Source organism: Rhinatrema bivittatum, chromosome 4 (genome assembly GCF_901001135.1).
Source record: "Rhinatrema bivittatum chromosome 4, aRhiBiv1.1, whole genome shotgun sequence".
Taxonomy (NCBI): domain Eukaryota; kingdom Metazoa; phylum Chordata; class Amphibia; order Gymnophiona; family Rhinatrematidae; genus Rhinatrema; species Rhinatrema bivittatum.
In genome coordinates, this window is record NC_042618.1 from 131,042,382 (window position 1) to 131,114,470 (window position 72,089).

A 72,089-nucleotide genomic window follows, 5' to 3' on the forward strand; every position below is an offset into this window, starting at 1 on the left:
ATTGAAGTCACCAAGGATGATAGTTTTCTCTGGGCATGGTAAACACAGAGCAAAAAATTTGTTAAGTGGTGAGAGATTATGAGACAGAAGACCTGGGGGACAATTTAATATGCAAATGTTGATTCTGTCGGAGGATAAGTGAAGTAGATAGAAAGGGTTAGGCAAACTGAGATGAGAAGTGGAAAAGGGTAGATTACCAGGCCACCACCTTTGCCATAAAGTGTGGATGGTGGAAATAGGAGTAGTTATTGGGGCAACAGAGATTAAGCAAGGAGGTATCACTGTCAGATATCCAGGATTCGGTAATGCATAAGCAGTTTAAATTAGATTGAGCAAGGATATAAAAAATGATAGGAACTTTTTATTGATAAGAGAAATATGGAAAGGGGCATGGACTTGATCTACAGGTGGGCAGGGGGAAGCAGGGGAATGGAGATCTAGTTTGTCCTCAGCCTGGGCATGAAGCGGTGGCCGATGAGATCACCATAGCGTCCATAACTGGATATTGTAGGAATCTGCATGGTAAAGTACAGCAATGAAAGCCACAAAGAAAGATAAGAAAAGGACGTCTGAGGGCGCGCACCCCGCCGGCGGAGGCTCCGAGGTTGGTGGAGGAGCATTATCCAGAGGACCGGTGCAGGAGGTACAAGCAGTCTGGGTGAATCAGCAGGCAGAGAGGAGTGAGACAAGTTGCCTCCAGAGTCCAGAGCCCGCTTAAATTGGGCCAACGCCCCGGATGACATCATGAGGGGGGTGCGTGGACAGGCTACCGCCGAGGTGGAGGCTCTGAGGTTGGTGGAAGAGCACAATCTGGAGGATTGGTGCAGGAACTCAGGTACAAGCAGTCCAGGTGAGTTAGCAGGCAGAGAGGAGTGAGACAAGTTGCCTCTGGCAGCTAGGTAGAAAGTGCATCAAACTAGGTCGAGAGTACAATGTACAAATCTCATCTTTGTGTACCTTTTCTCACTCCAAACCACATCAAATGTTCACTGATGTGTACTGTGCTGTTCGTACCTCTGATTTTGCATGTAAAATTGCCCCCAAACACTAGACCACCACCAAAACCTCACCTCGAGTTACTAGTTGACCCTCCTACAGTGATATAAATAGTTTACTTATATGAGAGCCTTATAAAGAGTATCTCTTTCTCTCTCCCCCTCCTTCATTCCCAGGAACAGCCTCAAATGCAATAAAACCATCCAGGTGGTAACAGGAAAATTAGCCTAACCACACCCCTTTTCCTTATCAATGGTGTTAGGCCTGCGAAATTTATAGCAAAATGATAAATATAGGCCCTAATTAGTAATTGTTTTTACAAAAGCAACTAGTCAGCAAAACAATAATATTTCACACTATTTGGTCTCCAGAAACAAAAAGAAATTTGGGTGAATCGACCTCTATATCATCTTTACTTGCATGCCTCAGAAAACAATTGTATTTGGAAAAATATTATTATTTCATCTTCCTACTTCAAAGACAATTGTACAGTTCTATGTGCTGGGACATCGTCCTGACATCTACAAGAAATATACAAAAATAAACAAATCTTGGTGTAGGATTTTGAGATAAAACTTTTTATATGCAACTAAACTTTTTTGAAAAAATTGTGTCTGTTGAGCAAGTTTCATTAATTTATTAATAAGTGGACCTTGAACATTTTCTGCATGGATGATACAATAGCCCTTATACTACTGAAACTTGGTGAGCTAGTTTTCTGATGGTCCTTTGTTCCTGCAGCTTTTGAAGAGTGATACTAGATTTAAGAATGCTCTATATTGTTTTTGTTCACAGAGATGCACTCCTTTTTGCACTGGTAGACTGGTAGATCTTGGTGCATGGTTTTGAGATAAATATTTTTGTACGCCACAAAAGTTTTTGATAAATATGTGTCTGTTGAACAGGTTACCTTGATATATTATTAAGTGGGCTTTGAACCTTTTTTGGAATGACTGAAATGCAAAAGCCTTAAACTGCTAACACTTCTTGGGCTGGTTTACTTATGCTTTTGCAGCTTTTAAACTTTTATCTACCAGAAGTAGATAGATATTATGTATGTAAATTTCTGATAAACTGAATGTAAAACACGTTATCATAAAGTCTGGATGCACTGGGTTAAAACAAACTATTAATCAATCACACTAAATTAACCAAAGGCAAGTAATCATTTGAATAAACTACTTGAGTACATTAATGCTTAAATTCATGCTGAATGCACTAAATCCTTACCGGTAATTTAGAAATGAACTGGAATGCAATTCAGAAAAGGATGTACATCAAGTCAATCTCCAAAAGGTGCTTTTTAACAGAGAAAAACTCATCAGGCCACATGTAATTATCTTATTTCCTGCCAGGCAAAATAAATTCTAAAAAAAGAAATATCTAGGGGTTGACATTGAAAATCTTGCTATAAGTGTTGCTAAATATCCAGCTAAATGTACCTGGACAAATTTTGAGTGAGTAGATTTAGGGCAGGAATTTTATACATTTATCTGAAGGTGTGAAAAAATATGTAGATAAAAATGAGTCCGTTGATATAGTTATCTGGATTTTCAGAAAGCATCTAACAAAGTACCTCATGAGGAAATTAAAAAGTCATGAGAAGGAGGCAATGTTCTATTATGGACTGAGAACGGGTTAAAAGAAAACAGAGAGTGGGGCTAAATGCTCAATTTTCTCGATGGACAAAAGTGAATAGTGGTATGCCCCAGGGATCTGTACTAGGACCACTGCTTTTTAACATATTGATAAATGACCTAGATATGGGAGCGAGTCAGGTTATCAAATTTGCTGATGAAACAAAATTATTCAAAGTTGTTAAATCACAAGAGGATTATGAGAAATTGCAAGAGGATCTTAAAAGACTGAGAGACTCGGCATCCAAATGTCAGATGACATTTAATGTGGACAAGTTCAAAGTGATGCATGTAGGGAAGAAGAACAACCTAAATTATTTTTCTCTCCATGCCCCTTCCCTCACTTCAATTCTTTTCCACAACTCACACAGCACTTATCACACTCTCTTGCCACTTCCAGTAACCACCTCTACACTTATCCTCTACTTCATATCTATATCACTAGCCCGCCTGCAATAGCCATCATGCAGACTTTCCCAATCCCTATCATCAACTAATGGTCCCTTAACCCTAAGAAGCCACCCATTAAAGTACACACTCCACATCACAGATCACTACTTCCCATCATGCTCTCCCCACTTACACAACTTCTAGGCCTTACTACCTTCACACTCCTACACTGCAACACTCAATCCATCTAACAAAAAATACCTTTCCTCAACAACATCCTCCTAGACTCTAATCCTGACATACTCACTTTAACTGAAACTTGGCTCAAGGAAACAGACACCGTACTCATTAACCAACTACCCATACACAGCTTTGATATATTCTCAATACCTCGACCAAAAAGAAGAGGAGGAGGGCTCCTCTTAGCAACTAAAATAGAGCTCAAACTTACATTACTCACTGCAAACTCTATATCCAAACTAGAAATTGGCTTCTTTAAAACAAATCGTTTAAAAATCTGCCTTATGTACACCCCACCTGGCATCCTTGATAACAACCCCTCTCCACTCACAGAATTTATCACAAAAAACATCGATCTGGACAGCCCTGCCATTATTCTTGGAGACTTCAACCTCCACGTTGATTCTACCCCCGCAAACCCTCGTGTAAAACCGTCCTCTCCTCACTTAAAGCCATGGGGTTCATTCAGATAATCAACACTCCCACCCACAAAGCTGGCCACACCCTGGATTTAATATTCATTAACTCCCATATTTATTTATTTAAAAACTTTTCTATACCGGTATTAGTGGGGACATCATATCGGTTTATATCGGAACAACAGTATGGAAATTACAATGAACAGGTATCGGGAGAGGGATCGCATAGGAACAAGTAGATAGCGAAGAGATAAAAGAGTACAAACGTGTGGGGCTGCTCGGAGTACAATTGAGAGCCAATAAACAGCAACATAATAGTGTAACAATTGGGACTAAAACTTTGTACAAGCATTCAGTTAAGTACTAGCATGACGGAGGGGAGAGAGAAGGGGCCGGGGAGGGGGGGGGGGAAGGGGTTATTGAGGGTAAGCTTGTTTGAAGAGCCAAGTTTTTAAATTAGCTCTGAATTTAGAAGTGCAAGTCTCGAGCTGGAGGTTGGTAGGTAAAGAGTTCCAGTGTGTAGGCCCAGCAATGGAAAGGGCTCGATCCCTCGTGGAGGTGAGGTTTGCCTTTTTTAGGGAAGGCACGTGAAGGGTCCCATTGTTGGAGGCTCTGGTGGATTGGTTGGAGCATATGAAACAGAAGGGTTCATCAAGCCAGTTAGAGTTGTGCATGTATATGGCTTTGTGGATCATGGTCAGGGTTTTATATAGGATGCGAGAGGGGATCGGGAGCCAATGCAAGTCTTTAAGGATGGGAGTGATGTGGTCATATTTACAGGCGTTAGAAATGGTTCTCACTACTGCATTCTGCAGCATTTGGAGAGGTTTTAAGGAAGAGTAGGGGAGACCTAGGAAGAGGGCATTGCAATAGTCCATTTTTGCTGTGAGGGTGGCTTGAATGACGGTGCGGAAATCACAGGCGTGAAGTAAGGGTTTTAGTTTTTTCATCACATTGAGTTTGTAGAAGCCTTCCTTGAGGATTAAGTTGATATGTTTTTTAAGGTTCAGTTGCTGGTCAATCTGAACCCTGATATTTCGTGCACAAGGCTGCATAAGACAGGAGTTATAGGCAGGATTGTTTGCAAGGGCGGGTTTAGGGGGTAAGTGTTGTAAAATAAGGAGCAGTTCCGTTTTAGAGGTGTTTAAAGCGAGGTGAAGGTTAGAGAAGAGTGAGTTAATGGACGCAAGGCAGTTTTTCCAAAATTCATGGGCGTTGGTTAAGGAATCCTGGACGGGTATGATGATTTGCACGTCATCAGCATATAGGTAGAATTTGAGACCGAGTTCAGATAGAAGTTGGCAGAGGGGAGTAAGGTATATGTTGAATAGGGTAGATGAGAGGGAGGAGCCCTGGGGAACTCCTTGGGAGAATGCATAGTGGGTGGATTCAGCATTGCCTATTTTGACTGAGAATTTTCTATTAGAGAGATAGGATGTGAACCATTGGAGTGCAGTGCCAGAGAGACCAATGTCGGCTAGGCGGGAGAGGAGTAGATTATGGCTTATAGTATCAAAAGCGGCAGAAATGTCCAAGAGGGCAAGGATGTAGCAGTGTCCTTGGTCCATGCCTCTAATAAGGAAGTCAGAGAGAGAGAGAAGGAGGGTTTCTGTATTAAAATGCTTACGAAAGCCGAATTGAGAGGAGTGAAGAATCTTGTTGTTTTCTAGGTAGTCTGCTAGTTGGGTGTTGACTACCTTTTCCATGATATTCAATCCAACACAGCCCTCTCCGGCATCCCCATACCTTGGTCTGACCATTCTCTCCTAACCACCCAACTCTCCTTAATCTACAACCACCCTGACGCCCATACCAACAAAACCATCAAATTCAGGAAACCATGCAATAGAGACGACCTCATCTCCTCCCTCTCCAGCAGCCTCGATAAGCTTGACCTCACAGAAACTGAATCAGCCATTTCATCCTGGAATGAGATCACAACCAACATTGCCAACTCGATATGCCCCCTCACCACTAAAACCCTAAACACATCCAGCAACACTAAAAAAAACCTGGTACACTCTTGAACTCAAGAAACTTAAACAGGCCCTGAGATTCCTGGAAAAGAAGGCACCAAGACCCTACCCTACCCCTCCTGTCCAACTGCAAGACTGCCCTACACAGATACCGTACTTCCGACGTCGCCCGTGTGACATAGTGAGGGCAAAGGTAGCGCCGGCGCCATTTTGAATATTGGCAATACGGCCCGCATGCAGGAGGTCGCTCCCGGACCCCCGCTGGACTTTTGGCAAGTCTTGTGGGGGTCAGGAGGCCCCCCCAAGTTGGCCAAAAGTCCCTGGGGGTCCAGCGGGGGTCCGGGAGCGATCTCCTGCACACGTGACTTCGGGAGCCAGGAACCAAAATGGCGCCGGCGCTACCTTTGCCCTGTCATATGATAAGGGCAAAGGGCCACCGGCGCCATTTCTATTAACGCAGCTGTGGCCAGAGAGTGGGAGATCGCGCCGGGACCCCCCCACTGGACCCCAGGTAATTTAAAACATTTTGGGGGGGGTTCGGGAGGGTGGGGGATTTATTTTAAAGGGTCGGGTGGGTTTTAGGGTTGTTTTGGTGTGCCGGTTTTCCCACCCTCCCCCTCCCCCGATAAAACGATATTTTAACCAAAAAAACTAAGACGATCAGATTTCCCCCCCCCCTCAGCCAAAATCGATCGTTAAGACGATCGATCACACGATTCACATCCCTAGTGTGTGCTAAGAAAAATAGTTAGTTTGTGCATCTATCGTTTATATTAAGCTGCAGTACTAAACTGCAAATAATTATCAGTCCGTGTTTTACTCCAGCAAAATAGCATTAGTACTGTAACACAGTTTAGGCATTCATCAAGCACTGCAGTCAATTTGTATTATAATTAAAGCTGTTCAATGTTGCAAAATCAAATAACTAAGATGCTGAACTATTTTATTCATCCTGCTTTGGAAATGAAAAGTGATCTGCCATTATGCAAAAACAGGGACACTGTTGACAGAAACATCGTTTTCTGGAACAGGTAGTCCATATAGATCTAGATCGTCTTTATCTCCACACTCTACATTCAATGATCACCATCAGCTCATATTGTCGATGGGCAGCCACTCTCAGTGGTTTGACAATTTTGGTTGGAACCACCTGATGTTTGAGCATTGCTACGTGGCTTTGCAATACTACCAGAGAAGCAAAATATTGATGACATGTCCTGCATATCCTATCACTCAATACTGACTGGACTGACGGACAGTACATGTCATATGGAATATAATGGAATGTTGTTGCTGAACGATGAAGAATACTAGAGTTCCAAGTGTTTTTTTTCGGCTAGAGTAGGTGTAACTGAGGTTTTTGAACTGCGGTCTCCTTTTTATTTGTGCAATTGGTTGGTGGGCCCCCCAAAATTGTTGGGAGTAGCAGGGGAAGTGAACAAAAACCTTGCCCCCAGGCACCAGATATGTTACTGCTGCCATGATAGCAAAGTAATCTTATGACTTTGACTTTGTGACATCATGATATGTTCAATCTCCCCTTGTCACAAAAGTGTTTCCCCTTTGTTGGAGCATGATGTCATTTATGGATGGTCCCTATAGATGGAGGGGAGATGGGAATTATGTAGGAGGGTGGGAAGATCATTAGGAAAATCTCCTAGCAAAGATGTTTTTATGCTTTGTTTAAAATGTTCAAATTGTTGGTTACATGAGGTATTCTTCTATGCTTATCCCCAATGTGGATGTCCTTGCTTTTTCAGTTTATTGTATATTCTGAATTTTGTATATATTTTGCTATATTTTTCTGCTCAATAAAAAGCAAATTATATTAAACAAACATCTGTTCTATTTGATTTTCTGACTCCATTGGCATTCATCTAGTTTTATAATGCATTTTCTCCATTTTATTCCCTTCAGTGTCTAATATTTCTGAAAACAATGCATTCCCCATTTCAGAAGTGTTCAGTTGACAAGCAGTAAAATGTGAAGTAAATTGATGATATTTCCCTCACTGCCAACAAAATCTGATTAACCTTAATAAAAACAAGGCGCCTGACGAGAACCCCACCCACTATTTCTATTGAAAATCACCAGTGGCACGTTAGAATCATGTGAACACCAAAGCAACTTTCAATAACAGCAACTATCCCATGGCACACCAGCAAGCAATTTAAAGTCTTTTGTGGGGCGATAAGTCAATGTTCCCAGTAATATGAGTAATCCACAAGAAAGCTAACAATTACAGCCCTCAAAGAAATGTAAATTATGTGATATATGGTAACAAGTATTTTCATTTCATGCAATGTTCATGGACTGGGTCTTGTGTCTAAGATGTGATGTAAAAACTATAACAGTATTTTTCCATTCACTTGCATATATACAGTAAATACCATAGGATCAACAGTGTGGAAAGCAATGTCAAATGTGTAAAAGTTCATCCAAGTTTGGATCATAATCTTGTGACAAGTGATGTGAAAGCCAAGAATGTTTTCAGACATTCCATCATCCCTTATTTTCTCCTACCCACCTCACTGTAAGCACAATCCCAGTAACATTGATAAATTTTCATAAAAAAAACAAAAGACAAACAATAATCTGACAGCTGGGAAAGTCAGAAAGCATGTTAAAATGAAGAGAAAATACTACATTAAAATATAATAAGGAATGCTTTGGCTGGCTATTACTGACTTCTATATAAAGCTGCTCATCCATGTTGGTGCAAATGATATTGCTAGGTCCCACACAAAGAGTATCAAAAGTTACTTTATAGCTGTTGGTCAGAGGGCAAAGCAGATAGGTACACAGTCCTCTCATTCAAGGATAGAGGCCCAGGCAGGGAAGGTCTCATTCTAAAAATGAATGAATGTGTTGACAAGATCATTTCAGCTTCCTGGATCATGGGGATGATATTTCAAGGACTGATGAACAGAGATGGAGTTCAACTGTCAAAGAAGGGGCATGGAATCTTCCAGAAAGAAGTGGTATATCTACTGATGTGTGCTTTAAATTAAGATTGTCAAGCATGAGTGAACAAAACTCAAAGGTAAATAAAAGTACTCAAATAAGAACATGACTTGGGCATGTTCTTATGTTCTTATTTGAGCATGTTCTTATGTCCATCAAGCCCAGCATCCTGTTTCCAACAGTGGTCAATCCAGGCCATAAGAACCTGGCAAGTACCCAAAAACTAAGTCTATTTCATGTTACTGTTGCTAGTAATAGCAGTGGCTATTTTCTAAGTCAACTTAATTAATAGCAGGTAATGGACTTCTCCTCCAACAACTTATCCAATCCATTTTTAAACACAGCTATACTAACTGCACTAACCACATCTTCTGGCAACAAATTCCAGAGTTTAATTGTGCGTTGAGTGAAGCAGAACTTTCTCTGATTAGTTTTAAGCAAACCTGATTAGTTTTCAAGCAAACCAGTTGTTTCATTGTAAACTGGTTTGATTTGCATCTAATGTAAGAAGATCGGTATATAAAAGCCAAAAATAAATAAACAAATAAATAAATACATGTGCCACCTGCTAACTTCATGGAGTGCCCCCATGTCTTTCTATGATCTGAAAGACTAAATAACCGATTCACATCTACCCATTCTAGACCTCTCATGATTTTAAACACCTCTATCATATCCCCCCTCAGCCGTCTCTTCTCCAAGTTGAAAAGTCCTAACCTCTTTAGTCTTTCCTCATAGGGGAACTGTTCCATTCCCCTTATCATTTTGGTCGCCCTTCTCTGTACCTTCTCTATCGCAATTATATCTTTTTTGAGATGCGGCGACCAGAATTGTACATAGTATTCAAGGTGCGGTCTCACCATGGAGTGAAACAGAGGCATTATGAAATTTTCCGTTTTATTCACCATTCCCTTCCTAATAATTCCCAACATTCTGTTTGCTTTTTAGACTTCCGCAGCACACTGAACCGACGATTTCAATGTGTTATCCACTATGATGCCTAGATCTCCTTCTTGGGTGGTAGCACCTAATTTGGAACCTAACATTGTGTAACTATAGCATGGGTTATTTTTCCCTATATGCATCACCTTGCACTTATCCACATTAAATTTCATCTGCCATTTCAATACCCAATTTTCCAGTCTCACAAGGTCTTCCTGCAATTTATCACAATCTGCTTGTGATTTAACTACTCTGAACAATTTTGTGTCATCTGCAAATTTGATTATCTCACTCGTCGTATTTCTTTCCAGATCATTTATAAATATATTGAAAAGTAAGGGTCCCAATCCAGATCCCTGAGGCACTCCACTGCCTACTCTCTTCCACTGAGAAAATTGTCCATTTATCTCTGTTTCCTGTCTTTTAGCCAGTTTGTAATACACGAAAGGACATTGCCACCTATACCATGACTTTTTACTTTTCCTAGAAGCCTCTCATGAGGAACTTTATCAAATGCTTTCTGAAAATCCAAGTACACTACATCTACTGGTTCACTTTTATCCACATGTTTATTAACTCCTTCAAAAAAGTGAAGCAGATTTGTGAGGCAAGACTTGCCGTGGGTAAAGCCATGCTGACTTTGTTCCATTAAACCATATCTTTCTATTTGTTCTGTGTTTTGATGCTTAGAACACTTTCCACTATTTTTCCTGGCACTGAAGTCAGGCTAACCAGTCTGTAGTTTCCCGGATCACCCCTGGAGCCCTTTTTAAATATTGGGGTTACATTAGCTATCCTCCAGTCTTCAGGTACAATGGATGATTTTAATGATAGGTTACAAATTTTTACTAATAGGTCTGAAATTTCATTTTTTTAGTTCCTTCAGAACCCTGGGGTGTATACCATCTGGTACAGGTGATTTACTACTCTTCAGTTTATCAATCAGGCCTACCACATCTTCTAGGTTCACCGTGATTTGGTTCTGTCCATCTGAATCATTACCCATGAAAACCTTCTCCGGAACGGGTATCTCCCCAACATACTCTTTAATATACACCAAAACAAAGAAATCATTTAATCTTTCCGTGATGGCCTTAACTTCTCTAAGTGCCCCTTTAACCCCTCAATCATCTAACGGTCCAACTGACTCCCTCACAGGCTTTCTGCTTCGGATATATTTTCAAAAGGTTTTACTGTGAGTTTTTGCCTCTACGGCCAACTTCTTTTCAAATTCTCTCTTAGCCTGTCTTATCAATGTCTTATATTTAACTTGCCAATGCTTATGAATTATCCTATTTTCTTCTGTTGGATCCTTCTTCCAATTTTTGAATGAAGATCTTTTGGCTAAAATAGCTTCTTTCACCTCCCCTTTTAACCATGCCGGTAATCGTTTTGCCTTCTTTCCACCATTTTTAATGTGTGGAATACATCTGGACTGTGCTTCTAGGATGGTATTTTTTAACAGTGACCATGCCTCTTGCACGCTTTTTACCTTTGTAGCTGCTCCTTTCAGGTTTTTTCTAACAATTTTTCTCATTTTATCAAAGTTTTCCTTTTGAAAGTTTAACACGAGAGCCGTGGATTTGCTTACTGTCCCCCTTCCAGTCATTAATTCAAATTTGATCATATTATGATCACTATTGCCAAGCGGCCCCACCACCATTACCTCTCTTACCAAATCCTATGCTCCACTGAGAATTAGATCTAAAATTGTTCCCTCTCTTGTCAATTCCTGAACCAATTGTTCCATAAAAATGTCATTTATTCCATCCAGGAACTTTATATCTCTAACATGTACCTATGATACATTTACCCAGTCAATATTGGGGTAATTGAAGTCTCCCATTATTACCGCACTACAAATTTGGTTAGACCATGCTGGGGAGGAGCCGGCTGTCTTGGTACATGTGGGCACCAACGACATAGGAAAATGTGGGAGAGAGATTCTGGAAGCCAAATTTAGGATTTTAGGTAGGAAGCTGAAATCCAGAACCTCCAGGGTGGCATTCTCTGAAATGCTTCCTGTTCCACGTGCAGGTCCCCAGACGCAGGCAGAGCTCCAGAGTTTCAATGCATGGATGAGACGATGGTGCAGGGAAGAAGGATTCAGCTTTGTAAGGAAATGGGGAAACTTTTGGGCTCTTCTCTGTCATTGCGATATAATTTGTACTTTTAAAACATTTTTTAAACACATAGATAAATGCAAAAAAGGGACAATATCTGGAAAACTATATATACTAATAAATGTATATAGTATGGGAAATAAAGTTCTGGATCTAGAGGCAATCATGGAAGAAACTGATTTGATATAGTGGCTGTCATGGAGATGTAGTACATGAAAACCCTGACTAGGATATCGTTATACTGGGCTAGGATCTACTCAGGAAAGATAAGTTATGAAAAAAGGAAGGAGAAGAAGCATTATATATGAAAAAAATAATATCAAAGCAACAGAAATGCAGGGCTTATGAGGTATATGGAAGAAGCACTGTGGGTCAGTATGGAAAGAGAAAATGAAGCATTATTTAAACTGGTGTAATATACAGACTTCAATTTCAGGCAGAAGAAATTGTTAGAGATTTAATGAAGAATATTCTCAAAATTGTTATGAAAAGGAAGGTGCTATTGCTAGGTGATTTCAATCTGCTGGATGTCATTTGGGACATTCTGATTTCAATGTCATACAGTCGCAGGGAGATCCTGAATTCTCTATGGGAGAACAGTTCTGATAATTCTTACCTACTCCTTACTGGCCTTTAAGATTTTATCAATTCAACAAATTAAAAAGCAGATAGAATCCCAGCAGCAAGACAGGGGCTATCTAGTCTTTTGCACAGAGTGCCACATATACAATTATTTACCTTTTGGTGAGAGGTTGTATGTATGGCTATCTGAGAATGTCTGATCTCTGGAGGCCAGAATGGCATATCTGGAAGAGCTGAGACAAATAGAAAGGAATATAAAGTAGTAAAGTGGACCTAGCTCCATTCTAGCAGCCCTTATTCTGCTTTGGGACAGCCAGGTCACCTGGCAGGAGGCCATCACTATAGTGTGGCAGGAAGATATCCTGTAATTAGGCCTTACCCTCCAGGTGATGCTTTATCCTCTAAATCTGAGGATGTGTGTCCAGGGGTCTATGACCAGGAGGGGAAGGAATTCATACTGAGTGATTAGCTCAGTAGGAAAGTCGATAGTTGTGAGGCTGGTCAGTTTGGAAACTTGTATGTCTGATGCAAAAGTAGTGGACCTCACATGCCACTTAGATACGATTTCCGAGAGTATTGGGGAGAAACCAGCTACTGTAGTACATGTAGGTACCACTGACATGGTAAAGTGCAAGAGTGAGCTAAATTTACGCTGTTAAGAAGAATGGAATTATTCCTCTATAGAGAAAGGTTTAAGAGGTTAGGGCTCTTCTGCTTGGAGAAGAGAAAGCTGAAGGGGCAATATGACAGAAGTCTGTAAAATGATGAGTGGAGTGAAATGGGTAAACACAAACATGCAAGGAAGTTACTAGATAATACATTCAAGACAAATAGGAGAAATATATTTTTTTACTCAAGACAGGTCTTAATATTACCTTACAACTTACCAACTCCTCCAACAATCTAGAATTCTCCCTCTTTAAATCGGAACAAATCCAAATAGCTTTAGTCTACGCACCACCAGGAACCTTAGAATCGGATCCCTCTCTACTGATAGAACTTATAGCCAAACACATAAACGCCAACAAACCTGCTATAATCCTCGGAGACTTTAATTTACATGTAGATGCTTCTCCACAATCCATCAACTGCCAAACAGTTCTTTCCTCTCTCAACCATTTGGGCTTTACTCAAATTATCAACAATTCTACCCACAAGGCAGGCCACACTCTGGATCTAATCTTTATTAACGATCCCTTTAACATTCATACCAACCCCACTTGTTCACCAGTTCCATGGTCAGACCACAAAGTTATCCACACAACCCTCAATATCAACAACCCACCACCTCAAACCACTAACAAAACCACCATCCACTTCAGGAAACCATGCTCTCCAGACATACTCAGTGAAAAGATGTCTGAAGCATTAAAGCAACTGGACCTCACAGACGCAACAACTGCAACTACTTCTTGGATCAATATTAACAATAAAACTGCAGATCAAATCTGCCCAACTACAACCAAAACCATACAACCTACTCTAGACAATAGGAAACCTTGGTTTACACCCGAACTTAAATCCCTTAAACAATTGCTTAGAAAAAAAGAACAAAGCTGGAGAAAAAACCCAATCACCTCTACACATGCCATCTACAAATCCCTCCTCAACAACTACAGGAATACAATCCTTAGAACAAAGAAAGAATTCTACGGAAAAAAAATACACCACTTTATATTCGACTCAAAGGCTCTCTTCTCATATGTCTCCTCTTTAACCAAACCATCTCCTCCTACTATCCCAGACCACCAAGCCCTCAACAAAGCAAACGAACTAGCCAACTACTTCAAAACAAAAATCACTAACCTTACCCAATCAATCACATCCAACAACTTTACTCTAACTCACCACCTCACATCCTGGCCGCAACAAACCACAAGCCTGGATTCATTCGAGCTCACTTCTTCACTGGAGATTGAAAACACACTCAAAAAATTCAAACCTTCCTCCCACCCATCAGACCCAATACCAACAAATCTCCTCATCGCCATACCAAACACCATCTCAAAACCAATTGCAGAAATTATCAACACATCCCTTTCTCAAGGTTTAGTTCCTAACCAGTTAAAATTGGCAAAACTTAAACCATTACTAAAGAAACCAAACGCTTGCCCATCAGACCCAGCTAACTTTAGACCCATCGCAAACTTACCACTTATCGCCAAACTGATGGAAAAAATTGTCAACAAGCAACTGTCAGATTACTTGGAAGATCATAACATTCTATCCCCAGCTCAATATGGATTCCGAAAATGCCTAAACACCGAATCTCTCTTACTATCTCTCACTGACACAATCCTCGTTAATCTGGAGAATAAACAATCATACCTGCTTATTCTTCTAGATCTTTCCACTGCATTTGATACGGTAAAACACTCCACTCTAATAGACCAACTAGCCAACATAGGGATCAAAGGCACAGCCCTTAGTTGGTTCCATTCCTTCTTAAGCAACAGATTCTACAAAGTAAGAATAAACAACAAAGAATCGCATCCAATCCTGACAGAGCAAGGAGTCCCACAAGGATCATCACTTTCACCCACCCTCTTCAATATATACCTCCTCCCTCTCTGCCATCTACTCTCAAACCTTAAGCTCACATATTACCTCTATGCAGATGACATACAAATCCTCCTTCCGATTACAGAATCCCTTCAAAAAACCATCACGTACTGGAACGAATGCCTACAGCCCATCAAAAACCTACTCTCAAGCCTCAACTTAGTATTGAATGCTAATAAAACCGAAATGCTCATTGTCTCCCAGGATCCACGCACAATCTCTTCCAGCCTTTCTCTACCAAACACAAACAACTCATTCTCATCTGACGTCAGAGACCTTGGAGCATGGCTTGATAATCATCTAAACCTAAAAAAGTTCGTAAACAATACCACAAAGGATTGCTTTTACAAACTGCAAGTCCTCAAAAAACTTAAACCCCTCCTTCACTTCTCCGACTTCAGGCTAGTACTACAATCCATCATTCTTTCTAAGCTAGACTATTGCAATTCCCTGCTACTAGGTATACCCGCCAACACTATCAAACCATTACAGATGGTTCAGAATTCAGCGGCTAGAATTCTAACTAGCACTAACAAAAAAGATCATATCACCCCAATCCTCCGGAACTTACATTGGCTACCCATTAAACAAAGGATACTCTATAAGGTACTCACTATCATCCATAAAGCGACAAACAAACTAGCTCCCATCACATTAAGCTCGCAACTACAACTACACACTTCCTCCAGACCAATCAGAAGCGCATACAGAGGAACACTGCTTGCTCCACAAATAAAATCATCATTGAGCAAACGAGCGCTATCTTCAGCAGGCCCACACCTATGGAACACGCTTCCCCCAGATCTTAGACTAGAACCCAGTCATCAAGAATTCAAAAAAAGACTGAAGACTTTTCTCTTCCAACAAGCTTTCCCAGACGCTTAAGTGACAGACAGACTCCCTAATTACTAAGTATCCTAATTACCCTAATTATGGTCACTGTATCCAGTACTAATTTTAAAATATCTACAACTGGACAATTATCTTTGAGCTCAAAAATTTACTTTATTTCATATATATATTTGGCATTGCTTATATTTATATTTATTGCTACGTTAAATAGTTATACTGCTTATATAATATATTATATTTCTTTACTTATTACTATTTATTACCAGTTAAACTATTATTTCTTTATTTAGCTCTATGTTAAATTGTCAACCAGTTATACTGTTCCATATGTTCTACTGTTCCATGTAAAGCTCCGCTCTCTGTTGAGCAGTTCTTCGTTTTATGTAAACCGGAGTGATTTGTAGTCCCTACAAGAACTTCGGTATATAAAAATTAAAAATAAATAAATAAATAAATAGCTGGAGAATGTGGTAAAATCTCTTAGTGTAGCTGGATTTTAAAAAATTTAAATGAGTTCCTGGAAGAAAAGTCCATAAACCATCATTAAGGTGAACATTTAGAATTCCATTGCTCATCTCTGGGATAAGCAGCATGGAATCAATCTGTTTGAGATTCTACAAGTACTTGTGACCTGGACTGGACACTGCTGGAAACAGGATGATGGGCTTGATGGACCTTTGGTCTTACCCAGTATGGCAAATTATATTTCTTAACCACATGAGAGAGGGCAATACTGGATTTGATGCTTTCCACTAGGAGAATGTTTCCTAATGTTGAAGTGAATAAGCAGCTGTGTTACGATTCCTTCTGTAGCTGGAGCCATGGGAGGCCTCTCACCTTTCTCTGGAGGCCGCTCCAAAACCGGCGCCTCGCCTGAACTGGCTTTCCGGATTTTTCTCCACGGCCTGGGAGGCCTTCAATGTCATCAGGGCCTGCCTGAGGCCTGCTCCAGTCTTAGCTTGGACTTTCTGGTTTGGGCCCCACCCTTCTCTCTAAGGGGTCGGCCCGCAGCTTCTCTCTATACTTATAGGGCCAGCCAGGTGTGGCCCATAGGAACTCCTCCCAGGGAGTTGCCTGCTTTCTGGCCTATAAAAGGGCTTCACTTCCAGTTCTGCCTTGCCTTGCATCAGAGTTTCCTGCTCCTGGAAGTCTTGCCTTCCAGCGCTCCGTCAGGTCCATGTTCTTCGTTGGAGCTCCATGTCCTGTGTTACCTGTTCCCGATGTTCATGTTCCAGTTCCATTCCTGATGTCTGTGATCCTGTCCTGATGCCCACTACCCTTGGTTCCTCGTCGCCATCCTTCTTCATGTCTGCAGCTCAAGCCTCCGGAGGGACCCTCCTGCCTGAAGCCAAGTCCCGTCTTGGTCCTGTATCCTTGCCTGAAGCCAAGTCCCGTCTTGGTCCTGTATCCTTCCCTGAAGCTAAGTTCCATCGTGGTCCTATGTCTTGAACTCTGTCTCGCCCTTGGATACTTGAGCTTGCTCCGTCCATGCCTAAGACACTGTTCGAACCTGATCCGTCCTAGAGTGGTCTGCGACTAGCCACTGGCGGCTGTGTAGGGCGCGTCTCAGTGCAGGCCTCTTCAGTATCTTCATCATGTTCCAGCTTCAGCTATTCCACACCTCATCTGGAGTCTGCTTCGCATTCAAGCATAATCACTACCCATGGGCTGGTCCGCGACCAGCCCATGGGTAGTGATTATGTAGGGCGCGCTGCATGATAGGGCTCAACCCAGTACTTTGCTTGCTTCTGAATCCTTGCCTGAATTCCTTGAATATCTTGAACCTTGCCTCATTTGAGTCCTTGTCTTCAGTGCCTTGTTCCTGTGTCTTCATTTCCAGTGCCTTATCTTGAGCCTTTGTCTGCCCTCGTCCGGAATCCGGCCTGCTGCTTCTTGCCATTCCAGCGGCAAGTCCGAAAGGGCCGGGAACAGTTGGAGGACTGTTCATTACCAACATCATGACTGTTGGTTCCAGAAGCATGCAGGTCCGGCAGAGGGTTGGACTGTCAGCTTCCACCCATGCTGGGACGTGCCTTGCCTACCCTCTGTGCTTCTTGGATTTGTCTAGGACTGTGCCGAGGCTCAAGGGCATACAATCCCCTTGAGTGGGACCGTTCCCTCAGCGCTCCCATAACAGCTGGTATTCAGTGATCACCAGATGTGGTTCAGTAACAGAATTCAGATGGTGAAGGTTCAGTCAAAAACAAGTGGCTTCAGATGATTTATTTTTATTAGAAATGAAACTATTGTAAAGTTTGGAAAAGTTTAATTATAAGACTTTGCATTTCTGGATTAGTTGTAATCTATTTTTACCCTCTTGAGATGGTTTATCTGGGTGCTATTTGGTCGGAAGATTGGGAGGGTGGATTGTGGATGGGGGGTTTAAATTAAAATCTCTGTTTTGATTTAATATAATGCTGATGGGGTTGTTGAACTGTATGCTGTTTTGAGTTATAAGCTTTATATGTGCTTTAATAAAATGTGAATTATTAAAAAAAATAGGGGAGTACCTCAAAGCTGGATGGGAAAATCTACAGGAAGTAGAAGGGTAGTGGGCAAAATTAAAAGCACATATTGCAAGGGCAGCTTAGTTTTTTGTAAGAAAAGTAAATATAGGTAAGAGGAAAAAAAGACCGCTAAGCTTTTCTAAAGTAGTAGCCGAAAAGATAAGGGGGAAAAGCATTCATAAATTAACAGACTGCAGAAAGTCGAAGAATGGAAACAATAGCTAGAAAAGCTAAGGGAAGCTGGTAGTCAGCAAAACAAAGATGCAAATGGAAAAAAAATTACTAGTACAATAAAACAGGGAAATAAGACTGTTTTTAGATATATCAGAGATAGAAGAAAGCAGCATTGTGAGATTCAGAGATGAAGGGAATGAATATTTAGAAGCTGAAAAGCAAACAGCAGAATTCCATTAAAAAATATTTATATTCGGAGTTCATTAAGGAAGAGCTAGAAGTAGGACCACAGAAAAGATACAAAAATTGGATAGGAAGTGAGGTAAACTTCAAATAATTTTCAGAAGACCATTCTTTGGCAGCTAGCTAAACTAAAAGTAGAGAAAATGGCATAGCTGGATGGGATATCTCCAAAGGTATTAAGGGAACTTAGAGAAGTTATGCACATACTTTTGAAATGTAAACATATGCACCTAAGTGCAAACCCCGTACTAAGTCCTTTCCTGGGACCACCTCTAATCTCTGTGGGCAAACATATACACATACTATCCATGAATATGTTTACCCACATATCAGTGGACAATTTTGTAAGAGGCCATTTCTGCCTGTAAAATACTGTTCTACTAATTGAAATAACTCTGAAAACAACCCTCTGAAAGTGGATTTTCATAAGCCTAAAAATATGCATGTAATTTCATTTAAAATGTACTTTGCATTCAGTTTTGTAAAAGGTTAAGTTACATGAAAATATTTAGCAGCATTTTAAGTCAATCTTGAAAGTCAGCTTGAAGTACATGTATCCTTTGCTTGAAAATCATTTTAGTTTTGTGCTAGGGAGGAATTTTCATCTCCCCAACTTTCTTGAAATCAGGCTATTATCCAGCCAGGAACTTTTCAAGAAATGCCTGAAGGAGGTTCTCAAAATCTCTACTGAAGGCATGGTTGGGATATCCTATATATATATATCTATATATATATATATATATATATATATATATCTTCCCATGAGGAGTATGGAATGAAAACATGGGGGGAGGGGGGTATTAGCTAGCATCCTCACTATTGATCATCTGGATTTCTCAGCATATATGGAATCTTCTCAGCATCAGACTTCTACCAGGGTGACTCTGCTTGCTTCCTTGAATTCTGAAATGGACAAGAATTTGGTTTTGCAAATACATTTCAGTCATAAAGATATTTCCTTCTGAGGTCATAAAGTGAGGATGTTCCCAGACATAGATCAATCCATTCATCTTATGAGGAAGATTTTTCTTCTGAAGAAAACTCAGGTGTGTGCATTGGGAACTACTTTTTCCTTGAAGTTCCCTTGAAAGTGCCCACATTTCAATGGAATAAATACATTTTCCAAAACTCTTCCCACTTGGAAAATTTTCTAACAGAGAAAAATGTTGAAAAATAATTATTTTTCTTATGTTCACTTGATTTTTGTTGAGTTGTGTAAGTGATAAGAACTCAGGGTTAAACTTAGTAACTATCACAGCTTGCTAGAATGCAATATTTCCAGATTTACCTGATGTAATTTGCCTACTCCTCTCCTATTATGTGAACTAGATTCAATTATACCATAAGATTTCTCTGTAATTTTGAGAATTCCTGTTCAAATTACTGAGTGGTATGTTTATGTTTTCTTATGGTTTACTTTTGTAAATCTTTCAAGTCCTGGCTGACTCACAGACTTGCAAACCTGAGCCAGTAATCAAACTCGAATCCCTTCACATTGCAGTGCACAGCATTGTCACTGAGCCAATGGACTGGCCCTACAAATTTAGAGGTCAATATTCAGTGACATAGCAAGTGGCAACTTTATCCAGGAAAAGTTATACATGTAGCTTGCCCTGGATATTCAGCAGAACTTACAAGTCTCCCACTGAATATACTTAAAGTTATGCATGGAGTTTATTAGGATAAAGTCAGATGGTGATCTTTCTGAATGGCCTTGTGCACATAACTATACCAGTCAATGCTGAGTCACTGCACAGTGGCAACACCTAGTGGCCAATTTTAAGGCCAATGATGGAAGAGTTCCAGAAGGAGTTCTGGAGCATTTCCTGCTTGACGATTGTCACTTCAATGACTGGACTAAAGTAAGATGGGAAGGGATATTAAACCAGGGAAAAAGAATCCTTGTGTAGTTGCAAATGACGGCTCATGATGCCAGGTTCCAACTGAGCACTAATTCTAAAGAAGCAGGAGGAAACTGCTGGATCAGAAAACAATCTAATTTATTAGATTTTTCTTCAGCACCAAAGAGGCAAGTGAAACCTGAATTGTTTCATAGTCTTTGCTTAAAACTTAAAAAAAAAAAAAACAACTTCAGATTTTGGATAGAGTTGTTTGCTTAGATGAAGTTTGCACTGAAGAGTACCAAAAAGATATCTTGTTGGTACAGATCCAAATTCCGTTCACTGCAGCACAGACTTCTCTCATAGATTTCAGATAAATTACTTTTCAGACCAATGATTGTCAGAACTTGAGAAGTTCAACAATACTTATGAAAAGGTCTGCATCAAAAGGGTGAATTCTATTCAGATGATATTAATCTAATTACCTAAGCAAGACTTTGAATTGGATATGCATCATTGTACATGACATCCAACCTGTGCAGATGGAGAAACCTTTGTGTTTGATTTTCTGACATATAATTAGATTGTAAAAGATGATCAGGTTACAGATGCTAATTTTAAGAAACTGTTCTTTCAAGACATGCATACTTTTCTTATCTAAGGGATTCTATTTTCTTAGACTAGTTTTCACAAGATCTTTGTAAAGCTTCATATTATTGATTCAAAAGATAATTCACGGAGAACCCTACTTAAGAAGAAAATAATACAGGTTGACACTGTAGTGTAAAAGTTTGAGCACAGAGAAAGTGAATATGGAAGGACTGAATCTGCTCCTTATGTTAATCTGTAGAAATGGGCAAATTTCCCCAAAGTGGAAGCAAATCAGCTGCAACTTAGTCTGTAGAAATATGAGGATTTCCTTATGATCCACAAGTTTAATCTGTTGGGTTCTCTCACTACAAAAAGGTGCTATTGTGGCATAATCTGCCATGGAAATCTGCAGTGCATTTTGATAGACTAAAATATTTTTCTGCTACTCTGTGGCATATTTTATCATCATTAATAAAAAATTGTATCCACCAATTTTCTTTACAATGATAAACATATATCCATAGACCAAGCTTTCTTATCTTCACACATCTTTATTCATTTGTGCAAGTCTTGTAACTTATCTATGCTCATACCTAAATTGCAAGACCTAAAAAGCACAAGCTTTATTTCTGGATAGAAAAAAAAGGATTTGTCTACCAACTTCAGGTGGATCCAACTGAACAAAACAGGCAAGAGCATAAGCATTGGCAAGTTAGACATAATGCATTAATACAGGCCAAAAGAGAATTTGGAAAGAAGCTTGCCGGTGAGACAAAAACTCAAAATAAAACCTTTATGAAGTATGTTCAAAGCAAGAAGCCTGTGAATGAGTCAGCTGGACTGAGGAATGAAAGGGAAAACAAGGCCATGCATAAAAATGAAAATTCTTTTCTTCAGTATTTACTAAGAAAGGTTTGGGAGAGATAATTATGCAAGAAATATGCTTTGAGGGTGATGATTAAGATGAACTGAATCAAAACACGGTGAGCTGGGAAGATGTAAAAGAGCTCCTGCCTTCTTACAGTGAACAACAAACAGATATATTTGTTAAGCAGTTCTGCATTTTCCCTGTCAGTCTCTGTGAGACCACGACTACCCGGTGTTCAGAAAAACCTTGAAGCAGGATTAGGCTGGACCCCCTCCGGGTAACTGGCTAGGAGTCAAGATCTTCTGCCTGACCAGCCACCTCCCCTTCGAGTTGAGCTCTCTGGTTCTGGTGGCTGGCAGGACTTAGCTGGTGATGAACAAAGACAGGGATGGGACATTCACTAAGGCAGCAAGGCTGCAACGAAATAGAAGACAAGAAGGTGCTCTTGACAAACACAGAAACACAGACAGGGGTATGCACCAATGGAACAAGGACAAACAGACACAGGGACAACTGAGACAGACAAACAGAAGGCCAAGTAGACATGGGGAAAACACAGATAAACCAAGACAGAACACAAACTAGAAAGACCAATAAAGTGGAGCTTAAGTACAAGGTCAGTTAGGATCAAGAGCAAGAATGAAAGACTAGGAACAGCAGGCACAGCTAGGAAAAACTAACTCCAAGGTGAGGCACGAAACTGTGAGTGAACCTGGCCTTTTGAGGAGGTGGCAGTGCTGAGTCATGAGAGTCTTCAAGGCATAAGCCTATGCAGCTCAGACTGTGACCCACTGAGGGCTCCTGATGTCTCTACATATTCCTCCCTATCTCTTGCTTGAGCCTCACAATACCACTTTTGCACTTCCTATCACTAACATATCTAAAAAAAAGTTTTGTCCCCCCATTTTAACGTATTAGGTATTTTTCCTCCATTTGCATCTTTGCATTTCTGACTACTTTCATAGCTCCTTGTAGCTTTTTCAGATGTTGTCACCTGTCTTCCTCTTTCTGCAATCTTTTGCAATTTATGACAGCTAATCATTTTTTCCTTACCTTTCAGCTCCTTCTTTAGAAAATTATAGCGGCCACTTTTTCCTCTTTCCTTTATTTCCTTTTCAAGCAAAAAGGTTTGTTGCACTATGCAATATCTCCTTTCAGTTTTGCCCACTACTCTTCTACATCCCCTAGCTTTTCCCATCCATCTAATAACTTCTTCAGGTACGCTCTCATTATAGCAAAGTTAGTTTATCACCCTCACCTTTGAATGAACCTTCATCGCCTATGCTCTAAAACTGAACCACACCATCTGGTGATCACTGGATCCATTACAACATTAGAAACACTATCCCCATTGTTAAGCATCAGGTTCAGTATTGCACACTCCCATGTGGCTTGCATTACCAGTTGATGAACAGTTCCCCCTGCAGAGAATACAGGATCTCTCTGCTTCTAGAAGATACTGTGGCTGGGATGCCCCAAACAATATCCAGCAGATTGAAATTCCCTAGCAATAGCACCTCCTCTTTCATAATTTTGAGAATATCTTCTCTTAAATTTCTATCCATTTCTTCTATCTGCGATGGAGGTCGGTATATTTCACCAGTTCCCCAGCCACATCAGGGGTGAGTGTGGCCCATCCTACATCTAGGGCCTCCTTTCTCTGGCCGATGAGATCCCAGGCTCCTTCCCCACAGAGGCCAAAAAGAAGAGCCAGGAGTCAGCTGAGCAGGCCCTCCCCCACCTGCTGATGTCCACCTGTTGGTGCTGGACTGACTCTTAAAGGGCAGCGTCAAAGGGCATGCCCCTTTGGGTGCCCCAGAGGAGCACTGGAGGAGCAATCTGAAACTGATGCCACAAACCCCACCATTCCTTCTATCACCCTACCAAAATCAGAGTGAATCTCACTGGAGAGTCATAGTAGGCAAAATATACAGGGGTGAGTAGTACAACTTGTCCTGCATAATACTCAGCAAAACACTTCCATCCAGTTCTGACTGCCCTGCCAGCTATATACCCAGCAATTATACACTCTCATCCACTTCTGACTGTACCCCTTGATCCATCAGGAGTGATCTGTATTCCTGTCCACCTTAGACTGTATACCAAGATCCATAGCCATCAACACTTCTATCAGAGAGTAGTTATAGGAACCCAAACCCATTCCATCCCATCACAGCACTTGAATCCAATACCATCCAATCTGCAGAACATGTATGATCAAGGATCGAGGCAAGTTCGCCTTTCCCTGCTTTTGTCCCTTGAAATTATGATCATTCTTGCTCGGCACTCATCCATACCCCCCCCCCCCCAAGAAGTCCTTATCATTTAAACAAGGCAGACCCCAACAAAATTACACCTTATAAGCTCCTACTACTGAACACCAGATTATAAAAAAAACAAAAAACAACCCAGAGATTCTACAGGAGTTGCTCACAGACCAAACAGCAGATATCATGTGCCTCACCAAAAGATGTGCATGCTAGACTGACTCCCCACTGCTCTACCATAGCTGCCCCTAGAACTACAACTCTGCCTACTCTCCAAGCAACAACAAGTGAGGAGGTGGGAGTAGCTATAATCTTCAAAGATACACTGGGCTTAAACCTCACTCCCACCTGGAACCTAGAAGGGATTGAAACTATTTTCCTTCAATAAAACACTCATCCCAAATGGGGAGTTTTCCTGGTTTATCACCCACCAAAACATAATGATGGGACCCTCCAAGAGCTCATAACAGTAATGTCAGAATTAATTCTAGAACACCCCAGAGCAATTGTCTTGGTAGATTTTAACATCCACATTGATGACCCAACCTCAATAACCCCTTCAGATTTCCTAACCTCTCTGGATGCAGTAGACGTCTCACAACTGATTAAAAAAAAAAAAAGAGCCAACGCATGAAGCAGATCACATCCTGGACCCAGTAACTGCACCTTGGACCCTTCTCAAAGAATTATCGGCCGGATTTTAAATGCCCTGCGTGCCGGCACGCCTATTTTGCATAGGCCACCGGAGCGCGCAGAGCCCCGGGACACTCGTAAGTCCCGGGGCTTCGTTAAAGGGGCATGTCGGGGGCGTGCCGTAAATGATGCAGCATTTTGGGGGCGTGATGCGGCATTTCAGGGGCGGGCCCGGGGGCGTGGTCATGGCCTCCGGACCAGCCCCTGGGTCAGGTGATGGTGCGCCAGCAGCCCGCTGGCGCGCGCAGATTTACATCTGCTTTCAGCAGGCGTAAACCTGCCAACAAAGGTAAGGGGGGGTTTAGAAGGGGCTGGGGGCTGGGTTAGGTAGGGGAAGGGAGGGGAAGGTGGGGGGAGGGCGAAGGAAAGTTCCCTCCGAGGCCGCTCCAAAATCGGAGCGGCCTCGGAGGGAACAGGCAGCGCGCGCTGGGCTCGGCGCGCGCAGATTGCACAAATGTGCACCCCCTTGCGCGCGCCGACCCCGGATTTTATAAGATACACACGGCTATGCGCATATCTTATAAAATCCAGCGTACTTTTGTTCGCACCTGGTGCGCGAACAAAAGTACGCGCTCACGCAAAATTATAAAATCTACCCCTATCTTTATCTTTAAAATGTATTAATCGTCTAAAAAACCTAGGCGATGTACAGCATAAAAACATACATAAAATAATACTTATACATTACATACATGTATCAGCAAATATACTTGAACATGGACAGACAGTGGCCAAATCAGGAGATGTTGCCTTGCAATAATGCCATAGCTTAATAAAAAAGCCTGTTTAAACAGCCATGTTTTTAATAGGGATCTGAATGTTTTAAAGTTGTTTGCTAGGCACAGTTCCACTGGAAAGGAATTCCACAAAATTGGTGCCACAACATAAAAAGCACTGTTCCTGGTTGTACACAGCCTGGCATGGGATGGGGAAAGCACATCAAGAAGGCCTCTTTGTGAAGAGCGAAGTTGTCGAGAGGGGCAAAATAGATGTAATAAGGCATTGCCCCATGAAGGAATAGAGTCAAATATCAATTTATAAGTATTAACTGCAATTTTGTACTTAATATGTTCGCTAATGGGTAAACATTGTAAATCTATCAGAACGTGAGTGATATGATCCCTTCTTTTGGTTCCAGAAATGAGGCATGCAGTTGCATTGAGTAAAAGTTTTAAGGGCTTTAAAGTTATTACAGGTAAACCTAGAAGAACAGAGTTGTAGTAGTATACTATGGGGAGAATTAAAGCTTGAACTATCGTTCGGAAATAAGGTATATCCAAAAGATGTTTAAGACCACACTAGATTCTTAGGGGGTTATTTTTCAAAGCATTATCGCGTGCGAAAAGGGCCTTTTCGCATGTGATATAATGCAAATTAGGGGGAGGGGAGGAGTCGGGGTGGGAAGGGAAAGGAGTCGGCCGCGGCACCGCTGCCGGCAATAATGTGAGGGAACTGTGGTGACAGTGGTGGCAGCGACGGCCTCCAGGCTGTGTTGCAGGTAAGGGGTAAGAGGCTGCTTGTGAGACTAGCTCACAGGCAGAATCACAACACCACAGGTCAGATCCCCCCATTTAGAGCTTCATGAATCCTTTCACCAGCAACCTCCCTGCAATTGCCTCAACCTCCCCCTACTCTGACCAATTCCTTGTTAACATAGAAACATACATAGAAACATAGAAGTGACGGCAGAAGAAGACCCTGTCTGCCCAGCAAGCTTCACACCTATTTGTTTTCATACTTATCTGATACTCTGACTGCTGAGGTCAGGGCCCTTATTGGTAACTTTTTGGTTCCAATTCCCTTCCACCCCCACCATTGATGCAGATAGCAGTGCTGGAGCTGCATCTAAGTGAAGTATCTAACTAATTGGTTTGGGGAAGTAACCGCTGTAATAAGCAAGCTACTCCCATTTGTTTACCCTGCCTGTGCAATTCAGTCCTTGTTGGTTGTCTGAAAATAAATCCTCTTTACTTCATTCCCCCCTGTTGTTGAAGCAGTGAGCTGTGCTGGATATGTATTCCAAGTGAAGTATCATGCTTAATTGATTCAGGGTAGTAACCACCGTAACAAGCAAGCTACACCCATGCTTATTTGTTTACCCAGACTATGAAATTCATTCCTTGTTGGTTGATGCTGAATATAAATCATCTTTTCTTCATTCTGTCTGCCGTTGAAGCAGAGAGCTATGCTGGATGTGCATTGAAAGTGAAGTATCAGGCTTATTTGGTTTGGTGTAGTAACCACCGTAACAAGCATTCCAAGTGAAGTAGCAGGCTTAATAGATTCGGGGTAGTAACCGCTGTAACAAGCAAGCTACACCCATGCTTATTTGTTTACCCAGACTATGTAATTCATTCCATGTTGGTTGATGCTGAATATAAATCATCTTTTCTTCATTTTCCCTGCTGTTGAAGCAGAGAGCTATGCTGGATGTGCATTGAAAGTGAAGTATCAGGCTTATTTGGTTTGGGGTAGTAACCACCATAACAAGCAAGCTACTCCCCTGCTTTTTTGTGGATGCAAATCCTTTTTTCCACATTTTCTCTTGCCATTGAAGCATAGAGCAATGTTGGAGTTGCATTAACTGTGTGTATGTTTATTGAATAAGAATATTAATCTCCAGGTAGTAGCCGTCATTCCTGCAAGAAAGCGACCCCCTGAACATTATTCTTTACTCCTCCATTATGGTATGCACAATCCTACACAGTTTGCTCCCCCTCCCCTAATGTCAAATTCAACTTTCACTAGAGAGAGCTACTGCTCTTGGACAAAAAGCCCAACTACTCAACTTAGACTTAGGCCTGGATTTACCAATACCGCTGGGCTCTCTGAATCCCGTGGTAACGGGGGGGGGGGGGGGGGGGGCGGTCCTGCGATAGCTGGCAGTGATTGCACCACAGCGGTGCGATCGCTGCCGGCATCATGGAGAAAATTGTAAATAAGCAACTTTCAAATTACCTAGAAGACCACAATATACTTCACACGTCACAATATGGTTTCCGAAAAGAACACAATACGGAAACCCTCCTCACCTCCCTCCTGGATCAACTATATATTGGTTTTGATAAAGGACAGTCATTTCTCTTAGCTTTCCTCGACATCTCTGCGGCTTTTGATACGGTAAATCATAACATCCTCCTAAACCGACTCTCAGACATAGGAATTACAGGTTCAGCCCTCAGATGGTTCGAATCTTTCCTCAGTAATAGAGGCTATAAGGAAAAAATTAAAAACATGGAATCACCTCATACTAATGCTCCTTTTGGTGTCCCCCAGGGCTCCTCCCTTTCACCCACCCTGTTTAATATCTACATTCTCCCCCTCTGCCACCTACTTTCAAACCTCAAACTCAAATTTTATATTTAAGCAGATGACCTTCAAATTTTAATCCCTATATCCAAATCATTAGACTCAACACTCAGGTTATGGAACTCTCATCTACAAACTATAAACCACTACTTATCCAGCCTCAACCTTGTGCTCAACACTTCTAAAACCGAACTCTTGCTAATTACTCCAGAAGGTAGTCCCATACTTCTCCAATCACAAAATATTCCACATATATCACACGCCAGAGATCTTGGAGTCTTAATCGACAGTCACCTGAACCTAAAGCATTTTATAAAACACACTACTAAGGAGTGCTTTTACAAGTTACAAGTACTCAAAAAACTCAAACCGCTCCTATTCCACTACGATTTCAGATCCGTCCTTCAAGCCATTCTGTTCTCCAAGATCGACTATTGTAACTCCATTCTGCATGGTCTTCCAGCCTCTACCATTAAACCGCTCCAGCTGCTACAAAACGCAGCGGCAAGGATTTTGACAAATACCAATCGGAGAGAGCATATTTCTCCCATTCTAAAAGATCTCCACTGGCTCCCAGTAAATTTCCGGATCCTCCATAAATCTCTCACTATCATTCATAAAAATATCCACCATCAAACCCCGCTTGACCTGTCTCATCCTCTCAGACTGCACTCGACAGCCAGGCCTTTAAGGGATGCTTACAAGGGATCTTTACACGTTCCTACAATCAAATTAGTGCACCACGCATACCTCAGAGACCGGTCTTTTTCTACCGCAGGCCCTTCCATGTGGAACGCCATGCCTCCGGACCTCAGACTGGAGACTTGTCTAACAACTTTTAAAAAGAAACTAAAGACATGGCTGTTCAGCCAAGCCTTCCCCACTACAAACTCCATTGCCTGATCTAGAATTGTACACTACACATCTCTGTAAACAAAACTCTCCAAATTTTTCATGCATAATATCCATTAAAGAGAGGTTGGCCCCTTGCCCCCTCTTCTGTATATAGTATTTATTCTATTTTATGTCATTTTATTTATATATTTATTGCTCCGTTCACCCCTTCTTTATTTTCCTACTCCAAGTTAAGGCTTCTTAACTGTATGCTCTGTATCTCTTGTTGATTGGTTAATTGTATATTCTGCTTAGTTCATTGTAAACCGAATTGATTTGATTTGTATCAAGAAAGTCGGTATATAAAAGCCTTAATAAATAAAATAAATAAAATCACGCCAAATAACTACATCATAAAAGGTGTAGTTATTCGGCGCGAAAATGACAGCAAAAAGGAAGCATACCTTTCACTGTCTGAGAAGTCTTTGCAGAGTCGGCCCCGGTGCCGCCCCAACTCCTCCTCTTCTGGGGCCGACTCTGCCCCGAGCTAGCTATCGCATGCATGTGATAGCTTTAGAAAATAATCCTCTTAAGCTTAGACATACCCTCTCCCTCCCCACAGTTTTGTTTTTTTTTAACTAATATCAGTAGTTTGTTACCTACTTTGATGCTTACGTCAAATGTAAATCTCTTAATTTAAAAATGGTTGTCTAATAGAATGCTTATTATTTAAATATTTTTCCTGTATATTGCTTATCATCTTGATACCTAGGGCCACATTCATTATGGCTTTTATCCTATTTTATGTCTATGGAAAAAACCCTTACTGAATCACGTTCCTAGTTTGATGCTTATTATGTCAAATGTAAACCTCTTGTTATTTTTAAAATGGATGTCTAGAATTCTGCTTATTTTAAAAACTTGTTCTTCAGTATACTGCTTCTTACCTCCAAGACCAACCTCCACTTTCTGTATCATGATTTGAACGATTTCCTGCTGGAAGAGTGAGTAATAAATAAATGATATCAATATAAATAGATATCCCAGTCTCCCTTTCTAGATTAACCAACTGTGCGCCTCCTTCTTATCTCATAAACCCATCAGTTCTGTTGCTTTCAGTATTATTTTTTAAATATAACGCCACGCCTCCTCCCTTTCTTCCTACCCTGTCCTTCCCGAATACATTATAGCCAAGTATAACTATCTCAGTCATGGTTTTCCATGCACTGCATCTCCATGACAGCCATTACATTCAAGTCAACCATGTTCCAGGACTTTAATTCACATACTATTCACTTTAGTGTATATACAGCTTTCCAGATGTTGCCCTTTTTCCCCGTTCTATGTATGTATTTATATTTTGCTTACCTGAGAACTGTGTTCACCCATCCCTGATAATCAATCAGGCAAGCTTCCCTAGCAGAGAGAATTACATGCCAAAAGATAGAAATCAAACAGGCAAACAAAAGCACAAACTTCAAAGGGCCAGAAACAAGTAATCTACCCAGCAGAAAGAAATAATTTAGTTAAGCAAATTTTACAGACCCCAATTAGTTAGCTAGTGCCAAGTCTCAATCTCTGCAGCTCCTGCTTCAACAGCACTCCCTCAAGTCTAAGGTTTGTCCTATCTTTGCCAAGAAAAAAAAAGTCTAGCAGCAGACAGCTAAATAAACCTAGAATAAATATACCAAGGGGCAGATTTTCAAAGGGGTACGCACGTAAGATACGCGCGTACCCCCCAAAAACCTGCCCCAACCTCCCCCCTGCACGCGCCGAGCCTATGTTGAATAGGCTCGGCGGCGCACCCAAGCCCCGGGGCTTTGCTAGGGGGGCATGTCGGGGGCGTGTCGCGGCAGCATGTCATCCGGGGGCAGGGCCGCAGGCATGGTTCTGGCCCGGAGGCATTTCAGGGGCGTGGTCGAGGCCTCCGAAACTGCTCCCGGGCCGGGGAATCGCGCAGCCGGCGCGCGCGAGTTACACCTGCCTCGGGCAGGCGTAACTCTTCAAACAAAGGTAGGGGGGTTTAGATAGGGCTGGGGGGTGGGTTAGGTAGGGGAAGGGAGGGGAAGGTGTGGGGGGTGGAAGGAAACAAAGGCAGGCTGTGCGGCTCGGCTACGCGCGTATCTATTAAAATCCGGCGTACTCTTGTTCGCGCCTGGTGCGCGAACAAAAGTATGCGCGGGCGTACTTTATTAAAATCTACCCCGAAGAGTATATTACCAACTGGCTAGATATATCATAATATCAATATCATAATCCTGTAAATATCATATATAATTCTGAATTTTCTAGTTTAGGCTCTTATATATTTATCCTCCACGTTCCTTGTCAAACGCTACTTCAGCGTAATGTTTTTGTTCAATGTACACAGATGTGACATTTCTGATGAACGTCGGTATATAAAACTGTTAAATAAATAAATAAATAAATAAATACTTAAGACTTCCTAAACTCGCTGTTCCTCTAGGGTATACATATATAGGTCTTTAAATCTCATTTCACAGGGCTTCTGGTGAAGAATCTAAATTTTTTAAACTTTTGATTTACACAATTTGAAATTATAGACCAAGAACAACCTTAATAAACCAAAAATTCAAATGTACATGTTAGGTTTTGTAGGTTTCGTGGACCCTTGGCCCGAAGTGGGAGTTGACTCTCCCTGTGGGGTTGAGCCCCACAGGGCTCCACCGTCGGGAGGCGAGGTGAAATGGAAACACAGGCAACTGGACCACAGCTGTGGCCCAGGTGCAAGGAGGCATAGACGAGTTGTCTGCGTCACAGACACATGATCGCAGACAGCTGCACTGAAGCAATACTGCGGGGTGCCCCAAGGAGTGGGGTCTGAGAGAACAGTCCAAAGTATTGCAATGCTGGGCAGGTCAGGAGATGGGATAAACCAGAGGAGGAATTTCCAAGGCAGAGATGCACAGAGCAGGCCCGAGGAGCAGGGAAGCGTGGAGACAGGCTCTCTAGTGTAGTAACGCTGAGACTGCCCCAAGGAGCGGGGAAGCGTGGAAACAGGATCTCTGGAGTAATAGCGCAAAAATACCCCGAGGAGCGTGGAAGTGCAGAGAAAGGATCTCTGGAGTAGTAGCGTTGGGACCACCCCGAGGAGCAGGGAGGCGTAGAGACTAGAGATGTGAATTGTGTCCTCAATCGTCTTAACGATCGATTTCGGCTGGGAGGGGGAGGGAATCGTATCGTCACCGTATGGGTGTTTAGAGTATCGTGAAAATCGTTAAAATCGTGAACCGGCACACTAAAACCCCCTAAAACCCACCCCCGACCCTTTAAATTAAATCCCCCACCCTCCCGAACCCCCCCCCCCCAAATGCCTTAAATTACCTGGGGGTCCAGCGGCGGTCCGGAATGGTCTCCTGCAATTGAATCATGTTGTCTTCAGCCGGCGCCATTCTGCGCCGCCATTTTGCAAAATGGTGGCGCAAAATGGCGGCGGCCATAGACCAACACGATTCGACTGCAGGAGGTCGTTCCGGACCCCCACTGGACTTTTGGCAAGTCTTGTGGGGGTCAGGAGGCCCCCCCAAGCTGGCCAAAAGTCCCTGGGGGTCCAGCGGGGGTCCGGGAGCGATCTCCTGCTGCAAATCGTTTTCTGTACGGAAAATGGCGCCGGCAGGAGATCGACTGCAGGAGGTCGTTCAGCGGGGGTCGTTCAGCAGGGGGTCGTTCAGCAGGGGAATTGGTATTGTATCGTGGCCCTAAAGTTTAAAATATATTGGACGATATTTTAAATCGTCAAAAAACGATTCACATCCCTAGTAGAGACTGAATGTCCGGGGAGGTAACACTGAGGTACCTGGAGGAGCGAGGAAGCGTAGAGACAGGAACTCCGGAGTGGTAACACTGAGGCTACCCTGAGGAGCGGGGAAGCATAGAGACAGGAACTCCGGTGTGGTAACGCTGAGACTATCCCGAGGAGCGGGGAAGCGTAGAGACAGGAACTCTGGTTTGGAACGCTGAAGCTACTTCGAGGCCCGGGGAAGTGTAGAGTCAGGATCTCTGGCAAGGTTGCCCTGAGGCTACCCCTAGGAGCGGGGAAGCGCAGGACAAACTACCGGAAAGGAAGCGCAGAGCAGGCCCTCGAGGAGCGTGTATCCAGAGCCAGTGCCCAAGGTTGCAGCGTAAGGATCCAAGGCAGGAACCGCAGGTCCGGAGAAAGATACAAGCACCTCAGGAGCTCAGGGAACTTGTTGCCAAGTCGGTTAGCATAGGTCAAAGGAAGTGCTTAAATATCTCAGACTTGTGATGTCATCAGCTGGGGATACCCCTGGAGTTCCCGCCATAGGGCCTTTAAAGGGAGGCCAGGTGGCACGCACGCGCGCCTAGGAAAGGCCAGAGTCAGAGAGATGGCTGGCGGCATCCCCTCCGCCATGTGGAGTCCCGAAAGCTAGGAGGAGTGTGGAGGTAGCGGCAAGCCACAGCCACGAGTTTACCCGTAGTGGAGAGCAGGGCCAGACATGATGTGAGTTTGGTCGGCCGTGGCCACCCACTGCTGACGGTCATAACAGTACAGAGCAAGGTATCAATAAGCCACAAAGGAAATATATACCAAGGGGGATTAATAACATGTACAGTAAAATAACCCATAATGGGGGAGAACCAAAAAAGAAAAGGCAGATAACTAAGAAGGAAGAAAAAATAGGCACCAGGATCTAGAGAATTTGTATCAATTTCACACTGCCTCATAGATAAAGGATGAATATAACTGACTCCAACACTGACCATTATTGATTCAGGATTGGCCTTGGAATCTAGGAAAATCTTCAACTGTCTTGGATCATAAAATATGTAACTGTTATTCTCAAGTTTAAGCAGACATTTGCAGGAAAATGTAGGAAAACCCATGTGCCAAGTGAAACAGCCTCCCTGTGTACAGAGAGAAATCATTTCCTTCACTCCTGTGTCATTTTATAGAATTCAGAAAAATCCCATATTTTATGTCCAAGAAATAAAGTATCTCTCTACCAAAACTAAAGCTTTATTAACCCTGTTTCAAGCAGGCTTGAGAGTGAGAGACCAGCAGAATAGCCTCTAGGAAATGCTCCAGAACATCAGCAACAGACTGGTGGTTGGAGGAAAAGTCCCTGCTGGAACTCTTAATACCTTTATTAAATACTTTTTGAGTGTTTCCATTGGCATCACATACAGAAATTTGTGGACATTTAAGATTTAGCCGTATGACAGGATTTTCAAAGGACTCCAGTTTGTTATATACAGAAAGTTTATCATTTATTATAGAACACTGAATGTCTGAAGCACAGAAATCTGATGTTCTAAATTCTAAGTTCTATGTAACGCTCCTAAGCGAATTTTGTTATTAAAATGTAAACCGGTGTGATTTGTATTCTTACAGGAACATCAGTATAGAAAAATTAAAAATAAACAAATAAATAAATAAATTCCCCAGATGTTCAGCATGTTCTACTATGGTTTGATCTTACATTTGGGCATGAGCTTGCAAAGGGATAGAAAACTAAAACATCATCGATTTATTTGGAGAGAGATTTTTCCAAGGGCAGTTACAGTGGTCCAAATGACTCTAAGGTCACAACCTTAGGTTTGATAAAATGCTTCCTCTTGCCACAACTACTTCCCTGCAGCTGGGAGATGGAGCTACATTTACCCCAACCAGAAAAGTTGTGATTTCAGAGACCATGCCTTCTTTAGCAAGCAAACCAGCTCCAATTAAGTAACTGAGTATGATGAAAGGCCCAAGTCTCTAGGTAAGGCACCTCCATCTGCATTAACTAGCCATTGTATATTCATAGAGAACTTTCTCCTAATGGACACATCAACTTGCACTGCTTCGGTAGAGGACAACATGCTTGATATCTCGGATCACAGATCTCTCTTACATACTGGAGGTAATACATAACAGTAAGAGCTTAATGTGGTCTTGAGATCACTGTGGGTGGCAGCCTTACTGCCAAGCCCAAACACTCACAGCACATCTTCAGAACTGCAGAGGACAAATTTCTCCATGGATGCTTTTGCACTTGATCAAAATAGCAAACAGGGTATGTTACAAAATAACCACATATGTTCAGGAGCACTGTTCTTTCTAAACTGTGTGCATCTGTGTGCGCACACAGATCATGAACCCTGTGCACATGGTAAAACAAAGATACATTTTTAAAGAACCGCGTGGGTGTCCATGTGCGCGGTTCCCACCATACGCGCAAGGACGTGTCGATTTTATAACATGTGCGCATTGCTGCGCAAGTTATAAAATCGGCTACCCACACGCACATGTGCACCCGATTTTATATCAGCATGTGCATGTGCGCACAAGTGTCCAATCACATGCGCAAGGCGGTGGAATGTTGTTAGACGTGCACGGTGACGCGATTGGGCCTTTCCCCAGTTCCCTCCCAGTCCTCTCCAATAAAGGAGCGGGCTGGGATGAACTTACTAAAATCCCTACCTACCCTGCCTGCCTTTTCCCCCTCTCTTCCCCAACCCCATAAACCTGCCTAACTACCTTTTTTTTTTTGTTTTGCAAATTACCTGCTCTATGAAGCAGCAGTAAGCTGCAAGTGCCAGCCGGCTGCCAGCGCGTGCTTCAGCAGGACAGCGCCTAATGGTGCTGTCCCGGTCCACCCACAGCCTGCCCCAGCCCTCCCCTGGCCCGCCCCCTTTTTAAAAAATTTTGTGCACATACCTGGACATGTGCACAGCGTACATGCGGCCTAGTGTAATCTCCCCGTTTTGGCGCATGCCGGGCTTTAAAAATTAGCCCATTAGTGAGCACAAGAAATCCCATTATTTACATTATACTGCCTTATAGCTCATAAATTTGAACTCAACTTATAAACAGTCACACAAAGGAAAATGTTTGTGCACATAACCTTTCAAAAATTTGAGCGAACATTTGTCAGGGGAGATTCATAGCTCACTAACCTAGTTGCTTATAGTAGCTGAAGTCTTGGTACATCCCTCTCCCATCATTTTTTACTAAATGTGTTTTCTCTTTCCATGTGAGACTGGGAATATTTTTGCTTGTTCCAATTCCCCATCCCCACAAGTATTCATATCAGATGGAGGGGGGGGGGCATAAAAATAGTTTTCCAGTTTCATAACTGTCTTTATCAAGATAGCTAAAAGATTTAACAAGGAAGCTTTATCAGTCAGAGGAGTTAATTCCACAACAGTTCATTTAGCCTCACAACACTAGAGTGGTTGACATTGCTCCTACTATGGAGATATGGAAAACAGTAACTTGGGCTTGCATGGATTCGTTGTATGGCATCATCATGTAGGTCTGAAAGCGCCAATGAATACCATATTTGGAGGAAAGTTCCCTCTGCAGCTATCTGTAAATAATGTCATTCCATCATGCGTTCTGAAGTACTACGGCAGTTCCCATGAGCTGGCAACTTTTTCTTTAATGATGATGCTCTTAATGCTCCCTAAGAGATTCACAGAGGACAGAGGATTGTCTCTGCAGCCTTCCTAAATAATTGTGCCCATGCTAGTTGAGAACTTAAATCTTGCAGAAAGTCAGAGAAAGGAACCTGTTTCTATCCCGATAAGTGAGTTTCTCAGAGTTCTACCAGGCCAGCCCAGACAGCCCACCTGTTACAAAAAGTGGAGGTTTAACTTAATCGTTATTAGGTTAGACTATAAAAAGGTGGTAATGCTGGTTCATGGATAAATAATCAGGCAAGTCAGAAATACGTTTTTCAGCTGAAAAAAACTTCCAAAACTGAAGCACTGAAACCAGTTGTTATTTTCGTGGACCCTTGGGCCGGCAGAGACTGCGGATGTTATCCTGTGGGAACCCACAGGGAGCGTCACAGCCGGAAGGTGGTGCTGAAGAGACTGCGAAGAAGACTTCACCACTGGAAGTCCGAGGTCACCCCAGGAGGAGCCCGTAGGAACCCGGACCTCTTGGACTTAGGCGGGACCCTATACGACAAAGGATCCAGACAGAGGCCCAGGATGCTGGAAGAATCTTCACCCTTGGAAGCCCACAGCTCCCCCGGGAGGAGCCCGTAAGAGCCCGAGCCGCTGGGACTTAGGAGAATCCTCTGGGCCAGCAAGTACCGGATACCTGAGGCGGTGGAAGAGGCTGAAGTCGGAGTCCAAGAACGAAGCCGGGTCAGAAGCCAGAAGTCAGAGGTCTGAAGCCAGAGCCAGGGGCGGAAGCTGGAATCAGAGTAACGGGACGGAGCCGGGTCGGAAGCCAGAAGTCAGAAGTCAAAACCAAAACCAGGGGTGGAAGCTGAAGACGAAGTCAGGAGACAAAGCCGGGTCAGAAGCCAGAAGACGAAGAGATGATCCAAGATCCAAATACTAGGGATGTGAATCGTTTTTTGACAATTTAAAATATCGTCCGATATATTTTAAATCGTCAAAAATCGTTAGAAGCGAGATACAATAGGAATTCCCCCGATTTATCGTCAAAAATCGTAAATCGGGGGAAGGGGGAGGGGAAGGGGGAGGGCGGAAAAACCGGCACACTAAAACAACCCTAAAACCCACCCCGACCCTTTAAAATAAATCCCCCACCCTCCCGAACCCCCCCAAAATGCCTTAAATTACCTGGGGTCCAGAGCGGGGGTCCCGTTGTGATCTTTTACTCTCGGGCCTGCGGTGCGTTGTAGAAATGGCGCCGGCGCTACCTTTGCCCTGTCATATGACAGCTAATACATATATTGTGACATCAATCCAATTTTATCAAACTTTATTGGTGAAAATTTCATAAAAAACATCCACAATTTATCCAAAATACCCCACACAATAGATATTACTATAAAACATACTCATACACCACCCATCCATCACATATCATTCATACATTTTTCATTCAACCTCTCATAAAAGGATCATTTCCAAATTTCTAAACATTCAAATTCAAAATGAAATACAAATCTTCTCATAACACATTGTCAAATGTAGATACAGAAGCAGAACGCGTCATATTGCACATAAGTTTATGCGTTACACGAACGCCAATCCTCTTGATCTCTTTATGTTCTCTCTACATGTTTCGCCTTCCCTCAGGCTTCTTCAGGAGAGATTTTCCAAACAATCTCCCACTGCTCATGTATCCAACATCTATCCACAGGGCTTTCTAAAAACATTTTGACACAATTCATAATTTTTAAAATTTTAAATTAACACATTTCACAATTGATACTTTATAAAGGTTTCCAAATACTATCATACCTGTACGTCCCAAAGAGCTTGCCCAGACGCACAGCTTAACACATCCCCGACTCTTACTTCATATCGTCTCAACCATTCAAATATGTGGAACACACATCTCAAATTTGTTTAAACTAAAAATAGAACAAATCAGAAAAAATCAAAGTAAATGCACTTCTCCCAAGAACCTACCAACATGCATGACAACCAAAAATCCTTACCTTTCTTTATCTTGGGCAAAAAAACGCCATCACCTCATCTCAGAAAGAAACGCTCCCATCGAGTGGATCAACGGAAGTAAGCTTACTCTCTTCCTACGTCCTTTTAAACCGAGCTACACCAATCAAAAAACCTCAACTTCACACTATCTCCACCCTTGAGAGTGCGCTATATCCAAACCAATCAATGGTGCTACCATTCTAAACAGTTACCACCCCCTCAAGCCCGCCAAATTCAAACCTATCAGCAGAAAGCATTTAGTTAGACTCTACGGCCAGGATAAAAAAAAAAAAACTCTAGAAACATGTTACCCAATCGATTTTATCATTCAATCCTTTCGGCCACAAAGTCTGTAAATTGAAGATCCATTGCTGTTCCTTTTGTAGTAATATTTTATTTATATTACCACCCCGTCTAGCAGAAACCTTTTGTAATACAAAAAAACGGAGTTCTTCTACCGCATGATTATACTCTCGCCAATGTTTCACTAGGGGAGCTGTCTCTACAACATTTCTAATTCTGCTACAATGCTCTAGGATACGAAGTCTCACCATCCTTGATGTTTTTCCTACATATAGCAGCCCACATGGGCATTGTACAACATATACTACCGAACTCGTTTGACATGTAGTAAAATGCTTTAAGAAAAACTTTTTTCCGGACACAGGATGTGAGAAATCCTTTATTGATAAACAAAGTTTGCATACACTACATTTGGTGCAAGGGTAATGTCCACCAACTTTCTCATTTAATTGCTCACTATCGCCCAAATCCGAATGAACTAGAATATCCCTTAAATTCCTAGATCTCCTAAAGGAAAACATTGGGGGATCCTGCATACCCATAAACCCACTCACAAGGTGCCAATGATTTTTAACAACCTGTATAAGATCCCCTATTCGATTAGAATAGGGTAAAACACATACTAAAGCTGGTGTATTTCGTTTCGGCTTCGGATGTAATAGTAAATCTCTATTAATATATCAAGCTCTTTTATAAGCCTTCTTCACTATACTTGTGGGATAACCCCTTGCACCAAATCTTTCTTGCAAATCTTTGGCATGAATCTTGAACGATGGTAAATCAGAACAGATCCTTCTTACCCTAAAGAATTGTCCTACTGGGATGTTTTCTCTGACATGCTTGGGATGGAAACTGTTAAAATGTAACAATCCATTCCTATCAATCGATTTCCGGAATAGCTCAGTTACAAATTTACCGTCCCTCTTTCCCACCTTCATATCCAAAAATGAGACCCATTGATGCTGAACATCACAGGTAAACCTAAGATTTGTATCTTGTTCATTTAGGTATTGAAAAAATTGTTGAAATTCACATTGCGTACCAGACCAGATAACCAGGATATCATCAATATAACGGCACCATAGCCTTACATGCTTGTACCATAATGAAGGATAAATAAATGTTTCTTCAAATGCTGAAACGTACAAGCATGCGAGGTCAGGTGCCATCGTCGCGCCCATAGTGGTTCCATGAACCTGCTGATAAAAATCATTTTGAAACATAAAATAATTCTGAGTGAGCGCTATTGTAGCCAATTCTACCAAGAAATGTGTTGGAACCTTCTTATCTATTCTTGTATCTAAAATCTCCTGCATTAAATTTATTGTTGTTCTCTGAGGGATATTAGAATACAATGATTCAATATCCATTGAAATAAGCAGGGTAGATTCTGATACTTCAGGTAAAGATTGTAAAACTGTTATCAAATGTGATGAATCCCTTATAAATGATCTGGCCAATGGAAGAAAAGGTCGCAAAAAATGATCTATATAGATAGACAAAGGTTCTAATACCGACCCTATACCGGCAACTATCGGTCTTCCGGGTGGAGACTCTAAGGATTTATGCACCTTCGGCAGTACATAAAAAACAGGTATCTGAGGATTTTGATTCATCAAAAAGGCTGCTTCCTTGATGGTTACCCAACTGGAGGGAGTTCAGGCTGAATAACCAGGGTTGTCTTGATGACCTAGAGAAAGACTGGGCAAACTGGTGGAATAATTGGTAAAACCGGCAATTTCCTTCTTGTGAGCATGTTACAATATTGGACAATTTGCGTGCATTAAAGCAGACAAGTGCTAAGTAAAATATGCAAATTAAATGTAAATGTTTAAAATTAGGAGAACAAATACTCACATATAGGAGACTGCGCCACTAACATGGATAAATCTGGACTTCTCCAGGTAAGTGGTGGCTTTGCTGCTCTTAGCTGGATAAGTCTCAAAAGCTGCTACTTATCTGGCTAAGTAATATAGGCAGATAAGTGACAAAATACTATTTATCCAGCTATGTTAAAAATACATGCCATGTATATTTTAGATAATCGAGCTTGTTATTGGGTAGATTTAAACCTATTTTATATTGTGCGCACACGATATAAAATATATGAGCATGTGCCCCTATACATGCATATATGGGCGCATATATATTTTAAAGTTATCCTCCCTATGAATATATACATTCACATCTTTAAAACAGAGCCTGGAGCTGGCCTTCAGAAAGAAGCTGTTATGTCTCTCGGCCAGGGTAACCCCCGGCCGACCCCCCCTTACCTGCTCTTTGGCTCCTTCTCGCCACAGCACTGCACGGCCCATTCCGCTCCATGGCAGGCCTTCCCATGGCCTGCTGCATGGCCGACAATGCCGTCCTCATCCTCCTTGCGGGGCTCTCCCTAGGCGCACATGCGCGGGAGGCCCCGCTTCTTAAAGGGACAGTGGCGAGAAAAGGCAAGCCCGGCCCCGGATGATGACACCCTTTGGAGGGGTATTTAAACCCCACAGCTGCTGCAGAAGATTGCCTTTGCAACAGGTTTACTCTGTTGCTGCTTGGCTGCCCGTTGTGCCTTGCCTTCGAGTTCCTACCTTACCCTGCCTTCGAGTTTTATTTATTTATTTATTTAAGGTTTTTCTATACCGGCATTCATGATAAGATCATATCATGCCGGTTTACATATAACAGGGGGTGCAAAAACTGTTCTTTTAACAAGTGCAACGGAAGCAAAAGTTACAATTAAAACAAGGTTGTAGAACTGGGAGAGGAAGGAAATAAGGATAGTAGCGTAAAAATTTACAGAGGTAACTTATTTACATTGTGCAGTGATGTCTCTTTATGGATATTAACATTGTGCAGTGAGGTCTCTCAATGGATATTTGACTCCGGAAAGGCTTGCCTGAATAGCCAAGTCTTAAGTTTTTTTTTGAATGTTGGTAAGCAGGGTTCAAGTCTAAGGTCCGGTGGTAAGGTATTCCAAAGAGAGGGGCCCGCTGTAGAAAAGGCCCGGTCTCTGAGTGCCTTATGGAGTGTAGATTTAGTTGGAGGAACGGTCAGGGAGCCTTTGTAGGCGTCTCTGATAGGTCTGGATGATGAGTGCATTCTGAGGGGGATTTGGAGGTTGAGAGGGGCCTGTGAGTGGATGGATTTGTGGATGATGGTGATGGACTTGTGTAGGATTCTGTAGTGTATTGGCAGCCAGTGAAGATTAGATAGAATTGGCGAGATGTGGTCTCTTCTTCTGGAATTTGTCAGAATTCTGGCTGCCGCGTTCTGTAGCATCTGAAGTGGTTTTATGTATGAGGCTGGGAGACCTAGCAATATTGAATTGCAGTAGTCCATCTTGGAGAAAATTACTGATTGCAAGACTGTTCTGAAGTCATGAAAGTGTAGTAGTGGTTTCATTCTCTTGATTACCTGCAGCTTGTAGAAGCAGTTCCTGGTTGTATTGTTTATAAATGCTTTTAGGTTCAGGTGTTTGTCTATTACTACCCCTAGGTCTCTTGCATGTGTAGCAATGGTGTTAACTGTTGCAGAGTGTGGGGAGTTGCTATTTTCAGGGGAGATGAGGAGGAGTTCTGTTTTGGCCGAGTTTAGAATCAGGTTTAGGTTAGCGAGGAGTTGGTTGATCTCTTGTAGGCAGTTTTCCCAGTATTTGAGGGTTTTAGAGATGGTTTCTTTGATGGGTATCAAGATTTGTACGTCGTCGGCGTATAAGAAATGTTTTAGTTGTAGGTTGGTTAACAGTTGGCATAGAGGAAGAAGGTATATGTTGAAAAGGGTTGGGGATAGTGAGGAGCCTTGAGGAACTCCTTGTGAGGAATTGTAGCGGGGAGATTCTTTATTATTGATTTTAACTTTGTAGCCTCTGTTACAGAGGAAAGACTTGAACCAAGTGTAAGCAGAGCCTGTAATTCCAATGTCTGAAAGGCGGTTGAGGAGGGTGGCATGATTGACCGTATCGAAGGCTGCCGACAAGTCCAGTAGAATTAGTAGGAACGATTGTCCTTTGTCCAAGCCCATGGTGAGATGGTCAGTTAGTGATAAGAGAAGAGTTTCAGTGCTTAAGGTCTTGCGGAACCCGTATTGTGTGGGGTGAAGTATTTCATGATCTTCGAGGTAGGTAGAGAGTTGCGAATTGACCAGTTTTTCCAGGATCTTTGCTACAAAGGGTAGATTTGAGATTGGGCGGAAGTTGTTTGGGTTCATGGGGTCCAGATCTGGTTTCTTTAGTAGAGGTTTAAGAGAAGCTGTTTTTAGTGCCTCTGGGAAGATTCCCTGTGTTAAGGAGCAGTTTATAATGTCCGCAAGTGGTTTAGAGATGGTTTCGGGTATTAACAGAAGAAGTTTTGACGGTATTAGATCGAAGGGATGCGATGAAGGTTTCATTTCTTTAGCAGGGATTGGATCTCTAAGGCGGTGGTAGGTTCAAACGTGTCCAGTGAGATTGTCTTGTTGGGGATGTGTAGGGGGTTAGTCAGAGGGGTGGGGTTAGGTGGGAGGAGGGTTAAGAGATTGGAGATTTTATTTTGGAAAAATAGGGCTAGTTCATTTGCTTTAGCTTGTGCTTGTTCACTAGGGAAGGAATGAGAGTTAGGTTGAGTTAGTTCGGATACGTAGGAGAAGAGGGCTCTTGCGTCAAAGATAATGTCGTGGATCTTGAGAGCGTGGAAATCTCTTTTTGCCTTTAGAGTGTTGTTCCTGTAATGGTTGAGGGCAGATTTGTAAGTAGACAGGGTACTGGCACAAGGGGTTTTGCGCCATAGGCTTTCCTTTTTTCTGAGGGTTTGTTTGAGTTTCCGTAGGTCCTTGGTGAACCATGGTTGTCTCTTATGTGAATTCAGGTTGAGTATTTTTGTTGAAAGAGGACATAATTTATTTGCTATTTCCTCTGTGATATTGCTCCAGGATGATATGGCTGCGTTGGGGTCTGCAAGGTTTAAGTTTGGAAGTTCTTTAGCCAGGTGGAAGTTAAGGTCATCGGAAGAGCAAGATCTTCTGTAAGGGAATGGAGATTGAGGGGATTGAGGTTTGTGGGTTTCTGTCATTAAGAAGGTGGCGGAGATTAATGAGTGATCTGACCATGGGACTGGAGTGCAAATGGGATGGGATGAGTGCTTGATGCCGGAGTTTGTGAAAATGAGGTCCAGAGTGTGGCCTGCCTTGTGGGTGGGCTTATTGATAATCTGTTGGAAGCCCAAGGCTGAGAGTGTGGAGAGGAGGGTTTCACAGTTGGTTGTGAGTGTGGTGTTATTGACATGAAGGTTGAAATCTCCTAGGATCAAGGCGGGGGAGTCCAGGTTTATGTGTTTTGCAATTACTTCTATTATGATGGAGGCATCTGCGTCTAGGAGTCCAGGAGGGGCATAGACTAAGAGGATTTGGAGTTCGTTGGTTTTGAATAGGCCTATTTCCAATTTTGAGTCTGATTTTATTGGGAGTTGGGAGGCTCTCAGTTCTTTTTTGGTTGCTAGCAGTAGGCCTCCTCCCCTTTTCTTTAATCGGGGGAGGGAGAAGAAGTCGTACATCTGTGTGGGTAGTTGATTTATTAGGGTTATATCTGTTGGTTTAAGCCAAGTTTCTGTTATGGCACAGATGTCCGGTTTGTTGTCTAAGAGATAGTCATTGAGTATCAGAGTTTTCTTAGTGATAGATTGTGCGTTGAAGAGAGTTAGGGTGAATAGCGAGAGACCTAGTAGTTGGCTGAAAGGGGTGAGTAAGATCGGAATGAGGGTTTTGGAGGAGCGTGGCTGCGGTTGCATTGTTGCTTTATCTGTGTTGCGGAAGCTGCGGTGAAGAATAGGGATTGAGAATTCTGGTGGCATGGTGGTCTAGTTGTGCTATCAATGACGGGATGGATGCTGGATGTAGATTGGCAGAGGCTGGATGGGTGCTGGATGGATGACTGTTGATGCTGGAGGGTGCTGGATGGAAGTTGCAGGAGGCTGGATGGGTGCTGGATGGATGTTGCAGGAGGCTGAATGGGTGCTGGATGGATGACTGTTGATGCTGGAGGGTGCTGGATGGATGTTGCAGGAGGCTGAATGGGTGCTGGATGGATGTTGCAGGAGGCTGAATGGGTGCTGGATGGATGACTGTTGATGCTGGAGGGTGCTGGATGGATGTTGCAGGAGGCTGAATGGGTGCTGGATGGATGTTGCAGGAGGCTGAATGGGTGCTGGATGGATGACTGTTGATGCTGGAGGGTGCTGGATGGAAGTTGCAGGAGGCTGGATGGGTGCTGGATGGATGACTGTTGATGCTGGAGGGTGCTGGATGGATGTTGCAGGAGGCTGAATGGGTGCTGGATGGATGTTGCAGGAGGCTGAATGGGTGCTGGATGGATGACTGTTGATGCTGGAGGGGGCTGGATGGAAGTTGCAGGAGGCTGGATGGGTGCTGGATGGATGACTGTTGATGCTGGAGGGTGCTGGATGGATGTTGCAGGAGGCTGAATGGGTGATGGATGGATGTTGCAGGAGGCTGAATGGGTGCTGGATGGATGACTGTTGATGCTGGAGGGTGCTGGATGGATGTTGCAGGAGGCTGAATGGGTGCTGGATGGATGACTGTTGATGCTGGAGGGTGCTGGATGGAAGTTGCAGGAGGCTGGATGGGTGCTGGATGGATGACTGTTGATGCTGGAGGGTGCTGGATGGATGTTGCAGGAGGCTGAATGGGTGCTGGATGGAAGTTGCAGGAGGCTGAATGGGTGCTGGATGGATGACTGTTGATGCTGGAGGGTGCTGGATGGATGTTGCAGGAGGCTGAATGGGTGCTGGATGGATGTTGCAGGAGGCTGGATGGGTGCGAGGATGTTGGCTGTGATTCTAGTGTGTCTCTGTTGTGGTGAGGTAGGCTGTTGAAGGGGGCCTTATTTCTATTTCCTGGGGCTCACCAAGGGGCGCACTAAGGGGCAGGCCCCTTAGGTCGCGCTCCTTCGTGCGCGCGACGCCTGGCGCGCGACGCCGCCGGTGAGTTCCGGGTATTTAAAGGGCTGTTGCCGCCCTCTGATTGGCCCGTTGTTCCTTTTAGGGGCGCGGTTCCCTTCTTGCGAGGCTCTTGCCTCGTCTCCAAGCTCCTGCCCTGATCCAGCACCTGCCTCCATTCCTGTATCCAATCCTAGGCTTGATCCCCAGGTTTTGAGCTCGGCTTGTCTTCACGTCTCTGATCATCTGCTGTCCGTCTTGACCCTTGACCTGTGACTCCACTCCGCTTATTCACTGCCTGCCTCGGATCTTCTGCCTGGACTCCATTCCACTTCTCCGTGAAACTTCGGTTCCTGGTTCCTGACTCGCTGGCTGAACGCTCCGAGTACCCGCTCCTCGGGGGCTCTTCTGCGTTCATAGGCTATCCGCTACTCGGAGGGCCATCCTGCCTGGTCTCTTGGAACCATTCCATGTGAGTGCTTCTCTTCTCCAGTTCCACCTCCCAGAGATGAATTCCATCAGGGGCAATCCCTCGGAGGACTTCACCTCTCGCTCCGGCTCAAGGGTCCAAAATCGTAACACTCTTTATCAAGCATAAATGTCATTAGTATGGAATACTGACTGGGTGGGTGGTCTAAGTGAACTGGGGGAGCTCAGGCTGAAAAGCCAGGAAGGTCTCGATGACTTATAGATAGTATGGCCAAATTTGGTAGATAAATTGGTAAAACTGGTAACTTCAATATCCAGCTAACTTGAATATCTACTTGCGGCTATCTTTACAGGGACGCAAATCTTGTCGAGTAGATTTATGCATCTTTTATAACCCATGCTTATATGATAGGCATAGGTTATAAAATACTGGGGGTAGATCTCTGCACGTCCATATACTGTATATAGGTGCATGGGCGAATGCGCAGGTCTTTTAAAATTATTCTCTATGTCCTTTTTAATGGTATAATTTTAGTGATAATTTGTCTTTTATTTTCTTAGGCTGTTTTGTATGTTGTTGGTTATGTTTCAATGATTTATATGTTTTTTATGTTTGATTTTTTATTGTATTCCACCAAGAACCGCAGGCGCGAACAAATCTGCACCCGCGCGCAGGTTTTAAAATTTGCCCCTTTGTATAAGTAGCTCCCAGACACGTATTCCATATTTTAAAGACGTTGAAAATATGCACATATTTTCACTTTCAAGCACATATATAAGCATGAAAGAAATGGAAAGAATCTAGGGTTCTTCTGTGGCAGGGACATTTACATGCATAAGTTGCTATTTTAAAAGACACTATGCACTTAAGAAGTAATTTTCAAAGGAGTTATGCGTGTAAATGTAACATAGCAGCAATTTTCAAAAGCTATTTACTCGAGTAAAGTGCACTTACACAATTAAATCCTGCGGACAATTCAATGGCATGTATTGTAGCAATTTTCAAAAGCCCATTTACATGAGTAAAGTGCGTTTACACGCATAAACCCAGTTTTATTCAAGTAAATGCTTTTTAATATCAGGCCCACAGGGTTTGATTTTCAAAAGCATTTACAGGTTTAAAACTAGGTTTTACATGTGTAAATGAGCTTTAGCTGTATAAGTGGGCTTTGGGAAATTACTACACTACATGTCATTGAATTGTTACTAGGTTTTACTCCCGTTAGGTGTACTTAATGCATGTAAATGGCTTTTGAAAATTGCTATGATACCATGTTACATTTATATGCATCATTCCTTTGAAAATTAATCTGATAGATTTGCCAATTTACTTGCGTAATTTTATACCTAATTATCTGGCATAAATGACATTAAATGTGTTTATTGTGTAGTACTGACTGGGTGGGAGGTCTTGCTGACCTGGAGGATGACTGGACAAATTGGTGGACTAATTGATAAAGCTGTTAATTTCTTTGATGTGCACATATTTTAAAATATATTGATTTAAACACGTAAATCCCAAGATCCTCAAATCCTACTTTATTTTCACACGTAAAATATATGTGCATATATTTTTTAAATAGGTAGGAAAAGTATGGGTGCTCAACACATTGATATACTTTCTTTCAATGCACTACATCTATTCGGGCATAAGCCAAGATATGCGTGTTTTATAAAATATGTGTACATCATATGCTCAGGTTATAAAATACGAGCATAAATCTGCTTGCAACCATATATATCCATGTAGATGGCATCAAACACAATTGTTTGAAAGTTATTCTCCCTGTTTCTACCTGAGTCAATGGAAGGTAAAGTGACTTGCCCAAGGTCACAAGGAGCAGCAATGGAATTTTAAACTTGGCTTCACTGGTTCATAACCTGCTGATCAAACCACTAAGTTACTCCTCCACTCCAATATATTCTCACAAAGATAACTTTTCCATGTTATCCCTGTGGTTAATTGGTCCTCAGTCTATTCTGAGGACGGCTCATCAAATCTTGCTGCAAGCCAAAACACAGAAAATTCTTCTATGTTCACTGAGATGTGATATAATTGTGCTCATTTCTGGATAAAAACTGAAAATGTTCTGAATATATGTTCCTATGTTTGAAGAACTATTTTGCATTCATGACAAAATGTGTTTTTTGTTTTCTACATTACATGCTTGAGGTCAACTTAGAGAAGTATCTGTTGCTTGGGTGTCCGAGGAAGATTAAATATGGATTGGCTGCACTGTTTACATACTTCTCCGGCCAAGAGACATTCTGAATGCTGATTTCATGAGCCAAAGAAAATGATGAGTGAAATCAAAAAATGGTTCCATTATGCTCAGCATTGCTTCCTGACTAAAGAAAATATAGACTAGTGGTAGCTGATAAACAGCAACTTAATAGCTGAGAAAATGTTATAAAGGTGACCACTGCAAGACCTAATGAAAAAAAATCTTAACTTTCTGCCACCCATGCTCAAATGGATGATAAGTTAAGCTTGCTTTTTCTCTAAAATAGCAAATGTATTGCCTTTCTTTGAAAAGTAAATGTTGAAAAAGATCCAACTAATAAAAGGACAGATTAGGAAGATTACCTAAAAAGAACCTTTGTTTACCCAAATTTAACTGGCTTAAAAGGCACTATTCAACTTGGAGTTATCCCCTAAGCACAGTCTACAAAAGTCCTCCCTAAGAAGGAATCTTTAACAAGATGTTTCTCTTTCTAAATTCCATATTACAAAATTTACAGTATTCAGTTTGATTGTAGCAAATGATTTTAACTTATACGAGCATTTTAAGTGACCCAAAAAGTTTTAATATATGAGAAATCCACCGCAAATTCTAAGTGATGACAAAATATTAGATTTTTTAAAGGTATTACAGCATTAAAATGTAATTGAAAATAAATAGAAAATGAGACCTGGTTTAACCTCATCGCTTTATACATACTTATCTCTCATGAAAAGAGAAACATTAATACTGCTTGGGGGAAATTTGGACCCCATAAATCAACATTGGTACAATTCTGGGTCCTTCTGGACCCCAATCTAAACACTCAATAAATGGTATAAAGTAGAAGCACAGAAACATAGAACATGATGCCTATAGACTATATGGCCAATCTAGTCTGCTCATCCACATCTGCACAATAAATAATCCCTTCCTGACCCTCAGATCCTGACCTTGTCTCCACCACCTCCACAGGGAGGGTGTTGCATGTGTCCACTAACCATTCTGTAAATAAATGTTTCCTTAGATCGCTCCTGAGTTTACCCCCTTACCCCATGACCTCATTCCAGAGCCTCTTTTCTGTTGAAAGAGGAGTACCTCCTATGCATTTATTTCATAGAGATAATTAAATGTCTTTGTCAGATTTCCCCTTTCCCTCCTTTCCTCCAGTTCATTGAACCTGTCCCCATATGCTTTATTATGAAAATTGTTGCCTTAAGACTGACTCTCTTGAGGTCAATATTCAGACATAGCCAACTAACAAGGTCATTCATCAAAATGTGTTATGGACTTTAAGACACGATAATGCCATAACACCTGCGTTAACGGCATAACACATGTGATATTTATGGTATCGCATTGCATGAATGCACATTTTTCACAGGGGTGAGATTGGGGAGGGGTTTGGGCAGGATTCATGAAAATGAGGAGCAATTTTGCACCAAGTGATAGCAGAACGCATGATATCGCATGTTTTTAATGCCGGAAAAAACTATACCTCGTTTCCTGATGGTAAGCTGTGCGATTATGCCCAACATGGTCATAATGTCATTTGCAATAAAGATTGCAAATTGCATTTTGGCTATATCTGGGCTGGGAGAGGGAAGAGAGAGTGGAGTAGAGAGAGAGAGTGAGAGGGAGGGAGAGCCTCTGGGGAGGCCTTCACAGTATTCAACTATTTATATCACTATAGGAGGGTCATCTAGTAACTCAAGATGAGGTTTTACTGGTGATTTAGGGTTTGGGGGCCAGTTTGACATGCAGAGTGAGGTGTACGAACAGAACAGTACACCTCGGTGAAGATTTGATGTCATTTGGAGTAAGGAAAGTCTCACAAAGATAAAACTTCTACAATGTTCTCTCACCCTAGCTTGATAGTACCCTGTTATAAGCATCACAAGATCCCTCCTATGTTTTCCAAACTTTCCAGGGTGCCCACTCTACTGCATGGTTAAAAGGTGAGGCGAGAGAGGCTATAATAGCTAGAAGAACATCTTTCAAGAAATGGAAAAGGGATCCGAATGAAGAAAACAGGAAACAGCATAAGCATTGGCAAGCTAGATGCAAAGCACTGATAAGGAAGGCAAAGACAGAATTTGAAAAGAAGTTTGCCATGGAAAACGTATTCAGGTACATTCAAAGTAAATAGCTTGTAAGGGAGTCAATTGTACTATTAAATCAAGGGGTAAAAAGAGCACTTAGGGATGACAAGGCCATAGCAGAGAGATTAAATGAATTATTTGCTTTGGTCTTCACTGAGGAAGATGTAAGAATTATTCATTCCAAAAATAATATTCAAAGGAGATGATTCTGAGGAACTGAAACAAATCTCAATGTACCTAGAAGATTTAGTAGCGCAAATTGACAAACTAAAGAATAGCAAATCACCTGAACCAGATGGTATATATATCCCAGAATGCTGAAAAGATTGAAAAATTAAATTACAGACCTGCTACCAGTAAATTGTAAACTATCATTAAAATCATCTCTAGTACCCGAAGACCTAATGCCAAGTTTTGAGGATTGGAAATAAGTACATGTCATGTATAGATGTGAGTAGAGTTTACCTTCATACGATAGGACCCCGAAGTGGTTCTACTATCGTGTCTATGAGCCGACAGTGGCTTCTAATCATTAGGTAACTCTACAAGGATGGTTCAATGTTGTTATAGTCCACAAATGCTGCACTTATCTCATATTGACTCAGTCTGTCTCGAGCTGCCCGACACCACGGTGTTTCGGAGCAACGGCTCCTTCTTCAAGGGCGGGACGTTTTAACGAGAGGCTGCTAGAGTGCTGCAGAATACTGTATAACATAAAAAACATACCATTACATACATCCTGAATGTTGGTGACTTCTAAATGTCACTGAATGAGGTCACTATGCATCCGGGCTGATACATACATGCTGTCGCGGCGTTATCAGTGATGTGGACTGGGCGTTAATGTTGCGGTCAAGAATGCTCCGCTGAAAAAAATGTGTATACTCAGAATGCTTAATCAACCTTTTGATTATGCAGCGCAATGTTGCCTCCAGTTTGAGATGAACAGGTACTTACTGGGTTTTTGGCGGCTGGTTCTTGAGAGACTCCTTTCGCTAACGCGAGAGCCGGCTTGATAATCGCCATATTTAAAGGTATGCTGTCAAGGGTACTTGATGACGTGGGAGGGTTGTACTGGTGACGTGGAGGCGGTGCAGGCGCAGTGAATGGACTGTGCTGATGACGTGTCAGTAGTGTTGGTTTCGTTGCTAACAAATTTCAGATCATCGTGAACCACTCTATTTTGTCATTCAATCCCTCCGGTTCCAGGGAATTGAGACGGTAAATCCATTCATTTTCTTTTCGATTGAGAATGTTATCTCTATCACCACCTCTCCACGCGGATCAAATATGTTCCAATATTATCCATGTTAGATCTCCAAATGTGTGTCCTGAGTCAATGCAATGCTGCACCGTGGGAGCTTTGACGTCCTTATTATTGATGCGGCATTTATGCTCAGTGAGCCTGATCCTGATTTTCCGTGTTGTTCTTCCTATGTAGACCTTGGGACAGGGGCACTGCAGTGCGTAGATGACGTAGTCAGTATTGCAATCTACATCATCGTTTAATTTTACTGCCTGTCCTGTGTGGGGATGATGCCATATAGTGCCAAGATGCGCTTGTGGGCAAAAAATACATTTGCCACAGGTGGTTTGTCCGGTGATGACTGGTTTCACTGATTCCGGTAGTGCTGCCTTGATCACATGCTGCCGTATATTGCGGCCTCTTGAATACGAAAACATGGGCTGATTGTTGAATTCTGGATAGGGACTGAGAACATGCCAGTATTTTATAAGTACATTCCTTATTTGCGTGGTAAGTTGTGTGTGTGGTAGTACACAGATTAAATCTGGAACATCAGGTTTGTTCTTATATTGGAGCAGGGCGGTCCTGTCTGAAAATGTGGCTCGTTTATACGCGTGTTGAATAACCTGTTTCGGATAGCCTCTGACTGTGAACCGTGTGGTCAAAGCCTGAGCCTGTTTGTGAAAATCTTCTTGTTCTGAGCAAAGTCTACGCATCCTAAAAAACTGCCCAACCGGTAGACCCTCCTTAAATCTTCTGGGGTGATGACTATCAAAACGTAATAGATTGTTCCTGTCTGTGGGTTTTCTGTATAGAGTGGTCTGCAGAGTTGATCCATTCTTGATGATGTTAATATCCAAATAAGATATCGAACTGTTGTGATATGTGATTGTAAATTTCAAATTGGGATGAGCCTGATTCAGCCACTGATGGAATTGTAGTAAGAGGGCTTCTGTTTTTGTCCAGACAAAGAATATGTCGTCTATATACCTTGTATATAGACGACATAGGAAGCCTGTTTGTGAAAATCTTCTTGTTCTGAGCAAAGTCTACGCATCCTAAAAAACTGCCCAACCGGTAGACCCTCCTTAAATCTTCTGGGGTGATGACTATCAAAACGTAATAGATTGTTCCTGTCTGTGGGTTTTCTGTATAGAGTGGTCTGCAGAGTTGATCCATTCTTGATGATGTTAATATCCAAATAAGATATCGAACTGTTGTGATATGTGATTGTAAATTTCAAATTGGGATGAGCCTGATTCAGCCACTGATGGAATTGTAGTAAGAGGGCTTCTGTTTCTGTCCAGACAAAGAATATGTCGTCTATATACAAGGTATATAGACGACATATTCTTTGTCTGGACAAAAACAGAAGCCCTCTTACTACAATTCCATCAGTGGCTGAATCAGGCTCATCCCAATTTGAAATTTACAATCACATATCACAACAGTTCGATATCTTATTTGGATATTAACATCATCAAGAATGGATCAACTCTGCAGACCACTCTATACAGAAAACCCACAGACAGGAACAATCTATTACGTTTTGATAGTCATCACCCCAGAAGATTTAAGGAGGGTCTACCGGTTGGGCAGTTTTTTAGGATGCGTAGACTTTGCTCAGAACAAGAAGATTTTCACAAACAGGCTCAGGCTTTGACCACACGGTTCACAGTCAGAGGCTATCCGAAACAGGTTATTCAACACGCGTATAAACGAGCCACATTTTCAGACAGGACCGCCCTGCTCCAATATAAGAACAAACCTGATGTTCCAGATTTAATCTGTGTACTACCACACACACAACTTACCACGCAAATAAGGAATGTACTTATAAAATACTGGCATGTTCTCAGTCCCTATCCAGAATTCAACAATCAGCCCATGTTTTCGTATTCAAGAGGCCGCAATATACGGCAGCATGTGATCAAGGCAGCACTACCGGAATCAGTGAAACCAGTCATCACCGGACAAACCACCTGTGGCAAATGTATTTTTTGCCCACAAGCGCATCTTGGCACTATATGGCATCATCCCCACACAGGACAGGCAGTAAAATTAAACGATGATGTAGATTGCAATACTGACTACGTCATCTACGCACTGCAGTGCCCCTGTCCCAAGGTCTACATAGGAAGAACAACACGGAAAATCAGGATCAGGCTCACTGAGCATAAATGCCGCATCAATAATAAGGACGTCAAAGCTCCCACGGTGCAGCATTGCATTGACTCAGGACACACATTTGGAGATCTAACATGGATAATATTGGAACATATTCGATCCGCGTGGAGAGGTGGTGATAGAGATAACATTCTCAATCGAAAAGAAAATGAATGGATTTACCGTCTCAATTCCCTGGAACCGGAGGGATTGAATGACAAAATAGAGTGGTTCACGATGATCTGAAATTTGTTAGCAACGAAACCAACACTACTGACACGTCATCAGCACAGTCCATTCACTGCGCCTGCACCGCCTCCACGTCACCAGTACAACCCTCCCACGTCATCAAGTACCCTTGACAGCATACCTTTAAATATGGCGATTATCAAGCCGGCTCTCGCGTTAGCGAAAGGAGTCTCTCAAGAACCAGCCGCCAAAAACCCAGTAAGTACCTGTTCATCTCAAACTGGAGGCAACATTGCGCTGCATAATCAAAAGGTTGATTAAGCATTCTGAGTATACACATTTTTTTCAGCGGAGCATTCTTGACCGCAACATTAACGCCCAGTCCACATCACTGATAACGCCGCGACAGCATGTATGTATCAGCCCGGATGCATAGTGACCTCATTCAGTGACATTTAGAAGTCACCAACATTCAGGATGTATGTAATGGTATGTTTTTTATGTTATACAGTATTCTGCAGCACTCTAGCAGCCTCTCGTTAAAACGTCCCGCCCTTGAAGAAGGAGCCGTTGCTCCGAAACACCGTGGTGTCGGGCAGCTCGAGACAGACTGAGTCAATATGAGATAAGTGCAGCATTTGTGGACTATAACAACATTGAACCATCCTTGTAGAGTTACCTAATGATTAGAAGCCACTGTCGGCTCATAGACACGATAGTAGAACCACTTCGGGGTCCTATCGTATGAAGGTAAACTCTACTCACATCTATACATGACATGTACTTATTTCCTGTATATATTATCATGTTATGAGACATTGGGTCTATATTTCAGTGAAGTTTTGAGGATTTGCATGCATATACTATCTACAGGAGTATCGGTCCATGAAAGCTACCAGCTGTCCATCCACAGTCTGGTGTATCCATGGCACATACTATTTTTTAAATTCCTCCACAAACAGTGTCCACACATCACAGAAAGCAGCAAATGTCTCCACAGCTCTCCTTTCCTTCCACATAACTTTATTATCAAAACACTTGTGCACTGCTATTTGTTGGACTCTTTCCAGATTCATTGTGACACAAACACAAGCACAACTGTGTATGGAGACCACAACTCTTTCAGGGCTTCATGGCCTCTATGGAACAAGCTCCTCAAAATGAGGTTTGTGTTTACCTTCAGATCAGTATCATTCAGTTTCTTCTATGTTTTCATGTTATCAGAAGACTTGCATTCCACCCCCTGAACTTATGCTCTGCCTGTTTCTCTCACAGTTATTGACAAAATATTGTCAGACATAAATAGGGCAAATGTTTCTTCCTCCACTTGCTTGTGTTGGTCCACTTGTTAACGCACAATGGGGCAGATTTTCAAAGCCCTATGGGGTTACGCACGCCGGGCCTATTTTCAAAAGGCTCGGGGGCACGCATAAAGCCCAGGGACGTGTGTAAGTCTCGGGGCTTGAAAAAAGGGGCAGGGCTGGAGCCTCCAGGCACAGCGGCTATTTGCTGCTGTGCCCGGGATCGCGGGCTGGACGTTGGCCGGCATGTGCAACCTACGCCTGCCCAGAGGCAGGCACAACTTATAAAATAAAGGTGGGAAGGGGTTTATGTAGGGCTGGGGGGGGCGGGTTAGGTAGGGGAAGGGAGAGGAAGGTGAGGGGGTGGAGGGAACGGGGAAAGCCAGCAGGACTCCCCAAGGGCTCGGTGTGTGCAAGGTGCACTATCGTGCACCCTCTTACGTGCGCCAACCCCGGATTTTATAACATGCGCACGGCTGCGTGCGTATGTTATAAAATCGGGCATACATTTGTGCACGCCGGGTTGCGCGCACAAATGTACACCCACACGTAGGTATTAAAATCCGGCCCAATGTGTTTGGCTGCAATTTTGCTATAGATCTGCTGTGAAACCTTTTGCTACTACCTGCCATTTCTACCTATCATGATGGCAGTATCTACAATGTTCTAAAGGTGTGATGGCTGTGAATTCCCTGGACTGTGAAGCCCAAGGTTTGCCTCTACCATTTGAATCATGAGATGCTCCTCTTCTCTATAACATTGGAAGTGTAGACTAAGTAGCTTGACTGTTGACACCACCAATTCCATCCCATCACAGTTGGATGAACTTTCATGGGAAATGTGATCTTTAGGTTCAAAGCCTTCATCATCCTTGAAAGAAAGCCTGCATTATTATCATCAGAATAGCCCTCAATGATGAATCACTGCTATCATCCATGAAAAAATAGAGAAATCATTTCTTTAGACTTGAAGTTCACCTTCCTTGACTCTCTGGACTTTACGAAAAAACAGTATAAAGGCAAGGGCTCAATGACCATGACATAAAATCTAAGGGTCCATAAAATCTATGGGCCTGATTTTAAAAAGCATTTACTCGAGTAAAACATGAATTTTCAAAATAAACCACTATTTAAATTACAATAAAAATTAGTGTACCTAGTAGGAAAGTGTCCATATGCTGGATAAAGTTAAGCCGCCAGAGCACAGATATATTGATGTAGAACAGTTCTGTGCATGATGGGTCCAGAAGCTTATTTCAAGTGAAGGTGATAATATTGATTTAGATACAAAGCTGTATATCTCTGTAACAAGAGATAGATGAACTGGCTCATTTTAAGCAAGTTTTGCCTCATAGATCTGACAAGTTTCCATGCTTTTCATCAGAAATAAGACTTATGAAAAGGCAATTATGTTGAACCGGGAGGCAATGGCAAAAGACAGACAGGGTTTTGTAGATATCAGTAATACTCATCACTGAGTACTGTTATTTTATTTTATATCCAGATGTTTTTATGTTGATTTTAATTTGATTTTATTGTACAATTTGTGCTTCTTTTTTGTGTTTTATAATTGTTAATTTTTATTTTGTACACTGCTTTGAGGCTTTAGAGTGGGATGATTAAGAAATGTAAGAAATAAATAAACTTACTTTAGAGAATTATGAGGTAGAATTTATGAAAGTGAAGAGTTTGTATTTTTCTGATAGAATTCAGAATGCAGTTTGTTGTCCTTAGAAACATTTTTAAAGTTAGATTTTTGATAGTTATACAGAGAGAGATTGCCTCACTCATTCTTCTATTTCTTGTAAAGATTTTGCAAATTGTTTTCAAGCTAAAATTTCAGAAATTAAGAAGCTTTCCTGATAATACTAACCTTTATGCCGCTTTCTTATAGGGTCAAAAAAATGTAAACATTTTCACTGGAAACAATGGACAAGGCTATTCAAATTATGGCATCTAATATCTATAATACCTATTGCCACATGAGCTCTTGCTCTGTTGTACTGCTGAAAAGCCTCTGGAAGGATATTGCCAAATTTGTTACCCATCTGATGAATAATTCTTAGAGGAAAGCTAGCAACCTTTACAACTGAAGCAGGCATATGTGCTCCTTCTTCTGGAGAAACATAATTTAGACCCTTCAGTTACTACCAGTTAACACTTTGTTTCTTCTCTCCCTTTCTTGTCCAAAATTATAGAGGGGTTGTGTTAAGGCAAATTCAAGAATTTTTAGATAATAATGACATTTTGGGCCTGAACCAGTTTGGCTTTTGCTCTGCTTATAACATTGAGATGTTGTTATCAAGCTGTGATGTATATCGTCATTGCTGTAATACAGGTGGCAAATTCATTCTTGTGCTGCTTGATGTCTCTACCACATTTGACATATTAAATCATACAATTTTACTTTTTGTTTGTTTGATTTGGGGTGTCATCCCTGATACTGAAGTGATTCAATTCTTACATTACAGACTGGTGTCAAAAGGTCAAAATTGGATCTATAACTTCCACATGGTTTCCTTTTACAACTGGGGTACCCCAAGGTTTTGCCCCATTGGCCACATTATTCAACCTTTATAAACATCCAATATGTAGAGCACTGGAAAACCTGGGAGCCGAGTTTCATCTTTATGAGGACGACATTCAATTATCCATTCCAGTTTCAGCAACTATGGGGGATGCATTAGCATCTGTAACAGGATCTTAACAGCTAATAGAAATTGGATGACTGCCAATAAATTGACATTAAATATTAATAAGACAGAGCTGAAAATAATGGAAAGGAGGATACCCTCTGATGTACCATTACTTTTTACATTTGAAAATTGGGTAATTCTAGTTTCCTCCACTGTTAGAAATCTAGGTGGTGTTTTAGATACTACTTTGTCTATGTGCCCACAAGTAAAATCAATTCTTAAAAATGCTCTTTTTAAGATATGAATCTTTCGTTGTCCTAAGACATATTTAATCACTTATGACTTTCCCATAGTATTACAGGCATTAGTTCTGTCGGCACTTGATTTCCTTAATTCTTTGTATATAGGGCTTCTGGCCTTGAAGATAGTACAGAATGTTGCTTCTTGCATTCTGTTATGGTCAGTGAGCCCTTGGGACTGAGGCATGATTGATGCAGCCTAGCAGGTAAACCCACTAGGCCTACACCAGAAGGAGGTGGACATCCTTGGGAAGTGGGTTGGGGTTTTACCTATGCCTATACCCACAACTTGAGCCCTTGGGTTCAGGGGCTGGTAAGTCTTAGACAAGATCTTAATGAGCAAAGGAAGTCCGGGAACAGGCCAATGGTTAGGGCAGGCAACATACAGGTGAAATCAGATACCAAGCCGAAATTGGCCAGGCAGGATTCAGGCAGAGTCAGATAACAGGCCAAGGTCAAACACGAGAGGTCAGTCCAAGAGGAAGCAAGGGTCAAGGCAAAAGGAGGCAGATGAGAACAAGGCAAGGGCATGAGCAGAGAACAGACAAATCAGGAACACAGGAAGCACATGCAGGATCAGGAACAAAGCACAAACAGGATCAGGAACAACGGAGTAGCAACACATACTGCAGAGCAGGAGGACTATTGCTGAAGTGCTGACTGGTTGCAAAGAAATTCCTTATATACGCATGAGGGATGTGATGTCATCAGTGAGAGCCACAGGAAATCCTGGCTGGACCACCTATAAAAGGAGGTCAAAACTACAGGAAGTTCGGCCTTGTTCCTTGGATGCAGCATGATGCCAGAGGCGCTTCAGCTTAGTAGTGAGGGCATTACACATTATGATGGGATTCATACTACTCCAGTTTACATCTCCCTACACTGGTTCCTGATATCTTGGTGCACAAAATCTAAGATCTTAGTACTTATAAGGCACTGAACAGTGATGTTGCTACAAATTTTAGTTCTATCTTAAAAATTTATAGAATACCTTGTCCACTTAGATCTGCCGGTCAGAATAGGCTGGATATCCTTTTCTGTGTGTAACAGATTTGATTGGCTAAACTCATGCCAGAACATTTACGGTAGTTGACCCTCAGTTATGGAACTTGTTTTGTTTTTTACTTTGTTATTACATTTTTTATGTTTTGTACTTCACCTAGAACTTCTGGATAGAGTGAAAAACATATTTAAAACAATAAAGTGTCTCCCTCCCTGAACTCTATGGGGCGGATTTTAAGAGCCCTGCTCGCGTAAATCCGCCCGGATTTACGCGAGCAGGGCCCTGCACGCTGGTGCGCCTATGTTCAATAGGCCTACCGGCGCACGCAGAGCCCCGGGACTCGCATAAGTCCCGGGGTTTTCCGAGGGGGGTGTGTCGGGGGGCAGGGACGAGCAGCGCACCGTTTTCGGGGCGGGACACGGCATTTCGGGGGCGGGCCCGGGGGCGTGGTTTCGGCCCGGGGCGGTCCGGGGGCGTGGCCGCGCCCTCCAGAACCGCCCCCGGGTTGCGTCTAGGCTGGCGCGCGGGGATTTACTTCTCCCTCTGGGAGGTGTAAATCCCCCAACAAAGGTAGGGGGGTGTTTAGACAGGGCCGGGGGGGTGGGTTAGGTAGAGGAAGGGAGGGGAAGGTGAGGGGAGGGCGTTAGCGAATTCCCTCCGAGGCCGCTCCGATTTCGGAGCGGCCTTGGAGGGAACGGCGGCAGGCTGCGCGGCTCGGCGCGCGCCGGCTACACGGAATAGGCAGCCTTGCACGCGGCGATCCAGGATTTTAGCGGCTACGCGCGTATCTACTAAAATCCCACGTACTTTTGTTTGCGCCTGGAGCGCCAACAAAAGTACACGAACGTGCCGTTTTTGAAAATCTACCCCTATGATCAGAAGTTTCTCTTTCTACATTTAGGAAGTACCGTAGTAAAAGATTTTCTTATTGACTCAAACCTTAGGAGTAACGAGTTAGCTGAGTGGCAGGCAGGCTTTTGAAGGATAAATGAAAATCATAATGTTGGTTCAACAAAGTGTTGAATAGCATATAGTTAAGCATCAATATTTCTAAGTTTGTTGTTGGATTTACCTCACCTAGAATGTCAGATAGTTCTGGGTTATATATTTTAAAAAATAAAATAAACAAACAAGTTCACTTTGAAAATTTACTGGTTGTGCTGGTACATGTGTGGGCCTAACATAGGAAGTTACCACTGCTCTTGAGTCGGTGTAATTTTCCATGTGTACATTTCCATGCATACTTTAAAGCTGAAAGAATGTGTGCAAATTCTTCCCCTGCCACAATTCCACCCCCGAAACACCGAGGGCTGGATTTTAAGAGGTACGTGCGGGTGTAGATTTGTGTGCGCAACCCGTCGTGCACAAATCTACGCCAGATTTTATAACATGTGCGTGCAGCCGAGTGCATGTTATAAAATCTGGGGTCGGCGCACAAGGGGGTGCACACTTGTGCACCTTGCGCACGCTGAGCCCTAGGGGAGCCCCGATGGCTTTCCCCATTCCCTCCGAGGCCGCTCCAAAATTGGAGCGGCCTCGGAGGGAACTTTCCTTCGCCCCCCCACCTTCCCCTCCCTTCCCCTACCTAACTCACCCCCCAGCCCTACCTAAAACCCTCCCCTAACCTTTATCTTGTTAGTTGTGCCTGCCTCTGGGCAGGCGTAGGTTGCGCATGCCGGCCGAATGCCAGCGCGCAATCCCCAGACCCAGCGGCAGTGGAGAGGCCTCTGGCCACACCCATGCCCCGCCCCCAGACCGCCCATTTTTTCAATCCCGGGGCTTGCGCGTGTCGCCGGGCCTATGCAAAATAGGCTCAGTGCACATAGGCTTTGAAAATCTGCCCCCTACTCTGAGTGCAGGGGAAAGTACGTGCATACGTTTTCCCACACAACCCCTTTCAGATAATTTTCCAAAGCCAATTTTAGACAATAAACCAGAATTTATGCAGGCAAATCCTTCTGAAAATTATCCCCAAGTAAATTGTGAGGAACCCCAGTGCCGGTAAAACACTAATACCAGCAGGCCATCATTATTTCATCATCATTTGTTGGCTTCTTTAAAGGATTTTATTTCCTTTAGCTTAGCTGCCTTTGACTGTCAAAGTGAAGCTTAATTCTTCAAATATGATTAGAAAATGTCTTCTTCCAGCTCAGTCAATGAACCTAGATTTAAATCATGATCAAAAGCCCAGACCACAGCAATAAAACCAAGAAGACTTGGGAGTTCAAATAGCTTGCATTATGGCTTTTGTATGGGTTCATTTCTAATTTAAAAAAAAAAAGGTCAATAATAGAAATGAGTACGGTATTTTATACTGATATTAATATTACAAAGGCCTTTGATTGACAGTAAAAACTGTTTCCCAAAACAAATATTTTTCACTGTAATAACTAAAACACTATGAAATAATTTGTCTTTAAAGATGTTTACTGAAAATTGGCAACATACTCTGAGAACTATAGTTATGTGTTTATTCTTCCATACAGATGAATGATATTTGTGCCCTCCCTAATGGCTGCTTCATGTAACAAAATTGTCTGCGGTAAGACCAGTGAAACTGGAGAAAGATATAATTATCAACAGCAAAGCAAAATGAAAACAAGAATAAAGCCTGCTTCTTACAAGTAATGACCATTACCAGCCATGGCATGGCCTGAATCGAGTAGGCCTCTTCACAAACATATACTTCACAGTCAAAGTCAAAATGAATAAGTATGGCTTTTGCAATTTAAACAGAAGATGTAGCTGAGATTACGGGCCAAGGAAAAGTATTCAGTTCTTTCTAGTTTGTTGTGGCGGATGGTTGACCTATGTACAGTACAATAGCAAATTCCTCATTTGATCTTAGCAGGGGAAGGTTTTAAACCTGCAGCTGGCAGGTACATTTAAATCTTTCTTTGTTGGTTCTCAGTAGGTCTTGGTTGTATTTTTGTTTGATTGCTCTTTCTTATTATGAAACGAAATATGTTTTGGGAGTTTGCTATTCCAGATGCTATCATAATAGCATTAAATAAAAAGCAAGGGAATCTGATTTAAGAAATTTCATTGTTGAGTTGCCAGTGTTTGAAAATAGAAATGAGGAATTCATTGTGCAAAGAGGGGAAAGGAACATACTTTATGCAAATACATTATATCACATTAAGATTTTGATGGAACAGAGGAAAAATGATCATATACTTAAAATTATGGCTTTTTTCCTTCTTTCTTATATTTGTTTATATTTGATGAGAAAGTATCACAACATTACCTCTAAATATAGTTTCAGGGTGAAGAATACTTTCAGCATGAGCCCTACATAGGGAATCCAACAAATATAGGAAAAAGCTTTGCCACCCCACAGTGAAGATGCATGTGATTATTTAAATCCATTCAGAGAAATGCTGGAGGGGCTGCAGACAGACGGAAACCCTCAAGCACATTGTATACAATTGTCCTATCCTGAGGTGCTATCAGAGAACTGTAGAGTGATGTAAAGATTTTACAAAACTTACTATACCAGATGATCAGAAAGTGCATATATTTTTGCTCCTTCTAAAGATACTTTAGACAGGGAATATTGGGTGCCTTATTAAAAAAATGCTTTTGGTGGGGGGGGGGGGGGGGGAGAATGGTCCTGGGAAAATGAAGAGGTACTGACCCCTCAATGATGAAGGAATGGTATATGGGTGCTGGAATGATGATGGAAATGGAGGTTTTAAAAATAAGATGGGGGGGGGGGGGTATGTGCCTGGAAGAGTGCAGCGTATTTGGGACTCTGTTCAAAATTTGCTTTATTAAAGTTGTCTTCTGGTGTGGTAATGGTAGTTGGGCAATAAGAGCTGTGGGAGGGGGCTTCTGAAAGGGGGCAGAAGGTTTTGGAAGGGGGTAGGTAAGTGAGAGTTGGCAGGGGAAGGGAAAAATTGGGAGGGTTTTCTCTTTTTTTTTTTTTTACTCAATGCAGTTTGTGTATGAGATTTCAGTTTGTGCAATTTATGGCAACTAAGAAAACAGACTTCAAATGGGATCTGGGGAGAGAGGTGTAGGGCTGGGTGTTTGATAGTATAGATTTGGAGAGGGATGTGATGTTAGGGTGGAACATTGTTGAAGGGTACTGTTTGTTAAAGTGAACTATTTGATTGTTTTGCTGGTTTATTCTGTAAACTCTTGATACTCAAAAGTTAGGGGGGGGGTTTGTTTTGTTTTTTTTAAATGCTGTGCCATATTTAACAGATATAACTAGCCCATGCTTAAAGTGCTGCTCATCTATAGAATACTTTTTAAGCTACTGCACTACTGACAGTGCTGGCTGCTAAGAAGTGCCAGCAGTTCATATCATCCTACTATTTGCCAAGATCAACTTCAACAATTTCAAGGAAATTATAGTGAATTTCCATTATGCCAATGCAGTCGACAGATTGCTGGCACCTTTAAGGAACTGGTGCTGTTTGATGGAGCCTTAAAGCACTGGATATTGTGCTTTAAGGCTCCATCAAACAATTTTCAGCCTGTTGCATTACATATACCAGATCTCAGTGTCATTATAGGCTTTACTCATGAGCCAGTGACAAGACACTTATGATGGTCATCCATACCCTCTATATATAATATACAATATATAATATATATGTATATAATATAATATTATAAGAGCCATAAGTAGCAGTAGCAGAATTTTTTGTTTATTGGGTGTTTACCAGCGGCATAATCCCCGAGCGGCCACCATCTTGACCGCGCCGAGCCCGACATCGTGATGCTTTGCTCCCACCACGGTCATAGCTTGTCTCCCATGGTGCACGGACAACGCTGACAAGGGGACAAAACTTTCAGGAACACTCCCCTGTAAAAGGTGCCATATATTGCCGCTGCTGCTCGGAGCTATCGGGGGGAAGCTTAGAGGGAGCCACAGAGCTTACACCACAGACGTCCATGCAGATGATGTCATCACCGGAAGTCCCTTCCAAATCGTTTCTAGCATTCTATATGCTTTTTAGACTGAGCTGACAATTTCAACACCACCTGCAGTCCTTTTTCTAAATGGTGATTCCTAGTAAGGAACCCAGCATTGTGTTTCCGGTGGGATTTCTCTACATTTACAAGGAAACCTAGCATTTTTAGCATGTTGATCACTAGGCATAAGATATGCTCGACAGAAGCCAGTCTAAGTACAGGAACACTAGAATATTCTTCTTTCTTAGATTAGCCGCTACTGTTGCCAAGTAATTTTAAAATACTCTGGGTGCTGCTGCTAGTCTGAAGGGTAGAATTGAAAATTGAAAATGTTGATTTTCCAAAGAAAAGTGAAGATATTTCCTAAAAGAATGAAAAATAGGAATATGAAGATATGCATCCTGTAAGTCCAGTGGTCAGCTAATCATTTTTTTTATAAATGAAGAAGAATAATTCCCTATGAATTTTATACTGACATCCTATACACAGTTAAAATGGTTTTTTCCTGATCTTGGTGACTTTGTTTTCCTTTTTTTTCTTTTTAAAGAAGAGTTGTAAAAATAAACTAGAAAAAAAGCATAAAATGAAACCCTTAAAAAAAAAATGCAGTGATGGCAAATGAGAGAGAAAAATTTTCATATCTGTACACAACCGCAGATAAGAAAAAAACTGGATGTCCACAGAGAAAAAAGAATTCCTCCTTATTGGGTTAACATTCTGTATATAAAAATTGTGACTGGGGTGAGTGGGAAAATAGTAGTGATTACATTCCCAGCAGACTCAGATACCTCAGAATTAAATTTAAACTTTAAACTACACACACAGTTAATGCAGACACTAACAAACTACTTTACCAGTACCCACAAGTACAGCACTAACCAGAAGTCCTAGCAGACACACAGATGCTCACATAGCCAAGGCTAGCTTGCAGGCTGTGTGTGCTTCGTGTTGAACAGGTCAAGAGAAGCCAGTTGGTGGTGATGGGTTACTATTTGGAAAGGCCATGCGACTTAGACGGCTGGATCTTTGGGCATAAACATGCTAGTATTTCTAGCTACTGAGATTATTATAAAGCTTTGTGGTTAGACATGGGAGGGAAAGAATGCTAAATGTGAACTAAATAGGGGATCTTGCTTATTTATCCATTTACGAGGGTAGAGTACAAAGAAAAAAGTTGGAAAATACTGTCATGGATAAGAAATTATATCCTATAAATATTCACATTCCATGCCTGGCAGCTGGGATATATCCTTGGCAGTGTGGATAGGAATAAATGGGCCAACTAGATAGGGAAGTGATCTTTTTCTACCATCATCTACTGTTCAATTTCAGGCCTATTTTTTTTTAATTCTTAGGTACTATAATCTAAGTTTTTGAACAAGAAACATGTTATATTATTATTAATAATAGTAGTCACATTAATATCAGGATTTCATAATAGTATACCTTCCATAGCAGTACATTTTTCACTGTATACTATTTTAAGCTTTGTCCATGAAAGAAAAATTAAGCCATGGTCTATAACTCTGCCCTGTTTTATATAAAAATGTTACTAAATGGCTACTTTTTCCAATTCTCATTTCCCTAATTTTTCTTGTTAAATATGTTCAGATTAGAGAAATTAAGGGCTGGATTTTAATATCTACGCCCGCGCACATGTTATAAAATCCGGGGTCGTCGCACACAAGGGGGTGCACACTTGTGCACCTTGCGCTTCGAGCCCTAGGGGAGCCCCAATGGCTTTCCCTGTTCCCTCCGTCCCCACCCCCCACTTTCCCCTCCCTTCCCCTCCCTTCCCCTACCTAACCTGCCCCCCCAGCCCTACCTAACCCCCCCCCCTTACCTTTATTTTTCAAGTTGTGCCTGCCTCCGGGCAGGCTTAGGTTGCACACACCGGCTGAGTGCCGGCGCACGATCCCCCGGCCTAGAGGCCCTACGGAGGCCTCTGGCCACGCCCCCGCCCCGGGGCTTGCATGCGTCGCCAGGCCTATGCTAAACAGGCTCGGCGCAAGTACCCTCCCTTCTTTTAAAATCTGCCCCTATATTCTTCCCAGACAGATGCACAAAGGTGCGTTTAGTCAAACGCATCTTCCAGCCTGCACTTGAATGCGCAATTTCTGGGCAGAAAACTCGCTGCTGGTCCATGCAAATGAGGGCATTAAGCACTACTCACAGAGGCAGAGAGACTGCATCTGGCCAGCACACTTTTTTAGCACTGAAAACTCAACTTCAGCATCAGGGCTGGAGTTAAGTTTCCAGCACCATGAAAAAAAAAATTGAAAAAAAGGTTTAAAAAGTTTTTTAAAAATTCAATAACTTTCCATGCAAGTGCAGGCTGCTGCCACCATTTAACCAGATAATTACTGAGTTATCCGGGTAAGTGGCGGAGGCTGCCGGACCTTACCCAGATAAATACTGATTTATCCGTCTATTTGGCAGCAGGAAGCAGCTACTTAGCCAGATAAAGTATATATCCAACTAAGTAGTAGTGACCACGCCAGATAGGTACAGACTTATCTGGCTACCTAGCAGCTGCTTCCTGCTGCCAAATAGCCAGATAAACCAATATTTATCCAGCTAAGTGGAGGTGATGGCTGCTGCTGCCACTTGCTCCTGTCAGGGATGTCTCCACCCCCTCCCCCCCCCCCAACCTAAAATTTGTGTTTGGCCTGTGCTGAAAGCACATTTTAAAGTTCAGGCATGTGTTTTGTTTTTTTTTAACTCCTGATGCATTAGCATTGCATTAGCGTACTGCATTGGAACTTAAAAAAAATTAATATGGGTGTTAAAAATGTATGCTGAAAGCTAGCACAGTTTCTTAACTGCCCAGATTACTGCATTAGCCTGTACATTACGAGTTACAAGATAGCTTGTTTAAACACAAGGATTTTCTATAAACAGGTTACTCATTAAAAATCCTTTTCTTCCATGGTCAGTTACTGTACTGTGAAATTGCATTAGGATAGAATACAAAGTACAGGCTACTTCTTACAATGAGACTTTATCTTCAGAAACCTCCTGAGATCTGCACTCTGTGGAATATTATTTTTTGAAATGATGGTACATTTTAAATGTACAACTCATATGTTATCTGATTACAGTGAACTGTTTTCAACCTGTTTTGAAGGGAACTTATGGGTATCTGTTATAAAAGGCTTCGGAAAACTGACAAAAGAAAGCCCTAATTGCTTATTATTTTTATTCCATTTTTGTATGCCATCTCGAGTATGCATTCAGACCCCATGATAGAACATGTCTTAATGAATTCCATCTAAAATGTCAGGCATATGATAATGCAATCAACAGAGAGGTCTCTAGAAATCTAAACTACTGAAGAGAAGCTAATATCTCTTCTCAAATAAATGACTAAATAAATAAGTAAATAAAATTTAAAGAATATTAAGCACTAATACTAATTAGCATATGTAGTGGCTGAATAATTAGTCATCTCAGATAAAGTATAGATAGCCGAAGACAGAGGTGTAACACAGGAGAAATTGACATAAGGAAGTTGTCTTAGCTCTAGCTCTATTATACCCTCGTCTTGATAACCAAGCTACTAAGTTACTGGCACTGACTGATCAATAAGAGCTGGGCAACGGCAGTAATTATCATTTTTTTTGTCAGTGTGTAGTGTTTCTGCTCTGATATAAGGAGTCCTTTACCTTCAGACAGGGACAAGTCATCAGCTGGAGACACCAAGTCTGCCTGTAGAGCACGGCTGCTGCTCAACCAGGTGGTAATCTGATTTGTCAAGATAACCTGTGAACAGACATGAAGAGGAAAAGAGAAAGGTTTCAGAGCTACCGGAAGGGAGATACCTGCACCCTCATTAAAAAAAACAGAGCAGGATGCAAGCCCTCTTTGAGGTTCAGCAATTTCATCCCCCTCTTTGAAAACTTGGCATTTCCTAACCTGTCAACAGGATATTTAAAATATGCAACTAAGTCAGCTAAGCTTGCAATCTATTTTGGCCTACAGTATCAAACCTTTAAAAGTATAAAAAGAAATGTCCTGGTACTGCTGAATAGCACAGCAACTTCTTAAACTAGCGTAATGTTGGGGCTAGCATTGTAATCTACAAGCTACCAAGACAGATGTAAATCAGTATTTTCTCATTGTTATGAGGAAACAACAAAGAAATAGATGCCCAAGGAAATCTTTGCCAAATCTTTATTGGGTGGAGACGTGTTAGATCGCCTGCCTTGCTGTTTTTCCATTGTTATACATCCAGTCTAAGTCAGTGTCATTTCAAAGCAGTGGTATTGCTTTTTTATATATAGAATTTTCAAACAAGAAGTAAATCTTTCCTTAACTTAAAGAGCTACAAATAAAAATTAAAAGATAAATTACTGTATAGTAACAATATCTGACAGCTGATAAAGACCAAAATGGCCCATTTCATCTACATGGTAAGATGTTTAGGGCTGTAATTGCTGCTCCATGCAAGTTACCCCCATGCCTTCTGTTTAGGGTTGTAACTTCCATTCTATGCAGGTAACCCTTATGCAGAAAAGTTACTAAGATTATCCCAGTTCTTCATGTCTATCCGCTTGCCACTAGAGATCCTAATATCTTACAGTCACCAAATAATATTAATGTAGTAACCCATGAAAACTGTCAGAGATAACCCAAGCTTAATCGCAAGGCCATGAATCAATAAATTATCGAATTTAAAAAATCCATTAGCCTGAGAAGACAAAACAACAAAAGACTGCCAAGAATCAAAGATAAGAAACATTTACTTCATATGAATCCAATAACTTAAAATCTTCAGAAGATAATGAATGGCTGCCCACAGTGGGCTAGACTGAACACTTGGCTATTGGTTCCACAGGTAGCAGTCCAGGACAGGCTGTAGGCAGTATCTCATTACAATCATTCTCCCGTGATCTCTCATATCCATACATCAGCGGTTCACACACTACGCACAACACTCTTATTTACTCTTGCGTACATATCCAGCAATCACAACTATAACTACAAACAAGGACAATGCATATACTATATTTACACCAAAATACAACGTTTACTGAAAATATCTTGATAGAAAAATCCTTCTAGGGATATAGATATATTGGGTACTTTTGACCCAGATTGGCCACTGTCAGAGGCAGGATGCTGGGCTCAGTGGACCTTTGGTCTGATCCAGCATGGTACATTTTATGTTATACTGTACGAGTTTCCAGGCTGGTGGAGCACCTCTTTCCTCTCCTTCTGAGTTTCCTCTTCTTCCTCTGGGTTGCCCTGAAATCAGAGACTAGCATGTCATAGTGAGAGTGAACGTGAAAACAGGCAAATCAAAATGGATGCTCCACAGACACATCAAAACCTTGCCAGGACATAAGAACATAAGAACATAAGAAATTGCCAAGCAGGGTCCATCAAGCCCAGTATCCTGTTTCCAACAGAGGCCAAACCAGGCCACAAGAACCTGGCAAATACCAAAACACTAAGAAGATCCCATGCTACTGATGCAATTAATAGCAGTGGCTATTCCCTAAGTAAACTTGATTAATAGCCGTTAATGGATTTCTCTTCCAAGAACTTATCCAAACCTTTTTTGAACCCAGCTACACTAACTGTACTAACCACATCCTCTGGCAACTAATTCCAGAGCTTTATTGTGTGTTGAGTGAAAAATAATTTTCTCCGATTAGTCTTAAATGTGATACTTGCTAACTTCATGGAATGACCCCTAGTCCTTCTATTATTTGAAAGTGTCACATCTACTCGTTCAAGTGTCATCTACTCGTTCAAGTGACATCTACTCGTTCAAGTGTCACATCTACTCGTTCAAGACCTCTCATGGTCTTAAAGACCTCCATCATATCCCCCCTCATCCGTCTCTTCTCTAAGCTGAACAATCCTAACCTCTTCAGCCTTTCCTCATAGGGGATCTGTTCTATCCCCTTTATCATTTTGGTTGCCCTTCTCTGTACCTTCTCCATCGCAACTATATCTTTTTTGAGATGTGGCCACCAGAATTGTACACAGTATTCAAGGTGCGGTCTCACCATGGAGCGATATAGACGCATAATGACATTTTCTGTTTTATTAACCATTCCCTTTCTAATAATTCCCAACTTTCTGTTTGCTTTTTTGACTGCTGCAGCACACTGAGCCGACGATTTTAAAGTATTATCCACTATGATGCCTAGATCTTTTTTCCTGGGTGGTAGTTCCTAATATGGAACCTAATATTGTGTAACTACAGCAAGGGTTATTTTTCCCTATATGCATCACCTTGCACTTGTCCACATTAAATTTCATCTGCCATTTGGATGCCCAATCTTCCAGTCTTGCAAGGTCCTCCTGTAATGTATTACAGTCCGCTTGTGATTTAACTACTCTGAATAATTTTGTATCAGCCGCAAATTTGATAACCTCACTCATCGTTTTCCTTTCCAGATCATTTATATATATATTGAAAAGCACCAGTTCAAGTACAGATCCCTGAGTCACTCCACTGTTTACCCTTTTCCACTGAAGCAAGATATTAGGCAGCAAAATAGCTACATATTCAAAAAGGCCATGTTTTTCATTCCAGAGTTAACCCCAAGGCTGGCATGCATACATTCAGTGGTATACAACATGGAATGGGGGACTCACGAAAGCAGCTGTGTGGTCTAAATACACTGAAAAAAAAATATAGAATAAGAAGAAAAACATACATAAGAATATGAAAAACTAGTATCTCCAGACGACAAACAAAAAACAAAGTAACAAAACATAGGTCGAATTGCTGACACATGAGAAACTACATTTACACACACGCGGCATGCTTTTCTTTTAAATGCAGCATGGAATCATGCCTATCATACAGAATGGCAATGGTGACACAAGTATAAAGGATAGAGATACAAACAACTGGCACACCACATATAAAAGCTTGATCTGTGACACACAAATGAAAAATGTTACACATCTTCTACACCAGCAAGTTATATTCAGACATATACACAACATGAACGCAAACTTGCAAGGACAGAGAAAAGTTACCATACTGGACATAGAGACGTACTAAGCAAAATATTCATGGGATGGATATATTGGACGCACTGGAGCTGGTCTTCCAGACCCTCAAACACTTCTGGGTTATCCATGAGACTTTAGGGCACCTGGAAGATCACAAATTTCCCTCCTAAAAGTCAGGAAAGAGTGCCCTATTCAAACCCCCTAGAGTAGGATGAGGTAGTGATGGGGTGTGGGTCAGTCTGGAAAACACAAAAGAGAGAACATAATTTAGCTCATGGCCTAGACAAGGCTACAGCAAACTACAAAGCCATTATTCCTAGTCACTGTTACCTTCTCAGCACACAGTGGACCCATGAACACACTCACAGTGATGTGGAAAAATACATGGCTACTTACTAGAGCTGACAGGAGAATTGACTCAGGGAGGTATTCAGGGGCTTAGTACTCATCCCAGAAGACCAGCTGCAGGAAGGCTGTCAGTTGGGAGAGGGTAGCTGTGGAACTGGTGGCCATGGTGGTTCTCAGTCAGACAATGACCCTTGTAGGTTTGTTTGTTTTTTTGTTTGTTTTTTTCTACTGTGCAGAGCTATTGTTATGGCAGTGCAGCAGAGCTATTTGAAAGGACCACATTTGTTTGTGCTCATTTGGCAGAACTGAAAAACTTCCTGTATTCATTTCTCAGACTTTACAGGAAGAGTGAGTGGTAGTACGCACTCTTCAAGCTCTCTTTGTGTATGGAATTCTTAACTGCTTGTTTGGCTACATACAGTATCCCTCTACAGCATTAAAAAAAGCAGAAGCTGAGAGAGTTTATTTTCCCAGTGTGGCTGATAGATGTGGTGAATATAATTAGAACATAAGAACATGAGAAATTGCCATGCTGGGTCAGACCAAGGGTCCATCAAGCCCAGCATCCTGTTTCCAACAGAGGCCAAAACCAGGCCACAAGAACCTGGCAATTACCCAAACA